Below are 72089 nucleotides of genomic sequence, written 5' to 3'. Positions count from 1 at the left end.
GATTTTTTTGCTGCCACAACCAAGGACCTTACAGACAGCAACAGCATCAATGTGAGAAGATAAAGAGTCTGTTACATGAGATGACGGGACTGCTGCCTGACTGTGTAAGTATAATGTCACTTAGCTCCCGAGGCGGATTTACACCTCATGGGGCCCTAGGCAAGATACCAGTGTGGGGCTCCCTCCCTTTACAAACAGTTTTTATACTTTCATAGAACATCAAAGAGTGCGGGAAGGTTCACCTGATGTCATGATATCACACATAGTAGCACAATGCTCCTCTGGGAACAGTTTGGATGACCAGGGTAACCATATGAGGCCTCTAGGGCCCTGCTGGGCCCTAGGCAAGTACCTAGGTTGCCTGGTGGAAAATCCGCCTCTGCTTATCTCACTCATTGGCTTCTGCCATACAGTAAGGGCAAAATTTACTAAGCTGCCGTGTTCCAGGCGATTTACAACTTTCATGGCTACGAATGTGATCGGGTCTGTTTTGTGGATTCGTATTTTCCGATGGTGAATCATAACCAGCCCTGGGCTTGCTGGTTCCAAAAATACAGTGGAAAAGAGACATAGGCTGGGATGTAATGAGAGACTTTTTTTGCGGCTCAAGTTCGGATGCTAGACTGTCGGAATTGTTTGCAACTCGGAAAATGTGAGCGACTTTTACACCCAATATGCGCCTGGATGTGACTCATGATTTTTAGAACAGGAAACGTCCAATTTATTTGGACCAACTGGAAAGCAAAGCAATGCACCTCCCTAGAAAACTGTATGGCCTCAGAAGAAGACCCAGTTCCTAATCAAACCCATCCATCTCTCATCCTAACCTCCTGTTTATGCCTCATTTGTACCCCTTCTGTGTCACTTCTGTCTAAGAAGTCACATTCAATTTACAAATGGAGTTTAATTATCACAAATCATTATATTGGCCAAGTTAGATGTCAAACAAGATTTTTAACGCCGCTAAAATCATCTCTCAATAAACATGCTTAGGAAGGGGGACTCAACGCCATTTAATAAAAAAAAAATGTAAATCTTTCTTTTACACACATACTGTAGCACTGAATGGATCTGACTGATCTGAGCAGGCTCCTGCAAACTCCGCTGCCAAAAGGCGGTCTATTTGAAATTCTTATTTTGAGCTGAACTATTGACAGGATTTACTAATACAAATGATAGTAATTTTCCATGTTGTCTTGGTGCCTATGGAAAGTATTGCTGAGTTTGGCTGATGGTCTATTGATTCATACATATGTGATCTACCGTTTTTTGTAAATTACATTTCCGTAATGGGATTCCCGGGTGAAATGCCTCATTCTTAGCCATTGGATTTGAGTAAATGTACCCCTTACTGTCTATACACCAGAATGTAGTGATCCCTCTCCCCAATGTAGTGAATGTAGTGATCCCTCTCCTCAATGATTTATGTGGATATTTCTTGTACTTTGTTCAGGCGGCAGAGAACAGCAATCAGCATACTCATATAAAGAACATAAACGATCACTTCTCCAAGCTCCGGAACTTTTTGGAAAAGGAGGTAAGCTTTGGGCATGTTATGGGAATTGTCTGACACAGAGGCAGATTTAGCCCTCATGGGGCCCTAGGCAAGATACCAGTTTGGGGTCCTCCTCCATTCAAATATACATAGCATTATACTTTTGCTGCTGATTGTTGGCGGCAGTGGTAGAGAACCTTGGTACAGGCACAGTCTACCGATTAATGCTCATCTGAACCAGGCTCTGGGTGTTTGGAAGTAGGCGTAATACCTGTGTCATGTGTATAGTAACTGACTGCTCACATACAGTGGATGAAACTATTTTGGGAGTCCAAATAGTTTTGATCCTATTAAAGAACATCAAAGGGACTTTGGGAATGTGGACAGGTCCATGGGATGTCATGGCGTCACGTGGTAGTCCCACAATGCTCCTCCTGGAACATTTTGGGCAGCCAGGATCTTAATGAGGCTCCTTGGGACCTGCTGGGCCTTAGGTTGCCTTGTGGGAAATCCTAACACAACATACATACTATCATAGTACATCTACCTGTATAATGGGCAAGTGTAGTATATACTACATTATAATAATCAGTGGTGCATGCAGATTTTTTTTCTTAGTGGTATTGATAGTGTGCTTTGCAGATGCGCACCAAAATGGGTGTGGTCAAGTGTCAAGAGGAAGTGGATAAATGACAATAAGGGCGTAGCCACATTATGCCACATATCGTAATGCCGCTTACACATTATACCACACAAAGTAATGCCCATTATACATTATGCCACGCAAAATAATACCCATTACACAATATGCCACACACCGTAATTCCTATTACACATTATGCCACACACCATAATTGCTTATTACATATTATGACACACCATAAAAGCTTATTACACATTATTCCACACACCATAATGCCTATTACACATTATGCAATACAATACATCATAATGTCCATTACACATTATACCACAAACATTATGCCGCACACCATAATGGCCATTACATATTATGCCACACACCCTAATGCTCATTACATATTTTAACACACACTGTAATGCCTATTACACATTATGCCACACCCCATAATGCCACACACTGTAATGCCACTTACACATTATGACACACCATAATGACATAACACATTATGCAATACATCATAATGTCCATTACACATTATGCCACACCCCGTAATGCCCATTACACATTATTCCACAAAGCGTAATGCCTAGTGCACACTATGCCATACACAGTAATGCCACACACCATATTCCCCATTACATATTATTATGCCACATACCTGGCATAATGCCCCCTGTAATGCCGCTTCAACATAATGCCCATAGTAGGACCCTACATGGGTCCTACTATGTAGGACTCATGTAGGGTCCCTACATGGTCATTGCAAGGTGTTGGGGGTTACATTCTCCGTGTCTGGGGGTAGGCACTTACGCTTACTGCACGGAATACAGTGCTCCCCTGACAGACGCTAGGACCAAGATGGTGGTGAATTTTGGAAGGGCACAGGGTCTCTATCCATGTTGACAGAGACACTGCACCCTGGAGTGCCGTCACTTGGGCTGGTGGTACAGGGTACATGGTTCTAGCTAAATATGTCTTCATGGTATGCCGTACCACCCCTACCACCAAACTTGCACCACTGAATAAGGTACTAGGTGGCACTGCGGAAATGTCAATCTGATTGAATGCATCTCCCAAGTTGTCCAGCATCTGAGAGGGATGATACATATTGTAACACAGCTATTACTTCACTTTTACTGTCTAACTAACCTGATTCTTATCCTGTTTTCCAGAAATATACAGACTGCGCCTTGGGAATGGTCACCTTAGAGATCAGGAGAATCATTCGTTATATTCCAACATTCTACAAGAACATATGGAAACACTTAAGAACCACAAGCTGAACAGACCAACAACAAGCCACTGGCAACAAACAACAAGACAAAGACAAACAAAAAGCCATAGAGAAACAAGCCACCGGCGAACACAAAAAACAGCCATAGACAAACAACAGGACATCGATAAAATGACAATCCCCTGACAAAGAACAAACTGATAATTAAGGATCAAGAAGGCACCAACAAGCAAGATTTTTCAAAACAAGAACATGATGTCAAACTAGAAGACAAAGATGAAGGCGGCAACTTCGTCATTGTCATCTTCTTCAATGTCTTCATCATATTTTTGACAATTTACCATTACTGTCTTCTTCACCTTTTCTAGTCCCCCCCCCCCCCCAAAAAAAAAAAAAAACCTTATTATTGTACCATGTCCCCTGCAGTTTTCTAGTCCTGATTATAGAGAAAAGAAACTGGGAGATTCCTACTGGGATATCCATCCTCTCCCCTATCCCAGGATAAAAAAGTTATTAGGGTTCTTATTATTACGATCCGCCTCCAGCGGGTCAGTGTAACTCTGCAGTCACTATGTTCTGTGGGGGTTTTGTATTTGTTCACTGTATCAGTGCTCTGGGTTTAGCTGATCCACCTTGCCTGGGTTTCATGCACACCTTGGTCTTTGGGTGTGGCTGCCTGCTAGGCCTCTGGGTATTTAGGTAATCCCCCAGCTTTCAGACCCTGCCGGTTATAGTTCTTAGTGCAGTTCTGTTTGTCAGGGATCCTGCTCCAGAGTGTTCCCAGTCCCAGCACCTTGTATCCAGCGTCCTGTGTACCAGCTTTGTTTGTGCCTCAGTCAGCGTGTTTCTGGTCCCAGTCACTGCTTTCCAGCCTGTCTGTCAGTCTGTGGTGCTCCCTCCTGAACTGGTCGGCTTCATTCCATCTCCTAGATAAGTCAGGAGTTGTTGGCTTTTGGTTTACTTTTCTGGTGTCATCTTCTTGCATTGTTGCATTTATTATTGTCTTATTACCTAGGTACCATCTTATTTAATTGTTGCATTTACTCTCTTTTGATATTATTACTTAGGGTTCCATCTGGTGTATTGTTACATTTAGTATTTCTATTCTCTGATATTATCTTTCTGCACTGTAGCATTTATTGCTCGGTACTGAAGGTGCATGTAACTTACCCAGTTTCTCTTGCGGTACCCTGCCTCCTGTAGCAGCCTTGTATTCCGTAAGACCAGGGGGCACCGGGGTTGAGGTGGAAATAATCTACCTCTTCAAACGTGGCTGTTATTGGTGAAGCCTAGTTCGCAGGAGGCAATCAGGACAGCAAGGGGTCCGCAACGGAGTGCTGGTACATGCCCTTCCTATCACTTATATGTACGTGTAATATAATTAATTTATTAAATTGTCTGGTCGAGATTTCAAAGGTGTACTCGTACTGCTTCTCCGGTTCGTTGGGAGAAAAGGGAGTTTATAGTGTTGTGAATTTAGGGCGCACTGCTGCCTCCTTATCTATTCACCCAGATGAGATACAGGTATTACTATATCTACACAAGTGTAAAGCAAAGAAAAGGGGGTGGAAGAATAGTGATCTGGTGGCGCATGTAATGATGCTGTAAATCAATATACAAAAGTGTACAATGCAAAAACAACAATTAAAAGATATAATACGTCCCTTTTGACGATGGTGGTAGTGGGTCCTTTGGTGAAATAAAGTTCTTTTAGTGGAAAAGTTCTGTGGTCGGTGTGTTGATTTTGTAGTCGATATTCCAATGTGAGGAGTTATTCCTTGTGACGATGTTCACTCGATATACGTGAAAAAGCATAAATATATAACAATTGTGAGGGGACTGTATAATTAACATATATCCATTCTGGAGTAAAGGAATCAAGAGAAGAAAAAAAAATAAAAATGTAAATGTTCTCTGTGGGTGTATCTCGCTCCCCTTTGTCCCCTATTGTCCATCAATAACAATAAAAGATTAGGAAAATTCTTTGAGATGCATCCTCCAGTCTCTCCCATTAGAGATTCTCGTCATACAGCTGTTTCTCTAACCTCATGGAACAATTTGGAGGTTTCATCATTAGAAAGATCTCCATTCTGACCTGTAAATATTCACTGTTCGTTTTGAGTTTATTACTATAACATAACACTGTTCCCTATGCCACATAATCACATTGGCCCTTATTCTGAATCGGACGGTACGGCCCGCGTGCGGCCGTACCGCCGATGTTTTTAGTCTGCACATGCGCAGAGGTCAATCTGCGCATGTGCAGCCCCATTCGCCGCAGACGTATTTCGTCCGCCGCAAAGGGGGCGTATAGGGGCGTGAGGGGCTTCATACCCTCATTTCCCTATGTATACGCCCCGCGTTTCATGGGCGTTCCCATGCAAACGCGGGGCGTATGCATGCTAATCAGGGTATGACGCCACTGATGGGGGCGGAAAGCTGACGTCGCCGGATGTCAGCTCTCAGCCCCCATACAAGCTATCACACGGACGATTGTCCGTGTGGTCTCAGCTTGCGGGAGCTGCTGTGGCGTGCGGCCCTGCCTTCGATGGTCGACGACCATCGAATGCAGGGGGCAGCTCCCACCATGGTGGAGGCGTACGCCCCACCATTTTTATGCGGATCGCCAGCCGTCCGTGTACGGACGGCCGTGGCGATCTGTCTCGTGGGCGGGGATTGGTTTGTGCGGCCGGAGCACCGTGTGCGGCTCCGGCCGCACCAACCAGAATAAGGGCCATTGTTATGTGTGAGAATCTCAAGTGCAAATTTTTGTTTGTTCCTGAAAGTAGGGACTGATATATTACCCTTTTTATCATTTTGTCATATTGTTCTGTGATTATATGATATTTTCTACTTGATATAAATGTTTCATGCTCTATAATCTGTATTTTGTTTGCAGTTTTGTAATAAAATATTTTTGGGGAAAAAAAGACAGTGTCCCAACCAATATGTTATATGTAGAAAATAGATGTAATTTGTGCTGTGTGCAGCCAAGCCAAATCTGTATATGAAATATGCCAATGTATATCCTGAAATTGATAAAACAGTAATGTGTTTGCATTGACTATCCCTTAGGGAATCAGCTATCCCCTAAATATAGCAGATATGCGACAAACAACTATGTGTAGGATTAACAAAATATTTTTATTTTTACAATGTGCAGGTATATATAAAAGATATTTGTTTCAATTTTTTTTTTAAACAGTAGACAAAAAATGACAGAAAAAATAAAAAAAATATATATTTTTTTTTAAAAACTGGACTTCTTGTTTTTTCTTTTTCCTGTCATTTTTTGTCTACTCTTTTTAAAAAAATTTGAAACAAATATCTTTGATATATACCTGCACATTGTAAAAATAAAAATCTTTTGTTTATCCTACACATACTTGTTTGTCGCATGACATTATAGTCGCTGGACCCCTATCCCATATTCCACATAAATATATATGTACAGTATATGTGTGTGCTGCCACCATGTGGTTAAATATAGTTATAGCACACCCAATGTGATCTAAATAGAATCATAAAATTCACATTATTTACGTGTCCATGCTTGACCCATCATTATTCTTGGGATGTGTACCTTAAAATCAAAAGAAAGTGCTCCTACCAGGGGAAAAAAATCTTAGTGTAATAAAGTTTTTACATATTTATTATATTAAATACAAGTAAAAAACAAAAAATGGACTTGTACAATAAACAAATTATAAAAGCTTATCTGGTGTATACAGCATCACTCATGGAGAGGTAGGTAGTCGTTCCCAATGTGTGTCGGGAGGTTATTCTGGTTGGTGCGTAAATTCCCGAATTCTTTCGGAGCGGACCGCACGCCAATCTGTGCGGACATCGTACGAAGAAACGCCCACCGGTCCTCCGCATTCGGACAGACTCACTCTTTAAGAAGAGGACGTGTTTACGGACGACATCCAAACCTTGCGTGTGCGGTGGACACACACATATTCTGCAATGTCTTACAGCGTCTGCACGGTCTTACAGCGTCAGAACGGACGGGAACCTGCCCGTACGCACCGATGCGGTGTATTAACGCAAAACTCACGACTATTATCTGAACTCATAATTCGGTCACATGACACACTTATGCAATTAGGCAACCACATTAAAAAGTGTTTGTTAGTAATTGGAATCAATTAAATCCTAATAGATACTTAAACACATTACTACTACATTACATTAAACCTTACATCATGTGAAGTGCTATTCATTCATTGTTACCAAATGTTTGCTGTTATTGCTGAATGTAAAAGTGACATGTATATTTAGGTACTTGTTTCCTAGCACGGCCACAATCGCGGCCATCGGGTGTAATTTTTAGTGGTCTGCGACGCGACCGACGCGATGCCCCCGATCTTTCCATTGAAATGCATTGAAAACAGTGAAAATCGCGTCGGTCGGGTCGTATGTGGCAAAAAATGCTTAAATGGTCCACCCGCGATGGCCGCGATTTCCCCATAGGGAACAATGTTAAATGCCTCAATTTACCCGCGATGACCGCGATTTCCCATAGGAAACAATGTTAAATGGGTCAATTTACCCAAATCATCATAGGGAACAATGGTAAATGAACAAGAAACCCCAAAAAACACCCCTGAACATTGACATGTCCCCCCAAAAGTATTTCACGCCACCCCGCGATCAACGTGAACCCGAAGCGTGGCGAACGCAGCGAGCCCGCGAGGGGCGGCGGTACGCGTCCTCCGACCTTTTCATACCCCCACTATCCACGTCGGCGTGGAGTTGAGAATAGAATAGTGTGGCGAGCGCAGCGAGCCACCGAGCCCGAAGCGTGGCGAGCGCAGCGCGCCCCGCGAGGGGACGCGGATACCTTCACAGGTAAACGCGTCCCTTCGCGGGCTTCACAGGTATCCGCGTGCGCTCGCCACGTTTCGGGCTCGGTGGCTCGCTGCGCTCGCCACACTATTCTATTCTCAACTCCACGCCGACGTGGATAGTGGGGGTATGAAAAGGTCGGAGGACGCGTACTGCCGCCCCTCGCGGGCTCGCTGCGCTCGCCACGCTTCAGGTTCACGTTGATCGCGGGGTGGCGTAAACTACTTTTGGGGGGACATTTCAATGTTCAGGGGTGGTTTTGGGCCATTTACCATTGTTCCTATGATAATTTGGTTAAATTGAGCCATTTCACATTGTTTCCTATGGGAAATCGTGGTCATCGCGGGTAAATTGAGGCATTTAACATTGTTCTCTATGGGGAAATCGCGTCTGGCCCATCGCACCCGATTTTTTAGTGCATGCGATGGCCGCGATGCCCACGATTTTACACCCGATGACCACGATCATGATCGTTGTGGCCGTGCTAGGAAACAAGTACCTATATTTATATTAGTGATAGCAAGTTCTGTCCATTGCTTGCAGTGTAAATGTGTGTAAAAAATGCAGCCGTGCTTTCAGCATATATTTGTGTGTTTAGTAATTGGTTCCAATTGAAGCAATGAAAAGAGTGTAATTAATGAGTAATGAGTAGAGGAGTGGATTGTATTGTGTTCAGCTGACTGTGGTTCAGGTGCGGCCGTACTAATTGGGCGATCCGAATGCCTAGCGCATGACCGAGTGGTGTCCGCAAAGTGAAACTTACTTATGAAGACCGCATATTTCCTGGCTGTTGGTTCGTTTGCAGTCGGTGTTTTGTCCAAATGCACGCCTACCAGAATTAGTGCACTCCCTCGTGTACGCCCATGTTTACGCCCAGTTTAGCCCACTTTGAAACTACGCCCCTGTGTACTTCCGAATGACACCCATATTACACCCATATTTCACGAGTGAATGCGGTGCACATTTCTGTACGGTATAAGTGAGAACTAATACGGAGACCGTGCGTGGCACATGCACATAGCGTTGCCCACGCATGCGCAGACGGCTAAAAAACGCCATCCGAAAGAATTCGGAAATTAACGCATCGACCAGAATAAGGCCCTTTGTTATGTTTGCGACTTCCTCAGGGGTTAAGTTTCTCGGACTTATGAATGAGAGAGACTTCAGAGAGGAACGACGGGTTAAAGACAATGCCACATGCAAACATTTTCCCATTGTCCAGTACACATATTTGATACACACTGCTAAGGATTTTCTCTAAGTTAATACTGAAGGCGCAGGAACTTTACCCTTGATGAACATGGAACTGTTATGAGCCACAGAGTGTCTCATTCCTCTTTTGGTATTTTGTTATGTAGTTTTTATGTTCTGTGTTTTGTTTGTACGTTCTCTCCGGATTTAGCTTTCCGGGTTTTGCTTTATTCACTTGACCTCGTATCTATGGGATTGCAGCCTGTGCAGCACAGCTGCTCCAATTAGACCTGTAGCTTGGGTGTTCTGTCAGGCTGCTCAGGTGTGGTTTGTGTGCTCATTAGTGGGCTTTATAGTCTGTTCACACCATAGTTGCCGACCCTCCCGCATTTAGCGGGAGTATCCCGCCTTTTGATCCTTTCTCCCGGTCTCCCGGGAATATATCGGATCCTCCCGCTTTAGCCTGCCTGTCTAAAAAAAAAAAAAAAAAAAAAAACAGTGACTGCGCATGCGCAAGTCACAAAGTTTAGGGTCTGACAGACGGTGACCTCGCGGCATCTTATTAGATGCCGGCCGGGGTTCTGTAGGACCGGACTTGGTCACCGTCATAGCCCTGGCAGCAGAGCACACTAGCACAGCAAGGGCCAGCCGCAGGAGTAGCAGAGTGAGCGGCACAAGCAGCAGAGGGCAGCGCCGCAGACATGGTAAGCTAGCTTCCCTCCTGCTTTTCTCCCTCTGCTCCCCGCTGTTCTCTTTAATAGGGCTCAGGCTGTCTTCCCCTCCCAGGCAGTCTCTCTCCCCCCACTATGGAAGTCGAGTTACACACACGCCATTTTAGGATAGTATGGCCGCCATTTTGGTTCGCAGAGTTGCGCAAATAAAGTTTCCATACCCGAGTATGCGTGGCAAAGTGGACCAGAAGAGTAGCCATACTATCACACATAAATTCATAAATACATACTGACACTAAGTAAAATATAGTTAAAGGTTTAGAACGCCACACATAGCTTAGTTAGCCCTGCATACATATGTCTGTATCGTGTTTAGTACCGTTCCGTTCAGTTCATTGTGCGAAGTATTCCGGTCATTGCGAATATTCCGCAATATACACGGCTCGACAGTTATGGATATAATCCATATTCCAGGGACAGTTTCTGTTAAAAGTATGTAACAAAGGAATCTAGATGAAACCGGTTCTTATCACTGCTGATGCCGAAACCACCAAACAAAGGACTCTTAAAGTTCACTCCCCTGGACCTAGCCAAACCAGGTGTATCAGCTTACCACCCAATCACAGCTGACCTGACATTCGACCTCTGGCCAATGAGAATGGCCTTTGACCTCCCCTTTCTGACCCTATAAGATAGGCGACCCAGAGCAGCCAAAGTCTCTTCGGCACATCTAACTTTCCCTGGACCTTCCTACCGGACTATAGTTCATTCCTGAACGATAGTGAGCTCTGACCGGACTACACTTCGCATATTTGATGAGAACGGTAACGGTTGCATTAACGGTATTTATTCTTATTGTATTGATTGGCTGATTGTGTCTTGTATCTGTTTTCTTTCCCCTTAGCAGAGTCTGTTTAGTATTCATTGTTAGTATATTGTATTACTTGTTAAACCTGTTTATTCTTATTTCTGTAACCCCCTTTTGTCCATTAGGGACTCAAATACAACCTTTTTACGGAGCTCTTATCTCCATATTTCTATACAGTGGTCGTTGTCTGTTTATTCGCATAATAGCGATAAGGTATATTGCGGACACAGTCCGATAAGGTATATTCGCAGATTAGAGACAAAGTACTGTGAAGGAATCTCTGATTAAGGTATTGGTTCTTGGTATACATAATACTATAAAAGGTACGCTACGCTGCGCTACGCTTTGTTCGCACGTAGCTAGGTATAAAGGGTACGTTGGTTGCGGACTTATTAAGTAACCAACGCTTTTCACTTATTGTCACTCTGGTTATATTTTAATCACCATTAACAATAGGGGGCATCGTCCGTCCGCTCCACATTCCAGAACTCAGTACCAGGCGTGCGACTCGACCTATACCAGCAAAAGGGTGGAAGTATTTATTTGTTTCCATTGCTGGATAGGCCGAGTCCGCGGCGGTGCGGGGTTCGGGAAGTGCTAGCGCTGAACCCGGAGTACAATAAGTGAAAGCCACGAGTTTTAAAGCATATCATACCTAAGTGTTTAGTAAACTGTACTTCTGCCTGCCACAAGTAGTTTAACGGGGTATAGTGTCTTGAGTTGCTTGTTTATTACAGTATATGTACCACGTGCGATAAGGTTTGCACACGTGGAGTCTGTGTTTATTATAGTACATAGAGGATCCCCTCTGTGCAAAACTATAACTTTTATTGTTAGTTACTGCAAAACCAGAGACTCCGCCACGTGGCGACAAGCCCTGGGCCTTTTTGCAGTAACGTACAGCGTCTATTGTGTATTACGCAAGGTGCGCGCGCACGTGCCCATATCGGGAAATTTTCGCATCTTTGTACGTGATTTACGGATTAAGTGCGGGATTTATTTCGCATCTTGATACGTAACTTTCGGACGGAGTTAAGGGATTTATTCCACATTTAGGCGCAATTACTGCGTATAGCGAAACCCGAGTGCAACCTTGCAAATACACTATAGAACACGTGGGTGGCCGATTCACCGGCGGCCTGTGAACAGCGCATGTACACACGTGGCTGTTCATTGGTACTGCACATGCAGCACACATAGGAACTCAAAGGTGAACAGTATTGAACCACTAGCTTTATTTAAACAGTATAGCAATATACTGTGGATAAGGTGGTGATTAAATAAAGAGAAAATAAGTTTTTTTTCTTTTTGTTCATCTTCTCATTAAGCAAGCAACTCAAGCATTATTTTAATAGATTCCTATAGCGTATTATAAGGGATTTATACCTGCATAAGTATCTAGTGAAAAGCTATCAGCCTGGGAAGATTTTCTGTACAGAAATATTTCAAATATATGCATAAGACCAAGGTGTAACCAGCGCCCAGTGTGAAACATAACTGAGGCGAACGGGTGTGTGACGACACGACTCAAGCGCAGTGTAGTCCAGTGTAGGACAGTCCAGGTAGGACAAGGTTAGGGTTCACGTGACGGCGTGCCCATAGGAACTGCCCCTTCAGTGGAATTGATTCCGCTAGGAGGGTACAAGAAGATACATCGGAACGCACTTGTTTCCGATTAACTACTTTAGAAATCCAATTTTTGGGGGTATAGGAAAACAAGTTTGTTATACCCTGGAAAAATTGTGCCGCGCCAAGCAAGTTGGCTAGAAGTTCGCTGCTAGTTGAAAGACTTGGTGATTGAGTATCGTACCTCGTATCCTTCGCACCTGCTTGACTGTGGGATGTTCTAGGAAGCTGTAGAAGTGAGTGTTTGGGGAGCTCTCAGATAAGTAATAACCCACCGATATCTATTAAGCTGTGAACGTTTATTCCTGTAACTATGGGTAATAACGGGTCACGCTGTGATAACGTGCATGTTAGGGAGGAAGCAAGCCGGCCAAAAGGATCGGCTGCTTTTATTATGTGCAGGAAGCACGGTGAACTCGCAGTTGTTTACCAAAATAAATGGAGAAAAATGACACAAGGCAGCAAGTTAGAATTTCCCAGTGTTGGTAGCTTCGATCCGGAAATCTTATCAGCAGTAAAAGATGAAATATGCCTACTCTCCAGTCGTAAGGAGAGAGTGAAGCATATCAATATTCTTAAATTGTGGCAGAAGGAAGGACAGGAACAATGGGGAAGCAGAGGTCTGGCAATACCTGACGCAATCAGCCACAATATAAATGCAACCGCTGCCACAATAGAATCAGCTCCCCCACCCCCATATGTGCCGAAGGGGATAATGACTCATAAGAAAAGTATAAGTAATAATGTATCCGTTGCTAACCTGTACCCTGTCTTATCCCCTTACAAGGAAACCCGAGAGGAAAACGAGCAGCTGTTGGCACTGGCCGTCTCTCATGCAATTAATATGATTGAGGGAAAAGCTCAACCCGCTGTTGAGGCCCCAGCACAGGAGGAGGAGACGGCTGATGCCAACAGCATAGTATTGGACTCAGGTAATGATGCACCACACAGCACAGACACAAATGACTCCCAAGCAGGTCCCAGTAATGCGAATGTGGTACAAACATATCCTATGCGCACACTGGAGGTTCCCTATGGTAAGGCAGACAGAGAGGGTGTGATACCTACCAGAAAGATGAACATGCTAAACCCATGGACACGGTTAGAGCTGCGGTCCATCATTTCAGATTTCCCTGACCCAAGGAAAGATCTGGCATTGTGCCGGAAATTTGTAAGGGATCTAGGAAACTCTGATGAGCCCACCAACAAGGATTGGAGAATCATGTTGAGGGCCTGTCTCCCCACTCACATTGACATCCCGAAATTCATTCAGGATAGTGGATTGAAAGTGGACAAGGAGATAAATGATGAGATCAACCAGGAGAATATACGCCTGATTAACTTACAGTTGGGAGTGTATTTTCCTGCAGCAGTAGAATATAGCAAGATTTTCACCATCAAACAGAAAGATGGCGAAACTGCTGCTGATTATTTTACAAAAGCCTTACTGGAGGTATCAAAGTACACTGGTGTCTCCGAGCCTAAGGACGACCCCCACCTGAGGGAGATGATTGTCTCTGTGCTGGTGGAAAGGCTTAGGGAAAACCTGAGAGCCAGAGTCCAAACCTCTTTTCCAAATTGGCGTGGAATGACAGTGGATGCCCTACGGGAATCTGCTGTGGACCACGACCGCAACATTAAGAAGCACAGGGAACTGCAAACTGACAAACTGATGATGGTTAGCATCCAAGCCCTTACTAATGCCCCAAACAAAGCTGCATATCAACGAAACACCAGGGACACAGGTAGAAAGCCAATTATCTGTTACAACTGCAATAAGGAGGGACACATTGCAGCTCATTGTAGGTTAGGAAACCACAGGAGTTACCAGACACATAAGCGAGAATGGGAATCTCACAAAGGTGAGACACGGAGATACCCAGCCCCTAGACAATGGGAGGAGACAGACAGGTCACGCAACATGCCTCCTCCCCATCTGATGGCTGACACTGTGCTAAGGGCAACTCAGGTCAGACAATAGGAAACAGGTCATACCTGTATCCTACAGCCAGTTAGATTAACTCAACACCTTAGAGAGGAACCTCAGGTGAAGGTTGATATAGCTGGAGTAAGGCAAACCTTTTTGGTTGATACAGGGGCGGCCAGATCTGTTCTCAACACTCCTCTTCACTTGGGTTTCACTAACCAATCAGTAGCGGCAATTGGGGTAACAGGAAAAATACAACATTACCCACTGACGAAACCAGCAGAGGTTACAATCGGGCCTTTGCATACCAAACATTCTTTCCTGTTGGCTGCAGCGGCCCCGACTAACCTTCTGGGTAGAGATTTACTATGTAAAATGGGATGTGTCATCTATTGCACTCCCGATGGGGTATTCCTAGACACTCCTAAAAATCTTACACAAGAAGTGCAAGATATGCTGGACAGTCCTCAGAGGCTAATGTTGTATTCCACTGTTGTAGAATCAAATCCATCTAGGGTAGCTGAAATTACAGCACAAATACCGAGTTCCCTTTGGACTAAAGATGGACAGGACGCTGGGCTAATGGCAAATGTAGCTCCAGTAGAAATCCGCTTAAAAGAAGGCAGGATAGCCCCAAAAAATACCGCAGTACCCTTTAAAACCTGAAGTTGAGCTAGGAGTATTCCCAGTGATCCAACGATTGCTCCAACAGGAAATCCTAGTTAGAACTTCCAGCACGGCCAATAGTCCCATCTTTCCTGTGAAAAAGAGCGGGGGGAGGGGCTACAGACTAGTGCAGGATTTGAGAGGGGTAAACAAGGTAGTTGAGAGCCAATTCCCCGTAGTGCCAAACCCAGCTGTCATCCTAATGCAAATCCCACCTCACTGTACTCATTTCACAGTCATTGATTTGTGTTCAGCGTTCTTCTCCGTCCCTTTGCACCCTGACAGCCAGTATCTGTTCGCCTTTACATACAGAGGAGTACAGTATACCTGGACACGACTCCCCCAGGGATTCATAGACAGCCCCAGCATCTTCTCCCAGGCCTTGCATGATTGTTTACAATCCTTTCAACCCATGAGTGGTTCGATACTGATACAATATGTTGATGACTTATTGTTGTGTTCTGAGTCACTGGAGTCATCAGTGGATGACACTAGACAGCTGCTGATGCATCTCTCAGAGACAGGACATAAAGTATCAAAGGATAAGCTGCAATTATGCCAGACCAGGGTTAAGTATCTGGGCCACTGCCTTACCCAAGGGCTGAGACACCTCACCGACGACAGAATCCAAGCGATTCAGAACATGGTATTGCCACAGACCCAGCATCAGATCCGTACGTTCCTAGGCATGTGTGGATACTGTCGCAATTGGATCCCAGGATTCTCTATTCTGGCATTACCACTACAAGAGATGGTTTCCTCAACTAAGCCAGATCGGGTCTCTCATACTGAGGAATCTGAGCTGGCTTTCGAGGAACTAAAGGTGAGCCTAACAAAGGCCCCAGCACTGGGAATGCCAGATTATGGGAAACCCTTTGAACTGTACGGAACTGAATCAGGTGGGTGTGCGGCAGGAGTACTTGTACAAAAGCATGGTGATGCCAACCGACCAATAGCGTACTACAGTGGCCAGCTGGACACAGTAGCACGCTCACTCCCAACTTGCTTACGAAGTGTGGCTGCAATAGCACAACTAGTAAGTAAGAGTAAGGACGTAGTGTTGGGACACGATTTAACTGTTCATGCTCCCCATGCTGTCTCTGCCCTCCTAAATTCTGCCCAAACACGTCATGTGTCCTCAGCACGGTTCACTAAGTGGGAACTGGCGCTGATGGCCCCAGTAAATATTACCATCAAAAGATGCAACACACTAAACCCAGCCACATTCCTTCCTCATGTGCCCTCCAAGGCACAAAGGGTGGAGGGTGATGGGAATGTTGCTGAATATGGTAAAGCAGAGTTTAGTGAGGGTGAGGATAAACATGATTGCATGACCTACCTGAATCAGACCTTCACAGCACGTCCTGACATAAGCGACAGCCCATTAAGTGAGGTAGACATAACCTTATTCACAGATGGTAGCTGTCATAGACAGACGGACACGGGAGAGCTGTGCACAGGCTACGCAGTAGTAGATGGAGAAGGTATTGTGGAAGCTGAACCCTTGGGACCACCTCACTCAGCACAAGTAGCGGAACTGGTGGCACTGACCAGAGCATGTGAACTGGCCCAAGGAAAATCAGTCAACATATATACCGACTCCAGATATGCTTTCGGAGTAGTCCATGATTTTGGAGCCCTATGGCGCCTCCGAAATTTCATGACGGCGGCTGGCACACCAGTGGCGCATGCGACATATATTAGGAGACTTCTGGGAGCTATTCAGCTTCCAGACAGAGTGGCTGTTATCAAGTGCAAAGCTCACACATCAGAGAAGGACCCGGTGTCACTTGGTAACAGCCGCGCTGATGAGGCAGCGAAAAGGGCCGCATGCCCTGTAAATATTTTCACCCATCCCACCAACCTTTGTACACTGAACATGGTATCCACATCCAAACTGATAGACATGCAGAATTTGTGTTCCCCACAGGAAAGAGCAGTATGGAAGTCGAAGGGATGTGGCCAAGAGTCTACCGGACTTTGGAGAGATGGACACGGGAAACCAGTGGCCCCCAGAGCATACCTTCCTAGTCTAGCCGAGGCGGCCCATGGGCTGACACATCTTGGGAAGGAAGGTATGTGCAAGCTGGTAAAAGCCTACTGGTGTGCACCAGGGTTCGCTTCTCAAGCAGGTAGAGTGGCAATGTCATGCCTCACCTGTTTGAGGAAGAACGTTGGAAAAGCCATCCCAACAGAGCCATCCCACATCCCTCCTACAGAAGGCCCTTTCCAGGTAATACAAATCGACTTCATACAGTTACCACCCTGTAGAAATTTGAAATATGTATTAGTTTGTGTTGACATGTTTTCCAGCTGGGTGGAGGCTTTCCCCGCTGCCTCCAACACTGCTACCTTTACAGCAAAGAAAATATGTCAGGAGTTTGTCTGTAGGTATGGTATCCCAAAGGTCATTGAGAGTGACAGAGGCACTCATTTCACAGGAGAGGTCTTCCAAATCATGTGTAAACTCCTGGGGATTAATAGTAAACTTCATACTCCATATCGTCCCCAGGCGAGCGCCAAAGTTGAGAGAATGAATGGTACTATTAAGAACAAATTGGGTAAAGTTATGGCTGAAACAGGGTTGTTTTGGCCAGAGGCATTGCCTATTGTGCTGTATAGCATTAGGACCACTCCCAGGACTCCGCTCAACTTGTCCCCCTTCGAGATATTGTTTGGTCGGCAGCCACACATCATGATAGACCCACAGGATGATCTCAAATGTAACAATGAGCTAACTGTACAGTATATCCTAAAGCTAAACAAACAGCTAAGGGAGCAACAAAAGCAGCTGAAGTTACTGAACCCTGATATGCCTACCGAGAATTGTCATAATCTTAAACCAGGAGACTTTGTTATGATCCGAAATTTTTTACGCTCAGGTTGTTTGATAGACCGTTGGGAAGGACCGTACCAAGTTTTGTTGACCAGCACTACATCAATTAAAGTCGCAGAGAGAGAGACTTGGATACATTCGTCCCACTGCAAGAAAGCCAGTAACCCAGAGTCCCAGTGTGCAGAGAGCGAGAGAGAAGAAGTGTCGCTAGAAGCATTGTTTCGGGAACACTGAGAAGCAGCCAAGGTCGAGCAACCTGAGCGAACAAAGGTCTAAGAGCAGAGCAAAATAAAAGTCCCCTGGTAGAGATGATGGAAGGACTCCAAGCAAAAGGTTCACAGTTATGCATATATGTCTTTGTTTTCTTTCTGTGTTCTTTTATTCACCCAAAGATACTCGGTGGCTGCCACATTCTAGAGCGATCGGAGCGGAGTTCTGACAGTGTAATAATGGACCCAGATATGGGTGAGGTAGAATCCCTAAACCAGCTTGACACTTTGCCCATGACAGGAGAAGGTAAAAGGTATGAGGGAAACGTAGTTCAAGGGCTATGTGATGAGTTATTGTCTGGTGAGTACTGTGTCTGTAGATATTGTCAACCTAAAATGGAAGAAGAATGCATCCAGCGATGTCAGTCGACAAGTAAGGCAACTACAGGCCGACATCCTTTGAGTGATTACCACTCACTAGTGGGTAAGGTCTTAAACCAAACAGAATGCTGGGTGTGTTCACAAGTGTTACATAAAAGGAGTAGTGTAGGCCTAGTCCCATACCCGCTTAATATTTCAGAGATAAGCGTATTAAATAAGGGGAGGCCATTGGATAAGAGATACCTGTATACCAGGTCCCCTAGTCTTAGATTACACCCATACCAAGTGGACAAATCCCTGGTATGTATGAACTTCTCGAGTTCCAGAGCGATTGGTACTTGGGAAGTGACATGGCATAACCAGACAATAACTTACTCCCAGCGTCCAGATGGAGAGCCTATTGATAAAGAATTGTTGTTAAAAATCCGAACCAGTAGGAGACACTATAAATATGTCTACACGGTGAAGAGAAGTAAAATGATGGCCGGCAGAGTATCAGCCGGCTACTGTAATGTAACCCTACAGCCAGAAATCTGTGAGGAACAAGTCAGGGAACAGGGGACGGGGATGTTCTTATGGATAATGTGTGACAAGATCATGAAATACTCTGTCCCTTATTTTCTCCCTGACGATGTTTATTATATTTGTGGTAGGAGGGCGTACAAATGGCTCTCCATGAACTACGTTGGTATTTGTTATCTAGGCAGAGTGTTACCGGAAGTGATGACCCTCACACATGATGAGATGATGAACATACACAGAGGTATTTCTCCTCCTTACACTCATACCCATTATGACCAAATCCATAAAAGGGATTTAACCATCAGGAAAGAACCCCTAGCTTCCGAAATGATACACGAGACGTTCGGTATCCAACTCCTCATTGCTTTAGATATCACCCATACCGCCAGAGGAGTCATAAATTTTAAATATATGCAAGCATAAGCCAGCTTGGTAGATAACATCACTGAGATTTATGATGACACCTTTAGATACACTGGGAAGGAGTTGCAAGCGTATAAAAGAGAGCTAGTCCAACATCGAATGGTGTTGAACTATCTGACAGCTATGACAGGAGGATATTGTGTCACCCTTTCTACACAGTTTGGGGTGAAATGTTGTACATATATCACCAACAATACTGAAGACCCAGAAGAAATCATCAATCACCGGATGGATGAGATTCTTCAGCTTAAATGGGAATTTAGAAGGGAACATAATATCAGCCTGGCAGAAATAGGTAACAAAGTTAGTGAATGGACCTCCTGGTTGAATCCAATGCACTGGTTCTCTGGTTTAGGAGAATGGGCGCAGGGGATCATAGCTAGCATAGGAAAACTCCTCCTCTGTATCGGTGGTGCCATCATAGTCTTTGTGCTATTGTTCAAATGTTTAAAGGTGGTGACCCGGGGAAAGACAAAACGTACCGAAATCATGAGTGTAAGAACGAGAGATACAGAGGAAGACCAGGGTTTGGTATATGACCCTAAAATCGAAACCACCTCCCTTTAAAGAAACCATATTTGTGAACGTGTATATGTTGTAACCACCCCTGTTTTTATTTTTATCCCAAAATTGTACATTATCCTTCGTGACCCTGAGTAGGTTGTTCGATAAATGCGGCCCATCGTTTATCCATGATCCTGGATCAGCCGAGAGCAGATGGTTTACTCCCCTTATATGTTTAATTCATGTATCCCAATTTCTCTGTTAGGATTATGAATTTCTGTATTATCGTGTGAAATGTTTTGTATTGTAACAGTTTTATAATTACTGTTAAAGGGTGGACTATGGAAGTCGAGTTACACACACGCCATTTTAGGATAGTATGGCCGCCATTTTGGTTCGCAGAGTTGCGCAAATAAAGTTTCCATACCCGAGTATGCGTGGCAAAGTGGACCAGAAGAGTAGCCATACTATCACACATAAATTCATAAATACATACTGACACTAAGTAAAATATAGTTAAAGGTTTAGAACGCCACACATAGCTTAGTTAGCCCTGCATACATATGTCTGTATCGTGTTTAGTACCGTTCCGTTCAGTTCATTGTGCGAAGTATTCCGGTCATTGCGAATATTCCGCAATATACACGGCTCGACAGTTATGGATATAATCCATATTCCAGGGACAGTTTCTGTTAAAAGTATGTAACAAAGGAATCTAGATGAAACCGGTTCTTATCACTGCTGATGCCGAAACCACCAAACAAAGGACTCTTAAAGTTCACTCCCCTGGACCTAGCCAAACCAGGTGTATCAGCTTACCACCCAATCACAGCTGACCTGACATTCGACCTCTGGCCAATGAGAATGGCCTTTGACCTCCCCTTTCTGACCCTATAAGATAGGCGACCCAGAGCAGCCAAAGTCTCTTCGGCACATCTAACTTTCCCTGGACCTTCCTACCGGACTATAGTTCATTCCTGAACGATAGTGAGCTCTGACCGGACTACACTTCGCATATTTGATGAGAACGGTAACGGTTGCATTAACGGTATTTATCCTTATTGTATTGATTGGCTGATTGTGTCTTGTATCTGTTTTCTTTACCCTTAGCAGAGTCTGTTTAGTATTCATTGTTAGTATATTGTATTACTTGTTAAACCTGTTTATTCTTATTTCTGTAACCCCCTTTTGTCCATTAGGGACTCAAATACAACCTTTTTACGGAGCTCTTATCTCCATATTTCTATACAGTGGTCGTTGTCTGTTTATTCGCATAATAGCGATAAGGTATATTGCGGACACAGTCCGATAAGGTATATTCGCAGATTAGAGACAAAGTACTGTGAAGGAATCTCTGATTAAGGTATTGGTTCTTGGTATACATAATACTATAAAAGGTACGCTACGCTGCGCTACGCTTTGTTCGCACGTAGCTAGGTATAAAGGGTACGTTGGTTGCGGACTTATTAAGTAACCAACGCTTTTCACTTATTGTCACTCTGGTTATATTTTAATCACCATTAACACCACTCACTGCAGACCCCCAAGCTCGTGCTGCCGCTGCAGCAGCAGCGCAGCTTCATAAAAATCGTTCCCCTCCCCACTGCCTTTTTTTTTTGAATGGAAGATGTAATGCTTTATAACGGTCTGTAGAGTCAGTTCTGATATTGCTCATTGTAAATACTGTGTCAAATACTTTGAAATCCTCTCTCATAATCCTTAAAAATGTTCATATCCAATGGACCGCCGATTCCTGCGGCCAATGAAATAAGCCACAATCACTAGGATTACAAGGACTCCCAACGCAGCACCCACGACTATTGGTACAGTGAAATTCTGATCAGCAAAGCAATCTTCCGCTGTATTATACGTTCCATTCTTTACACTGAATGGCTGAACTCTTACGTCAAATGTATTCATGTACAGGTCTCCCCACTGCCTTTTAACATTTTTTATGAGGGTGCAGGTCAAAGGAGGAGAGGAACAGTTTATTTTATAAAGCTGCAGCAGCGTGGAGGGAGCGTGGGAAGAAGGAAGGTTTGCAAATTTGATAAATGTAGCACTAAAGTACACTCTGAAATGTACTTTGGATAGCTCCGCCCATGTCCCCGCCCCATTTGCATGCCGTAAATGGGGTGGGGCCATGGGCGGAGCTATCCAAATTATGCTTGTGAGCTCCCCACGCCCCCTATTTCCTATAACAAACTGCTCTCTCCCGCAAAGCCCAGCTGAGAAGTTGGCAAGTATGGTTCACACCAGCACTGGGTGCTGGTTATAGAGTCTGGTTTCAGTCTTGTTCCTGGTCCGCAGTCCTGAGAGATCCTGTCTGTACAGTGTTGTTTCCTGTCCTGCAGCCTGTGTAGTCCTTTCCTGTAGAGTTCTGCCATAGTCCTGTCATTTGGTTGTGAAGCTGCAGCCTGGTGTCCCTGCCGTGCTGAGCCGCGTCACTACAGCTGTCTCGTCTGTCTGTCAGGGAGCTGCAGTCCACATAGGACAACTTGGCCACGCTCATTTAATCCGGTATCACCTTCTGGCATTGTTGCCTTTGTACTTATGTCCAGTCTGTCAGTCCCTGTATTATAGTCTGTTTTGTATTGTTTGTTGTTTCAGTTAGTTCTCCTCTTGTCACCTCACGGTCTCCTCTGCTGCCGTGTCTCCAACATAAATCCATGCTGCAACGGAGTCTGGGCGGACCTAAGTCGCCCTTACAGCTGGGGCGGTTACAGGCGAAGACTAGCCCGCAGGCACCAGTGGACCACTGAGGGGGGATAATAGAGTTAGGGTCCAGACTAGGGACAGATGTGGCTAAATCACCACTAGTCACAGCTTCACAGTTTTTTTGTATTACCAGCTTCCTTACAGGAACCTAGCTTTGTCGGAAAAACAAAGCACTTTGAAAGCTTTGCAGCTACTTGCACCTTCTTGTACTGTTATTGTATCTTTATTAATTGCACATCACTATTTTGTGTAAACACTTGGTACAATATTCATAATGTTGTAGTTCTCACTGCACAACACCCCTCCCCCCCCACCCCCCCCCCCCCACACACACACACATATATACGTTTTCCAAAGACCGGCACTCCTAAAAGATCCCACTTGGAACAAGCCCACCAACAAGAGCACATATGCAAACCAAATGACAACGATGGCACTCCCGCGGACTTCACAAGAAAAGACTCTGACACAGCTTCTAAGATAAGCTAACGTTTCGGGATTAAATTCCCTTTTTCAAAGCAAAACATCTGGTGCAAGACAAAATCAGAAGGCTTACACTCTTACCTATACCTATAGTGGTGAGGGGGTCCACTTAGCATACCACATGATGCCAGCCGCCGTCCCCGGTGACCCGGAAGTGCGTCATCTCACTGACACGTCAGTGCGTCCCATCCGTGCAGCGTCCCTAGCAACTCCGGCGACCTCCTGGCCGGTTACCAGGGACCAGCTCAGCGTGTTAGTGTCTTTGTTGCCAAGGGAACCCGGATAAAACACTGCAAAAAATACACATATTAAAAAAGTCTGAACGTGATAAGTGTGAAATAGGTGACAGACTATCTAAATAAAAAAGTCTAAAATATATAAACAAGGTGTAATATACAACTATACATGAGAAAGTGCACGATATAGCATTAGTGAAAGACAAAATAATTTTATAAAAGAAATAGATGGAATGTTTAAGGTGCTGGAGAGCAATGAGGCATGATCTATAGCATTATTAAAGGAACACATAATGGGCGGAATGCTGTAACATCCGCGCCCCCTGTTCGCCGCACAACGCGGGCTACCGCAGACCTAATTATCGCATATGCTCTAACATATGCGATAATTATGGCAATGGACAGCTCTTGCGTTAAGAGCTTTCCTTTGCGATCTTGCAGGCGATGCGCTGCAGGTCCCGGCGGCTCCCCCCTCCCTCCATTACCCGGGGCTGCTGCTGCATGCGTGTGTGGGCTCTCCTCCTCCTCCCTGCACCCAGAAGAGGATACAGTGCAGGAAGGAGGAGGTCACAGGTCCAGGCAGCACTGCGCTGTGCTGCCTGAACACAGGTGAGGGGGTGGTGTCGGTGCGAGGTGGCGGGGGTCCGTTCAGGGTAGCGTGGGTGCATTAAGAAGCCCATAGGCTTCTATTGGGTATCGCCAACTTTTGCTGGTGATACCCCCGCAGCTAAAACCCGCCGTGCGGGTTTTGCGGCATATCAAAATGCGGTAAAAATCCCGATAATGGGGTTTTTACCGCATTCCTGCTTTAGAGATTTTCCCCCTGTATGAGATCTGTTTATTGAGCCCTCACAGTTCATGGATCCATTTGGTCTCCAATTGGAGCAATCTTTTTCCTCTGTTGCCTCCCCGTATGTCCTCAGGTACTTGGTCTATAGCCATGTTGCACAGAGTAGCCAAGCTATGTTTCTCCTTGAAATGATAAGCAACAGGTTGCTCACTGTCCTTTTTCTCTAATGCTGCCTTGATCGCCGAGTGGTGAAGGGCCATCCTGGTTCTAAGAGTCCTGATAGTCTTACCCACATAGCATAGGCCACATGGGCATTTGATGAGATACACCACGTATGTGCTGGTACATGTCAAGGGTGTATGGATGGTGTATTTTATACCTGAGTGCGGATGGTAAAAGACCCTACCAGAAATCATGCAGCTGCATGTTGTGCAGCCTACACACTTGTAACAGCCACCTGGTTTGGTTCGTGTTTGTGGTCTTGTCCTTTTGGTCACATCCATTCTGACCAGCATGTCCCTGAAATATATACAGGTTGAGTATCCCGTATCCGAATATCCGTTATCCGAATTATTCCGAAAACCATACATTCCAGAAAGTGAACCAAAATTTTTTTTGATAAAAACTTACTGGTGACATCTGTAACAGCACTACTGAGGACATGATATGTAACTGGCACTACTGGGGACATCTGTAACAGCACTACTCGGGACATCTGTAACGGCACTACTGGGGACATGATATGTAACTGGCACTACTGGGGACATCTGTAACAGCACTACTCGGGACATCTGTAACGGCACTACTGGGGACATGATATGTAACTGGCACTACTGGGGACATCTGTAACAGCACTACTGGGGACATCTGTAATGGCACTACTGGGGACATCTGTAACAGCACTACTGAGGACATGATATGTAACTGGCACTACTGAGGACATCTGTAACAGCACTACTGAGGACATCTGTAACGGCACTACTGGGGACATCTGTAACAGCACTACTGAGGACATGATATGTAACCGGCACTACTGGGGACATCTGTAACAGCACTACTGAGGACATCTGTAACGGCACTACTGGGGACATCTGTAACAGCACTACTGAGGACATGATATGTAACCGGCACTACTGGGGACATCTGTAACAGCACTACTGAGGACATCTGTAACGGCACTACTGGGGACATCTGTAACAGCACTACTGAGGACATGATATGTAACTGGCACTATATAAGTGCAAGACAATGATTGCTTGGCATTTAAATTCAGTGCCTGAGTTAGTACACAAACTTTGTTTCATGTTTTGAAACCTTGTTTTATGCACAAATAATATATATTTGTGTTTATTTCATGTGTTTGATGTATATGTACAACATAAATGCAAGATACATCATTGAAATATTAATATTACTAAATACGGAATAATCCGTTATCCAAAATTCTCCTGGTCCCGAGCATTTTGGATAAGGGATACTCAACCTGTACATATATTTCCCCAGTATATAGCGCCGCACTCCAAAAGTACTTGAATCAAATAGGTCATTTTATTCTTGCATAAGCATATATACATATAAAACCACAGAAGTGAAAGTAATGAAAGGATAAAAATAAATAAAAGCACACAGCAATATTCAGCGCACAATGACCTTGGTGACAACAGCAATAATGATGGAATTATTGGAGCAGGTATCTGGATGGTAGATCGACAATGTCTACATCGACAATCAATATGTCACCATGCGGTTAACCTGCTTGTGGTCGACATGGTCAAAAGGTCGACACAAGTGCAGAAGTTCCCAGACAGGTAGCAGAGTGAGGCACCTGGCTCGAATTATGGCAAGTGAAGCAAGCCATGCGAGGGGACATGCATAGGTGTCGACATTGACACCAAAAGAAAGACTGTAGAAGCCAGCTTGTCTGGCTGAAAACAGCATAAACTCACCTGGCTATTGGCAGGAATCCTTAGCTCACACACTTGATCTGGGCCCGGGGGTTCGGCTTATCTTGATTGACGGGTTGGCTGATTTGAATGACGGTTCAGGATAGGCTGGTTGAGGTCAGAGGTGGAGATTGATGGGGTGATGTTCTTGCTTCCAGAAGATTCTGTCTCTTGCTTCAGGGAACGTTGGACTGTTAAGTACAAAGATTCATTTGATTAGCTAGATTCTGAACTTAATTGCTGTGTTTTCCATTAAAAAACCTTTGTTCACCCATCTATATTTCTCTAGATACTAAACCTCCTCTTTCTGTCACCTTTCCTTTCTTTTCTACCTGTTTCTATCCCCTCTATTTCTAATGTCTACCAGGCCCAAGCATTCTGTGGGGGCTCCCACTAGATATGTCAGCCTTGATGAGGCTGATATTAGGGCCAGGGCCAGGCCTCCGGTGCGCGGCGATGTAAGGGGCTTATCCCCTTCGCCGCGCAGAAGAAATGTGGGCGCCAGGGTTCTTCCCCCTGCACAAGTTTTGCCCAGCACTTCCATGGCTGGTGCAGGGCGTCGCGGAGCTCAATCCGCGACGCCGCGTGCAGCCAATTTCAATGGCGGCGGGCAGCGGGGGAGATCGCGCGGTGCTCAGTCAGCAGCACCGTCGCTGGTCTCTCCTCCCCCCGCCCGGGTAGGCAGTAGACGCCGGGGGTCGCGTGCCGCAGCGTTATGCGCGGCTCAGCACGCAGCTGACGGGGTGGGAGAGGGGGATGCCGGGATACAGCCCGGCCCGGCTCCCTCTCCACCATCGCTGCTCTCTTCTCCCCCCGCCCGTGTACGCAATAAGCGCCGGGTGTCGCGCCTGGCCGCAGACACCACGGCGCACAACAGTTTAGATGTGGTGGGCGAGGGGGATGCCGGGATACAGCCCGGCCCGGCTCCCTCTCCCCCTGTTCAAAAAAAAAATGGCGGGCGCGCTAGGGGACGGGATAGACGCCCCTAGCAACAGAAGTAAAAAAAAATAAAAAACGAGGCAAGGGAAAGGGTGCAGTGCCGGATGGCACTGGGAGCATTACTGCGGTGGCTGCTGTGAGAAGTGGCCGCCGCAGACATAATAGTGAAAATGCTGGCAGTGAAATTAATAATGAGCCTGCTGCGCCATCTAGTGGCGCGACTAGAAATAACATGGACAGGCACCTATTTATTCAACAATTTAGGAATAAATTGTCAGAAAGGGAATTTCATATGCTAGAGTCCGTTATGGAGGATTGGCAGTCCAACAGTGACTCATCGGACGATTCAAGGTCGTCCGATGGGTCTTCAGGGACGACTGTTTGCAGTAGTAACGGCAGTGGTTCTCAAAATTTGCAGGGTCCATCCGGCCACCAGAGGGGGTCGTCGGATGGCAGCCAGGAGAGCGAGCAACAAGGTCAGGCGCAGGATAGGGCTTTGGTAAGTAACGCAAGATCGAGGCGTAGGGAACGCAGGAGGTTAGCAGACGAACCAGCCAGGCAAAGTGTTGTAAGTATACAGGGTAACAAGATACTGCCTGGTCGCTCCTATGCGGATGCAGTGAGGGGGTCTAATCGGGCCGGAGATACGGTGACTTTAAATTCATCGACTCTGACGTCCATTTGCGCGGCGGTGGTATCCGCAGTGGCTCCTTTGCTGACCACCGGCCCAGGTGGACAAGGGAGTGCTGCTCCTACGGCTACAGTGGCTTCGGTGTCTGACATCATAGCCCGAGCCATAGCGCCTACCATTGCCGCGCAGGGGGGCGAAAGAGCAATTTGTGAGAGGGAAAATCCATCGCCTGTTGATGTGCCTGTTATCGGTGTCGTTAATGATACTATATTGGCAGGTCGAGGATTTTCACGGCAAGATATGGACCGACCGTCGTCGAGCCGTAGCAACAATGAAGGAGCAGGACGAAGAGCTGGAGCATCTGAAGCGGGTGAGTCCTCTAATGATCCAGACTGGACTAGTGAGGGTAATGCCATTTCGGGTAGCGATGGGTCCCGCCGCTCATCTTCACCAGAGAAGTCTAAGCGTAAAAGGTCTGCCAAGTCTCGTAAGAGGCGACGCAGACATGAAACTTCTGATTCTTCATTGGCGTCGACGTCTTCTGAAGGTAATTCATCTTCGGACGGCGGCGTGCGCAGGCGCAAGCGAAAGAGGCGTAGGGAATATAGGTCCCATAGCTCCGGATCCTCTAATGTATCGGTTGAGTCCGATGCAGTACAGTGCGCGAACACCGCTGTTAAGCGGGGTTTGCGCCCTAGGGCTAGGGATAGGATTAGAAAAGGGCGGTATGTAGATATCTTTGCTTTAACAAGCAAAGATAGGCGGGCCCTCCTAGCCGCAAGGAAAAAAGGACCCGCTAGCGAGGATGCCTTTCGAAGTTATAATAACTGGGTTAGAGGCATACTTATTTTTGCGGCCTGTTATTTAGAGACACATCCAGATGAATATGTGAACCTGGTGAGATACCAGTTCCTTATTCATAAACTCTACACCTCTTACGTCGGTCCCGGTTGGCGGGTCTATGACGAAGAGTTTAGGAGGAAGCAGCATGGCCGGGAGGTGTACGATTTTGGCAAGAAAGACGTAGAATTATACTGGGAAGTTGCCGAATCTGCTACACCTATTAGGGCTCCTGAAAATAAGGGGTGGGTAAGACAGTATGGGAGCAGGCCTTACAATAATATTAATAAGGGAGGTAATACGAAGCATGGCCATGGTAGGTGCTACTCATTTAATAATGGGCAATGCAGCCTGGGAAACCGGTGTCGTTTTCGGCACCTTTGTATCAGATGCGGAGGTCAACACGCAATCAAGGATTGCTCAAAACCTCCAACTGGTGGGGGAGGTGGGGCTCAGTCCACGACAAAACAAAGCCGCGGTCCAGCGGCACCTGTCGTTGGATAGGGCCCCAACTCCAATAGTATTGGTCAGGATGTTACCATGGCTGGAACGGTATCCGGACAGAGATGGAGCAAGATTTTTGCAGTCCGGATTTTCTGAAGGTTTTCAATTACCTGTTTCCGCTCCAATTAGTGCGGGAACTAAAGGAAACTTACGCTCAGCCATGGAGCATCCTGACATAATATCACAAAAAGTTGAAGCCGAGGTAAAACTAGGTCGCATGGCTGGCCCGTTTTCAACACCACCTGTTAAGGGACTAATTTTGTCCCCTATTGGGGTGGTTCCCAAAAAAGTTAAGGGGAAGTTCAGGCTGATTCAGCATCTTTCTTGTCCTAGAGGGTCGTCTGTCAATGACGCCATCAATGACGATTTTTGCACAGTTAATTATTGTTTATTTGAAGATGCCATAGACATCATTCGAAAAATTGGTCCTGGTGCCCTCATGTGCAAATTGGATGTTGAATCAGCTTTTAGACTATTACCTTTACATAAGAACGCATTTCAGTACATGGGATTTAAATTGAATGGGGGTTTTTACATAGATAAATGTTTGCCCATGGGTTGCTCCATTTCATGTGCTTATTTCGAGCGCTTTAGCACATTTTTGCAGTGGTGCCTGCAGGAAGTGTCGGGAGCTGACAGCATTACTCATTATTTGGATGACTTTCTTTTAGTGGGTCCTCCAAATTCTGACCTGTGCCTTAGGTTACTAGAGGCAGCGCTTGATTTATTTAGAGATTTCGGGGTTCCCGTGGCAGGGGAAAAAACCGAGGGACCTACTACTGATTTGGTGTACCTCGGAATTGAAATTGATTCCGAGCTAGGTCTGTGTAAACTTCCTCTAGATAAAGTACGCCGGTTGCATGACGAAATACGTTATGCCATCGCGGCTGCTAAGTTAACACTTAGACAGGCTCAATCTTTATTGGGCCTGTTTAATTTCGCATGTAGAGTTATACCCATGGGCAAAATATTTTGTAGAAAACTTCAGCGGGCGACCGTCGGGATTCGCAAACCCCACCATTTTCTACGTCTATCTTCAGAAATGAAGAGGGATCTGAAAGTGTGGGAAATGTTTCTGGATAATTTCAACGGCATATGCATATGGCAAGCTCCAGCCGTTGCTAATGCGGAGTTGGAATTATATACAGATGCCGCAGGATCTTCCGGATTCGGCGCATTTTATGCGGGACGTTGGTGCGCAGAGTCCTGGCCCGAATCTTGGGCACGAGACGGCATGACCAAGAATATGCTATTATTGGAAATATTTCCAATAATGGTCGCCTTAGAGCTCTGGGGCTCAGAACTGGGAAACAGGGAGGTTGTCTTTTGGTGTGATAACCTAGGGGTGGTTCAATCCATTACACAACTAAGGTCAACCTCTCTCCCCGTTTTGCGTATTTTAGCACGGATGGTGATGATGTGCTTGGCGAACAACATTACGTTGCGAGCCAAGCACGTCCCAGGCGTTCTCAATGAAGTAGCGGATGCATTGTCCCGTTTCGAATGGGTGAGATTCAGGCAACTTGTGCCTTTAGCCCAGAAGTATGGTGAACAATGTCCATCTTTTTTATGGCAGGTGCCTCTGGAGGAGTAGAGGAGCTGGCCCTGCGGTCGCTAGCGCCAGCTACATTTAGAGCTTATCTGGCCTCATGGGAGCGCTGGAACGAGTTCATGCTTGAACAGGGTGGCACAGGTAAGAGCTCTAAGCGTCTTATTAATGCCTATGTATGGAACCTGTATACGGAGGGTAAGTCCAGAAGTTTTGTTGGACGCTCTCTGGCAGGCATATCATTCTTTTTGCGTCTTGGTGGGAAGAGAGACATCACCAAGTCTTTTATGCTTTCCAGGATGCTAAAGGGATGGGCCAGAGCCAGGCCGGTTTTGCCCGACAGGCGACGGCCGATTGATGCCGGCCTGTTGCGTCGAATCTCGAGGTCCCTAAGAGTAATTTGCTCAAACGATTACGAGGTTCGACTCTTCAGGCTGGCCTTTTCCATGGCTTTCCATGGGGCGTTCAGAGTAGGCGAACTGGTGTCCGCAACCAGGGCATCTCCCTCGCCTATGCTGTTCGGCCATGTCGACGTGCACCACGACGGTTTATGGTGCAAGATACAGCGCTCAAAGACTGACGTAGCGGGCAGGGGGCAGTGGGTCCATTTGGGTCGGAGTGGCGACCGCCGGATCTGTCCGGTGGCGGCGGCTCTGGCTTACGTGGAGTTGCGGCCCCAATTGCCCGGGGCCTGGCTGATGCATATCGACGGGTCCCCCCTTACTAACTTCCAGTTCAGGTCGGTTTTCAGGCGCTGTATAGTGCATCAGGGTCTTTCTCCAGCCGATTTTGGGACACACTCTTTCCGTATCGGCGCCGCTTCGGCAGCCGCTGCGGCGGGTTGGTCTCAGGTCGACATACGAGCACTCGGAAGATGGCGGTCTGGTGCATTTAGGCGATACATCAGGCCGACATAGTCCAGTGAGCCCATTTGAGGAGTAGCCGCTCGCCCAAACACGCTTTAGTGTTTGAGGGGCCTTGAGGAATTTTTTGTGTTATCACCAGTCTTAAATTAGGCTCTAGCCAACTGGTGGAAGATTTGTGTTTTTTGCCTCAAGTCAAATCGGGTGACCCACCCCCCCCCTTCCACCATAGAATTAGAAACAACAGGTAGGGATTATTCATAATTTGAGTGGGTCAAATAATCAATTAGTCTTAAATAGATCACCCAATCACAGTCCGATTAGTTATCAACAATTTAATATAGAACTCCAAAATCACCATTAAGGGAATCTCCCGGGCCCCCCCCTTTAAAATTTTGCCAGATGTTTGCATTTATTTCAAATTTTCTAACAGTATATATCATTTCAACTTACAGGTCAACGCTTGGACACCAATATGATTTGGATGGTGGGGCATTCATTTATCTATTGGTTGTCCTTGTCCCAGGTAACCACGGATACGGAACGTTTCCCTGAGACGCGATTTATCCGTTGGCTGAGGCGTAGAGGTATGAGGTGGTCCGCGTTGAGGGGTCTCTTGGAGGAGTCAGTTAGGGCGTTTGGTTACCCAATCTTTGTCATCATCCACTTGGGGGGCAACGACCTCACGCATAATTCCGGTCTCAATATTCGATTTGAGATTAGGAATTTATTGCTGGACCTGATCAGAGAATGGAGATTTTGCCGTTTCCTCTGGTCGGAGATTATACCTAGGAGGGTTTGGAGAGATGCACTCAATCCGGGTGCCATTGATTTGGTACGTAGGCGGATCAATTCCGTAGTCGGCAGGGCTATAGTAACGGAGGGCGGAGTGGTCGTCAGGCACGAGGCCATATCCTTTAGAAACGAGACCCTGTATAGGCCAGATGGGGTGCATCTCTCTTTAGTCGGGATGGATTTGTTTTTTCAGAATTTAATAGACGCATTGAGAAGTTTAGAGTTTTAGTTGAGGGAGTATTTGGAATTAGGTTGGTGGCGGGTCAGTTCAAGTTGAACTGATATGGCGGAAAGAATGGTAGTTAAATTAGAGCTGTATTTACACTTAGCTGGTGGTTGATGTCGAGATGTGGGCATCACCGATCCAGGTGGGCCCGCATCTGGACCTTAACGATCATCTACTTCGGATAGCGTAAATTCATGCGGACATTTGTAGTTTAGGGCAGGTGGCCCAATTTTTTGATGACTCGGGCAGAGTGGTGAGCTCTGCCTTAGTGATATTTGCGAGGTCAGGGGCAGAAGCAGAAGGTCAACCCCCTGACCTTAAGGGCAATTGGCCCCTTTTGAAAAGTCCGCTTCATAATTGAGCCGTTGTCTTGGACGCTGGCAGGTGGCCGGTCCTTGGCAATTAAGGGCAGGAGGCCCTTAGATCCGGAGTTTGTTATTTTTATTACTTTGTTATTTTACAGCAATGTTATTTATTTTGCATGCCGTTCTTTGCCCACCACCTTAGTTAGAGCAGGGACATAAATTTTAGTTAGATTCAAATAGGCCGCCCCTGCTCAAAATAAATAAGCTGTCCCCTTTAAGCCCATTCAGTTGTACGCGTCTTTATTTCTTAGATAAGTGGAGTGAGTGTGGATGAATGCCTATGTCTGTGTGGAGTTTAAGACTGTAGAAGCCAGCTTGTCTGGCTGAAAACAGCATAAACTCACCTGGCTATTGGCAGGAATCCTTAGCTCACACACTTGATCTGGGCCCGGGGGTTCGGCTTATCTTGATTGACGGGTTGGCTGATTTGAATGACGGTTCAGGATAGGCTGGTTGAGGTCAGAGGTGGAGATTGATGGGGTGATGTTCTTGCTTCCAGAAGATTCTGTCTCTTGCTTCAGGGAACGTTGCCCTCCCGCCCGCCCCAATTATTAGTTAGAATTAGTTTTTGAGAAGTCGTTTGCATTTATTCGTTAGTTGTTGTCGGCTTATTTGTCTTGGCGGAAAGAACGGTAGTTAAATTAGAGCTGTATTTACACTTAGCTGGTGGTTGATGTCGAGATGTGGGCATCACCGATCCAGGTGGGCCCGCATCTGGACCTTAACGATCATCTACTTCGGATAGCGTAAATTCATGCGGACATTTGTAGTTTAGGGCAGGTGGCCCAATTTTTTGATGACTCGGGCAGAGTGGTGAGCTCTGCCTTAGTGATATTTGCGAGGTCAGGGGCAGAAGCAGAAGGTCAACCCCCTGACCTTAAGGGCAATTGGCCCCTTTTGAAAAGTCCGCTTCATAATTGAGCCGTTGTCTTGGACGCTGGCAGGTGGCCGGTCCTTGGCAATTAAGGGCAGGAGGCCCTTAGATCCGGAGTTTGTTATTTTTATTACTTTGTTATTTTACAGCAATGTTATTTATTTTGCATGCCGTTCTTTGCCCGCCACCTTAGTTAGAGCAGGGACATAAATTTTAGTTAGATTCAAATAGGCCGCCCCTGCTCAAAATAAATAAGCCGTCCCCTTTAAGCCCATTCAGTTGTACGCGTCTTTATTTCTTAGATAAGTGGAGTGAGTGTGGATGAATGCCTATGTCTGTGTGGAGTTTATGTGAAAATTTCATGTCACCCTTTTCATGTTTTAACCTTTTTCATGTCAACTTTTTGCTTGTTTCCACATTTTGTAACTGCAAAATTTGCCTTTTTAAACTTTTTGGAGTTGACTGAGATATTGTGGGCCTTATTCTAGTTCACTCTTTGAGGCAAATTCCTTCTTAGATGGAAAAACCATGTGCACTACAGGGGGGCAGATGTAACATGTGCAGAGAGAATTAGATTTGGGTGAGTTCTTTGTTTCTGTGCAGGGAAAATACTGACTGCTTTATTTTTACACTGCAATATAGATCTCACTTTGAATAAAAACCCCACCCAATCTAATTCTCTCTGCACATGTTACATCTGCCCCACCTGCAGTGCACATGGTTTTGTCCAGCTAAGAAGGTATTTGCCTCTAAGAGTGAACTAGAATAAGGCCCATTGTGGGCCTAGAAATTGCCGACCTACTACACCGCACCCATTGCAGCAGATACTCGCCATTAATGTTTAGAATCAGTTTGGATAGTAATTCGTCCCCACACAGATAACGGAGTTGGCCCCATAGACTTTATTCTCCATTTCGGAACATTACGTATCACCTGGTATCTGCTGCTCTATGACAAAGTTACTCTATCTACTGTTTTTCTGCACATACTTATATAGATAGGGTATTTCTTCTGAGGGTTTTCTTTCTGCAAGGTGCAGCAGTACTGATTGTAGGGCTGGATGAGGGTCCACATGGGCCTGGGGCTGAGACCAGTGCTGTGTGGGTGTGATCAGTGCCATGTGGGTGTGGTCAGGGATAGGTCTATATCCTAGTAGGCTAAGGACCTGTCATGTGACCGGTCAGAACAGGGGGAGGAGCAAGATCGGAAGAAACCAGCCAAAGCATACCCTCGCGGGCATGCTGCGCTTGCCATGCTTCGGGCACCTGGTTACTAGAGGCATCCAGTGGGGGTGTGGATAGTGTCACTGTCAGGCCTCCCATTGGGCATGAGCCCCCATCCTTTCTCCTCCTCCTCCTCCTGGGCGTGAAAGGTCCTTTACCCAACTAGGATTTAGCAATTACCATGTGATCAGTGCCATATGGGTGTGGTCAGTGATGTGTGGGTGTGGCCAATGGCATGTGGGTGTGCACAACCGCTACTCTATCAGACCAACTATCTCACAAAATCATAAAAATGATAACATTGTAGAATTTTGTGAGAAAATAGAAATATTTTTTAAAACCAATAATTTATAGCCGATGAGTGGCCAACTATAATCCTACTGTCGCGATGATGGACCTTGTTATATAGGCCTGGTGCTGTATCTCCATCCGCCCCATTGTTAATCTGGCCCTGACTGATCTCTGTAATAAATGGTTTATTCTGCTCATTGTAATACCACACACATTACCCTGAGGTCCTCGTACTTCATGGGATTGCTACCAAGTTACCTTCCGATACCCTGCTCAGGGACACTGTAGCCCCAGGCCAGCTGCTAGTGTGCGTGATGTCACCTGCGGGTTAGGTGCCGCATCACTGTCAGTGTTGGTATATTAGCGCAGGTAATGTATCACTCAGTGTGTGTGTGTGTGTCAGCTCCCTATGTAATAACCTACTATACAATGTATTGTGTGTCATGATGAAGCATGCTATAGTGAATTTTAGAGATGGGTCGTTCGCGAATGAACCGGATCTTTTGAACGGATCCCATTCAAGAACGAGTGAGCCGCCGATCCCAAAAAGGTGATCCGTGTCTTTTTCGTTTTCCATTACAATGCATTTTCTTGATCTCAGTGCTGCCACCTGTGGCAGCTGAGATGTACTACCTCTGGAGACTGAGTACAGTGCTGTGACTACAAGTGATAGAAAGATTAGCTGTTGCTGCCAGGGATGGCCATCGGTGCAGACGCCATCGATGGTTGCCATTGATGGCGATTCTGCACCCAGCCATCGATCAGTGTTTTTACTCGGTCATGTATATTTCCCCTTTTTTTCAAAAGCGAGCCGAGGACCCGCCTAAAAGATTCGCATCTTTCCGCTGAGAGATCCACCGGGTCCCGGCTCAGCTTAATGATCCGTTTTGCCCAACTCTAGTAAATTTGTTTACAGTGGTGAACAATTCCCAGCAGCCTCTGCAACTGTTTAAGAGGTCAGGAGTTGGTCACATGACCTGTGTCAGAAGGAGGATGAGCAGTTGGGCAGTGCAGTCTGTGAGAAGTCTGTCAGACTGTAAATGATAAAAGGAGAGGTGTAGTGAGTCCAGTCCCAAAATACATACATACATACATACCTGTACCAGCCCAGGAAAGGGGTTTTCTCATATTTACCTACACAGCTGTATACAGTTTAAATACATTTTACCTCAGAAAAGGACATTTTACCTCAGAAAAGGACATTTTACCTCAGAAAGGCTGTAATACGCTCTTCTCTCGCCTAGATGTATATATTGAAAGAATTATTATCTGAGGAAGGTTAAAAGAAGCTAACAACCTAAGGCAGGGTTAACAAAAAGACTGTGTTTACCTCAGATGATAACTGTACATCAGGGTTGCCGAATTTATTATTCTCCTCTCTGGGAGAAGCCCGGAAAGGAGAGTTTCAGCAGCCGCTCAGGGGGGGCGGGGCTTAAGCATGACATCACTAAGCTGCGCCCCCATGATGGTAAACCAGTGCATTCACGGATATCCGTGGAGGGGGCAGTGCTAAAATGACGCGATTGTGTCATTTTAGCTCCGTCCCCTCCTCTGAGACCCGAGGATTGCGGCATTTTAATGCCGCGATCCGGGGTACAGCGGGGGTACCCCCTGAATCCGGGAGGGTTGCCCACCCTTCCGGGGGGCCGGGAGGGGGACCCGATTTTCGGGAGACTCCCGGAAATTCCGGGAGGGTCGGCAACCCTGCTGTACATCAGGCAGACATTAATGTGCTTCCTCATCAGAAGGAGAAAATAAGAATCTTTCCCTAACTAATATTATTTGATGGAGAAATAGCGACCGTAACAAGCAATAAAGTGTAAAGACTTTACACAGCGAGTTACACGTTTAGGCAAAGGATATGAAGGAAAGTGCAGAGAGGAAATATACAGTGTTGTTACAAAGTGAGAACACCAGCAATTAGTGATGAGCGGGTCCGGATCTCCGAGATCCGGATCCGCACGGACGTCCTGAATTCGAATCCGGATCCAGGACGTCCGCGGACTCCCGCGCAGGCCCGGAGCCGAAATCGAGGCCCGACGTCACATTGGTGACGTCGGATTCTCGCGAGATCCGGATTACATAAAAGCCGGGACCCGCCGCCGCCATCTTCATTCTGTGGGGCGACGCAGAGCAGGCAGCAGTGCTGCCAGAGAGGGGGGTTTTATTTATTGCTCCGTGAGGGGGGTTTGCTGGAGCGTTGTGTGTGTCACTGTGCTGCTTGCTGCTAAAGAGCTGCAAGTACAGAGGGGGTTTAATCATTTTTATTGTGCTGCTGGAGAGTGATTTTTTTTTTCTATATTGCTGTAGCCTGCTCATCTGTAATTTGTGTCACTGCTGCTGCTACAGAATACTACAGACAGAGGGGGGTTTATTGTACTGCCGCAGAGGGGGTTTTCTTTCTATATTGCTATAGCCTGCTCATCTCTAATTGTGTCACTGCTGCTGCTAGCCTGCTACAGAATACTACAGACAGAGGGGGGTTTAATAATTTTTATTGTGCTGCCAGAGAGGGTTTTTGTGCTGCCTGGCTACCTGTTATATGGTTGTAAACACCTACCAGGCAGTCACCTCTGTTGTTGCCAGTGCCACTACCTTGTACCTACCTCTCAGAGTATATAAAAAAAAATAAAAAAAAAATTAAAAATATATAAAAATATAAAAAAAAATAATTAAGTTGTTGTTGTTGCTGACACCACTGGCTGCCGTTAGATATCGCAGACTCAGTAATTAAATTTTTAACTGTGGTTTGCTGACGCCACTTGTTGTGTTACCTACCAGTGTATCCACTTTTGTATCTTGCTGCTGTTGTCACTGGCTAGTGACAACAACCAGCTGATATCTGGGTATCCAGTTTGCTGCCACCGCTGCCGTTACATATATCGCAGTAAATAACTCCGGTTTGCTGACGCCACTTGTTGTGTTACCTACCAGTGTATCCACAAAATAAATATTGTATCTTGCTGCTGTTGTCACTGGCTAGTGACAACCAGCTGATATCTGGGTATCCAGTTTGCTGCCACCGCTGCCGTTACATATATCGCAGTAAATAACTCCGGTTTGCTGACGCCACTTGTTGTGTTACCTACCAGTGTAACTATCCACAAAATAAATATTGTATCTTGCTGCTGTTGTCACTGGCTAGTGACAACCAGCTGATATCTGGGTATCCAGTTTGCTGCCACCGCTGCCGTTACATATATCGCAGTAAATAACTCCGGTTTGCTGACGCCACTTGTTGTGTTACCTACCAGTGTAACTATCCACAAAATAAATATTGTATCTTGCTGCTGTTGTCACTGGCTAGTGACAACCAGCTGATATCTGGGTATCCAGTTTGCTGCCACTGCTGCCGTTACATATATCGCAGTAAATAACTCCGGTTTGCTGACGCCACTTGTTGTGTTACCTACCAGTGTAACTATCCACAAAATAAATATTGTATCTTGCTGCTGTTGTCACTGGCTAGTGACAACAACCAGCTGATATCTGGGTATCCAGTTTGCTGCCACTGCTGCCGTTACATATATCGCAGTAAATAACTCCGGTTTGCTGACGCCACTTGTTGTGTTACCTACCAGTGTAACTATCCACAAAATAAATATTGTATCTTGCTGCTGTTGTCACTGGCTAGTGACAACAACCAGCTGATATCTGGGTATCCAGTTTGCTGCCACCGCTGCCGTTACATATATCGCAGTAAATAACTCCGGTTTGCTGACGCCACCTGTTGTGTTACCTACCAGTGTAACTATCCACAAAATAAATATTGTATCTTGCTGCTGTTGTCACTGGCTAGTGACAACAACCAGCTGATATCTGGGTATCCAGTTTGCTGCCACCGCTGCCGTTACATATATCGCAGTAAATAACTCCGGTTTGCTGACGCCACCTGTTGTGTTACCTACCAGTGTAACTATCCACAAAATAAATATTGTATCTTGCTGCTGTTGTCACTGGCTAGTGACAACAACCAGCTGATATCTGGGTATCCAGTTTGCTGCCACTGCTGCCGTTACATATATCGCAGTAAATAACTCCGGTTTGCTGACGCCACTTGTTGTGTTACCTACCAGTGTATCCACTTTTGTATCTTGCTGCTGTTGTCACTGGCTAGTGACAACAACCAGCTGATATCTGGGTATCCAGTTTGCTGCCACTGCTGCCGTTACATATATCGCAGTAAATAACTCCGGTTTGCTGACGCCACTTGTTGTGTTACCTACCAGTGTATCCACTTTTGTATCTTGCTGCTGTTGTCACTGGCTAGTGACAACAACCAGCTGATATCTGGGTATCCAGTTTGCTGCCACTGCTGCCGTTACATATATCGCAGTAAATAACTCCGGTTTGCTGACGCCACTTGTTGTGTTACCTACCAGTGTAACTATCCACAAAATAAATATTGTATCTTGCTGCTGTTGTCACTGGCTAGTGACAACAACCAGCTGATATCTGGGTATCCAGTTTGCTGCCACTGCTGCCGTTACATATATCGCAGTAAATAACTCCGGTTTGCTGACGCCACTTGTTGTGTTACCTACCAGTGTAACTATCCACAAAATAAATATTGTATCTTGCTGCTGTTGTCACTGGCTAGTGACAACAACCAGCTGATATCTCGGTATCCAGTTTGCTGCCACCGCTGCCTACCGTTAGATATCGCAGTACATAACTCTGGTTTGCTGACGCCACTTGTTGTGTTACTGATATATATCCACTTTTGTATCTTGCTGCTGTTGTCACTGGATAGTGACAACAACCAGCTGATATCTCGGTATCCAGTTTGCTGACACCGCTGCCTACCGTTAGATATCCAAAATATGGAGGATAAAAAAAAAGGAAAAGATGAGGAGCCACTTCGTCGTGCTTCTGAAGCTGATGCCACTAGTCATCATGACATAGGCGATGAAATGCCATCGACGTCGTCTGCCAAGGCCGATGCCCAGTGTCAAAGTAGAGGGCATGTAAAATCCAAAAAGCCAAAGTTGAGTAAAAGGCCCTTAAAAAGAAAAAGCAAATCATTGGAGGAGAAACTTAAAGTTGCCAGTGTGCCATTTACAACGCGGAGTGGCAAGGAACGGCTACGGCCATGGCCTATGTTCATGACTAGTGGCTCAGCTTCACAAGATGATCAAAGTCCTCCTCCTCCTCCTCCTCCTCCTCCTCCTCCTCCTCCTCCTTCTCCCACTTTAAAATTTAAGAGATTTAAGGTGTCACCAACAAAAATCCAGCAAACAACTCTGCCTTCCAAAGAAGACATGGTATCACAAATCCCAGTGGAGAGTCCAAGGGTGTTGGTGGTTGCGATGCCTGACCTTCCCATCACTGTACGGGAAGAGGATGCTCCTTTCAGCATTCGCAGCACACCCTCTGCATGTGCTGGAAGGATCACAGACAGTGCAGTTGCAGATGTCGATAATGAAGGTGTCAGTGTTGTACACCAGGAGGAGGATATTGATGAAGCTGGTGCTGAGGGAGAAATTGACGAGGAGGACGATGCTGATGCGGTTTGCTTAAATGAGGCACCGGGCAAGACAGTTGTTGTCCGTGAGATCCCAAAGGGCATCACCATGCCTGGACAGAAGACCAATAAATCCACCTCTTCGGTCTGGAATTATTTTTATCCCAAACCGTCCAACAATTGTTTTGCCATATGTAGCTTATGCAAAGCTCAAATAAGCAGGGGTAAGGACGTTTCCCACCTAGGGACATCCTCCCTTCTACGTCACTTGAAGAGCGTTCATAAGTTGCTGTTTAGTTCAGAAACTGTGGCTAAGAATGTACACAGTCCAGGGACAACTAAATCCCTTTGTCCTGTTGTGTCCACGTGCCCAACTACACCGCAAAGTCCCTCCTCGTCAATTTCTTCCTCAATGAGGATTGGGAGTAGTCCTATAGGCCATGTTACTTGCCTGACTGACTCCTCTCCTATCCGGGATTCTTCTGGAGGATCCTGCATTGCTACGCCTCCTACTGCTGCCGCTGCTGCTGTTGCTGCTGGGAGTCATTCATCATCCCGGAGGGGAAGTCGGAACACTTATTTCACTAAGCAATTGACTGTCCAACAGTCCTTTGCCATGAAGATGAAGTATGACAGCAGTCATCCAATGGCAAAGCGGGTAACTGAGGCCTTAGCAGATCTGATTGTATTAGATGTGCTTCCGGTGTCCATAACTGCTGGAGTAGGATTTAGACGATTGATGGACTTAGTGTGTCCCCGTTACAAAATACCGTCAAGATTCCACTTCGCTAGACAGGCGATACCGAAGCTGTACAGTAAAGTGCATAAAAGTGTTCTCAGTGCCCTGAAAAATGCGGTCATACCCACTGTCCACTTAACAACGGACATGTGGACAAGTGGAAAAGGGCAGACTAGGGATTACATGACCGTGACAGCCCACTGGGTAGATGAATCACCTTGTCCAGCAGCAACAACAGCAGCAGCACCAGTAGTAGGACCTGGGAAATGCCAGCTCCTTCCTAGGCAGGCTACGTTGTGTGTAACCGCTTTCCGTAAGAGGCACACCGCCGATAACCTCTTACAGAAACTGAGGGTAATCATTGGGCAATGGCTTACCCCTCTTAGACTCTCCTGGGGATTTGTGGTGTCAGACAATGCCTGCAATATCGTGCGGGCATTAAAGCAGGGCAAATTCCAGCATGTGCCCTGTTTTGCTCACACGATAAATTTGGTGGTCCAGAGTTTTCTAAGAGACAACAGAGCTGTGCAGGGGACTCTTTCGGTGGCCCGAAAAATTTGTGGCCACTTTCGTCATTCGGCGGCTGCATGCCAAAGACTGGAGCGGCAGCAAACACTGTTGAACCTGCCCCTCCATCAGCTGAAGCAAGAGGTCGTAACGCGGTGGAACTCAACCCTCTATATGCTTCAGAGGATGGAGGAGCAGCAAAGGGCCATTCAAGCCTATACATCCACCTATGACATAGGCAAAGGAGGGGGTATGCACCTGACTCAAGCACAGTGGAGAATGATTTCAGTGTTGTGCAAGATTCTACAACCCTTCGAACTTGCCACACGTGAAGTCAGTTCAGACACTGCCAGCTTGAGTCAGGTCATTCCCCTCATCAGGCTTTTGCAGAAACAGTTGGAGAAAGTGAAGGAGGAGCTGAGACGGAGCGAGTCCTCTAAGCATGTGGGACTTGTGGATGAAGTCCTTCATATGCTTTGCCAGGATTCGAGGGTGGTACAAATTTTGAAATCAGAGGAGTACATTTTGGCCACCGTGCTCGATCCTCGGTTTAAAGCCTACGTGGTGTCACTCTTTCCGGCGGACACAAGCCTGCAGAAGTGCAAAGAACTGCTGGTTAGAAAACTGTCATCTTCTGAAGTGGAAAGTGACTCAGCAGCACCTTCTCCTTCATTTTCTCCAGCAACTGGTTCTGCAAGGAAACAACTGCGATTTCCTAAACCCCCCGCTGGTGGTGATAAAGGACCAAGTTTGGACATTTGGTCTGGGCTGAAGGACCTTCCAACAATTTCTGACATGTCTACTTCCACTGCCTATGATGCTATCACCATTGACAGAATGGTGGAGGATTATATGGGTGACAGCACCCAAGTAGGCATGTCAGAGAGTCCTTACCAGTACTGGCAGAAAAAAAAGGAAATTTGGAAGCCCCTGTACAAACTGGCTCTATATTACCTCAGTTGCCCTTCCTCCAGTGTGTACTCCGAAAGAGTTTTTAGTGCAGCTGAAAACCTTGTCAGCAATAAGCGTAGGAGGTTGCTTCCAAAAAATGTGGAGAAGATGATGTTCATAAAAATGAATTATCAATTCTACGAGAAAGACCAGCGTCCACAAAGTACACAGGAACCTGTGGTGGTGGATTCCAGCGGGGACGAATTAATACTCTGTGAGGGTGAGGAAGAACAAGATACTGATGGTGGTGAGGAATCGCTGGATGAGGATGAGGACGACCTTTTGCCTCTGTAGAGCCAGTTTGTGCAGGGACATATTAAATGGCAGCTTGTGATGTGGGGGCCCAAACGAACCAATCATTTCAGCCACAGTCGTGTGGCAGACCCTGTGGCTGAAATGATTGGTTTGTTAAAGTGTGCGTGTCCTGTTTATACAACATAAGGGTGGGTGGGAGGGCCCAAGGACAATTCCATCTTGCACCTCTTTTTTGTCTTTTGAATAATGTGCTCTTTGGGGCCTAGTTTGGGTGGGAGTGCCGTAGGACAATTCCATCTTGCACCTCTTTTTTGTCTTTTGAATAATGTGCTCTTTGGGGCCTAGTTTGGGTGGGAGTGCCCTTGGACACTTCCATCTTGCACCTCTTTTTTGTCTTTTGAATAATGTGCTCTTTGGGGCCTAGTTTGGGTGGGAGTGCCGTAGGACAATTCCATCTTGCACCTCTTTTTTGTCTTTTGAATAATGTGCTCTTTGGGGCCTAGTTTGGGTGGGAGTGCCGTAGAACAATTCCATCTTGCACCTCTTTTTTGTCTTTTGAATAATGTGCTCTTTGGGGCCTAGTTTGGGTGGGAGTGCCCTTGGACACTTCCATCTTGCACCTCTTTTTTATCTTTTGAATAATGTGCTCTTTGGGGCCTAGTTTGGGTGGGAGTGCCGTAGGACAATTCCATCTTGCACCTCTTTTTTGTCTTTTGAATAATGTGCTCTTTGGGGCCTAGTTTGGGTGGGAGTGCCCTTGGACACTTCCATCTTGCACCTCTTTTTTGTCTTTTGAATAATGTGCTCTTTGGGGCCTAGTTTGGGTGGGAGTGCCCTTGGACACTTCCATCTTGCACCTCTTTTTTGTCTTTTGAATAATGTGCTCTTTGGGGCCTAGTTTGGGTGGGAGTGCAATAGGACAATTCCATCTTGCACCTCTTTTTTGTCTTTTGAATGATGTGCTCTTTGGGGCCTAGTTTGGGTGGGAGGGCCCTTGGACAATTCCATCTTGCACCTCTTTTTTTCTTTTGAATAATGTGCTCTTTGGGGCCTAGTTTTTCTATCTGCCACTGCAGTGCCACTCCTAGATGGGCCACGTGTTTGTGCCGCCCATTTGTCTTGCTTATCATAGTCATCCAGCTACCTCGGTGCAACATTTTGGCCTAAAAACAATATTGTGAGGTGTGAGGTCTTCAGAATAGACTGTAAATGAGTGGAGAAGAAAGCTGATGGGGTTAATAATAGCATAGGAGCAAAAAAACACCTAAATTATGCAATGTTAACCATTTTTATGCTTTTTTCAAAAAAATCAGAACCCAAAACCCAAAACCCAAAACCTTTAGGGGGTGTTTTGGCAAAACCCATTAGAACCCAAAACCTGAAGGTAATCAGAACCCAAAACCCAAAACGCGAAAAAGTGTCCGGTGCACATCTCTACCAGCAATTATTATCTGATTTACTTCCCCTTTTGGATTACAAATAAGCCGACTGTCAGGATACTCAGTGCGGGACTCCAATCTACAAAACAAAAGTATCCGCTTTGGTTATAGTAACTGGGTGGGGGGGGGGGCGCGGGGTGCCAAGAATCGCAGGAGGGGGGGTGTCACCGGGTGGGTCAGCGAATCGTGGGAGTTGTGGGGGGTGCCGCGAATTGCGGGGTGTGTGCTGCGAATCGCGGGGGGGGGGGTGCCGGGAATCGCCACAAGAAAAAATCAACACAGAAAGGTCAACACACGTAAATGTTGTCATAAGTGTGGCACTTCATTGGTGTCCATGTCGACACATGAGAAGGAATATGAAAACATTCAAAAAGTGAAAAAGAAATCTTCAAAAACTCATGTCAACCTTTTTCATTGTCGACCATAGCCATGTCAGTGTTTTGCCTGTGCCATTTAATCGTGGGGTTGCCGTGAATGGGGGGGGGGGGAGGTGGGGGGTGTCTGCGAATTGCGGGGGCGGGGGTCACGGGGGGTGCCGCGAATTGCGGTAGGGGGGGTCCTGGGGGGTGGGTGATGCAAATCGCGTGGGGGGGGGGGTACCGCGGATTGCGGGAGGGGGCCGCTGGGGTGCCGCAAATCGCCACAAGAAAAAATCAACACAAAAAGGTCAACACATTAAATGTTGACATAAGTGTGGCACTTCATTGGTGACCATGTCGACACATGAGAATGAATATGAAAACAATATTAAAATGAAAAATAAATCTTCAAAAACTCATGTCAACCTTTTTCATCGTCGACCATAGCCGTGTCAGAGTTTTGCATGTGCCATTTGATCCTGGGGTTGCTGTGAATCGCGGCGGCTGGGGGGGTGTCCGCGGGAGGGGGGGTCGCGGGGGGGGGTGCCATGAATTGCAGGAGGGGGGTCGCGGGGGTGGGTGCTGCGAATTGCGGGAGGGGGGGGGGGCGCGGAAGTTGCAGAGAATCGTGGGAGGGGGGTCGCGGGGCCGGGGGGTTTGCCGCAAATCTTGGGAGGGGGTGTCAGGGAGGGTGCCGGGAATCGCGGGAGGGTCGCAGGGGGTGCAGGGGGGATGGGCGCAGGGGGTTGCAGCGAATCGTGGAAGGGGGGACGCGAATCGCAGGAGGAGGGCGGTCGCGTGGGGGTGGGGTGCCCCGAATCGCCGGAGGGGGGGTCGTGGGGACGGGGGAGCGCGCGAATCGTGGAAGGGGCCCCGCGAATTGCGGGAGGGGTGGTCGCGGGGGGGGGCTGGGGGCCGCGAATCGCGTGAGGGTGGGCGGGGGGGAGGTTTTTGCTGCAAATCGCAGGAGGGGGGGTCGCGAGGGGGAAGGATTGCCGCGAATCACGGGAGGGGGTCGCGGGGGGTGTGCCGCGAATCGCGGGGGATGGGTTGGGGGGTGCTGCGAATCGCGGGAGGGGGGGTCGTGAATCGCGGGAGGGGGGGTGGGGGGGTGCCGTGAATCGCGGGGGGGCAGCGGGGGGCGCTCACCTGGTGTGTCTGGTGAGTAGCTGTGTCTTTGCTGGGTAACATGGGGAGGCAGAGGGTGTCTCACTGGGCTGGTTCTCTGTCATGTGAGTCAGTCATGTGAGTCAGAGGCTCCACCCAGCGTTAGAGAGTCAGACACACTTTGAGTGACAGATGTAGCCAAATATATAAGAGATATAGTCCAAATCAGCTGGCTCTCTAATCGTCTCCAAAAACAGCATGCCTGAATCAGAAAACTGCATGCACATCCAATGGAAACCCGCACTCAGGAGGCGATTTCAGTAAAGTGAAAAAAAGTCTGTATTAAAACAAGCTTTCAGGATTTGACCCCCTTCATCAGGTACAGACAACAACCCCAGACAGGGGGTGCTGTTAATTGTGGGTGTCATGATTGGACGCCATCCTGTCATGAGTGACTGTCATTTTTATGCCAGAATGGGCGTAACTGTACCACGCCATTCTGGCCTAACTGTCTAATGTATAAAATGTAATTGAGAAGTGACCTGCATTTACCCTGGATGGTTAGGAGGAAATGGTGGGTGAAACAGGAAAGCAGATGGGTTCCCTTTACTTTGAAGTCCATACGCTCTGTTTATAATAATGTTTCTGATAGTGTGGTGCTATCTCCTCAGCCAAGTATCAATGGGAGTAATTCCCTTAAGGCCCCCATACACTAGCCGATTTTGGTCAGATTTCAGCCAGATCAGTCGGATCTGGCCGAAATCGGACCAAAATCGGCTAGTTTTGATGTCCCCTCAGATCTGCGTCGGGTGGTCGGACCTGCTGCACGTCCGACCACCCGACTTGGGACCTAGTGGGGCGGCGCGGCGGTGGAGGGAGCAGGGGGGGGCTGGGGACGCTGCGGGGGACACAGGTGGCATAGAGCCGGGCAGGGGGAGCCGGCCGGGAGCTGTCAGTAATGAATAAAAAAAAAAAGCCCATACAATGAATGGGCGGCCTGTGATTGGCTGAGCGCTCTCTCAGCCAGTCAGCAATTGGCTGAGAGAGCGCTCAGCAGCCAATCACAGGCTGCCCATTCATTGTATGGGCTTTTTTTTTTTTTATTCATTACTGACAGCTCCCGGCCGGCTCTATGCCGCCTGTGTCCCCCGCAGCGTCCCCTGCTCCCTCTACCGCCTCACACAGACGCTGTCCCCCGCAGCGTCCCCAGCAGCGGGAGACACAGACGTGTCCCCCGCAGCATCCCCAGCCCCCCTGCTCCCACCAGCTCCCACCTCTGTAGCCCCCCCCCCTGCTCCCCGGGTTTTTTACATGTGATAAATCGAGACGATTTATCACATGTAAAAAATGGCACATCAAGTGCCAATCTAATCAAGCTCCCCCGGGGAGCAGCCGGGGAAGCTCAGGGGGAAGTCGGGGGCGACTTGTCCTAAGGACAAGTCGCCCTAGTGTATGGGGGCCTTTAGAATCCAGATCAAGATCCGGTCTGCCTGGTATGTCTCAACACAGTTTATTGACTCTGACCCCAGGAGGGTGCTCCGTATACAAAAGTCAAATCTTTGGTCCTTGATGGCTAATTGCTCAGCTTCAAAAGGAAAGTAAATTAACCAGCCCCTGTGTATATCATCAGGAGACCCCATGTGACAGTGAAGATTCCTGAAAGGAGGGTGGCTGGGTGGAGCACAGATCTTAAAAGTGTGTGGCACACAAGAAATAATGTTCATTATCCTTAGAATGAGACGGGTCTGATACCTGTCTCCGGAATGTTCCAGTACCCGGAGAGATTTCCACTCCATCCCACAGTCTTATCGGATTGGTGGGTTTTTATTTCCAAAGTTTTTATTTTTCTCTAAAATTGTCTTTTTACGCATGACTTAACTTTTAACTATATATCTTGTAACCTATGTTTTCTGTAATATACTGTAAGCCTTGTAGTGTTTTCACTTAAATTAAAAATCATAATTTAGTTTTGGTGTCTGCTGGTTATCCAGCCCAAGCCTCTGACGAATGCGCCAGAGTGCTAAAGTGTAATTCATATTTTGGTGTGTCGGCAGAATCAAAGCTGTTGTGGACTATGTCCAAAAAGGGTACATTGATTGGTGGCAAGCGGAATCGTGGTGAAATAAACAAACGCTTGGGGTACCCAGTAAGAGTGTCAGATGGCAGGGATTGGTGTATCTGGGGAATCGTCGCCTAGGATCGTGACAGTGGCGTACCGTCATTTGTGTAAGGTGCCGGTAATTAGAGGAGGTTAGAGGCAGATCCAACAGTCATTACGTCAGCCGCACACTGCATTACTGGGAGCGCTTAGCTTCTCCTTGCTTGAGAGGCTTCAGAGTCAGGAGTTGGTCGCGATCTACCGGTGAGAGCTACCGGTAGATCACAGTCGACATTTTGGCCACCCCTGTACCATAACCACCCACATGTTGTTGCCATGCAGTAATATTTTATCCTGGGGCACAGAATATGCTGGTATTTGTTCCACAGAAGGAAGGGGTGCGGGGGTTATTTATTGCATTCAATTAACTAATTGCCTTCCCCAATTACACTACACTAATAGCAGATAAGAATAGAGCTACATTTGTGTGTAAAAGCAATGAAATATGTAAGAGAAATGAACGCAGAAAAGTGTAAATGGTTAAAGTTTAAAAGTGCGCTTCCCGTGTTGCTGCCATGTAGTTAGGTAATTGATAAATGAGAGAAACCTCTATGCTGCATGTATGTGTACTGTGTGCAGCTGAAAGTAATGTTGCTATTGTGCGTGTTGAATGTCCGAATGTGGGCCCGCTGAGGCGGCTGGGCTGCGAGAAGTGAGACTTGGGGCGAAATGTAATAGGGTGCGATTTTTGGACGAGTTCCAAACTCGCCAGAAATCGCACCTTTAAAAATCGCGTTTTTTGACGCTAAATCGCATATGTAATGAGATGCGAATTAGCGGCAAAAAATGTGATTTGCCGCAATTTCGGTCGATTTTCAGTCCTGAAAATGTGCGCATTTTCATATATGCGATTTTGGTTTAAAAAAAAAAAAAAAACGGCGTGCGGGCCCCCCCCTAAGCATAACCAGCCCCGGGCTCATAAAGCCGGTGCTGGTATCATAAAATCAAAGGAACAATCAAGTTGGGGTTCCCTGGATTTTATAAAACCAGCACCAGGCTCAAGGTCCGGCGCTGGTTCCCAAAATACGGGGGACAAAATGACTAGGGGTCCCCCGTATTTTAAGAACCAGCACCGGACACAACCAGCCAGCAGGGTAATGCCACAGCCGGGGGAAACTTATTATATAAGCTCCCGCGGCCAAAGCATTAACCCCCTGGCTGGTCAGCATGGGCAGGGGTCCTGGGGAAGTGGGGACCCCCCCAAATGAAGGGGTGCCCCCCATCCAGGACTTACCAGCCCATGCTGATAGTCTGGGGCTGTCCCCGATGCCCCTGGGCGGTGGGCATCGGGCTGATGGCTTGTGTAAAAAAAAGAAGTAAAACTATTGTTTTGTACTGGCGAACTATGAGTCCCAGCAAGCCTACCCCGCATGCTGGGACTTGGAGAACCACAAGTCCCAGCATGCGGGGCATTAAAGGGCCCGCTGGCACTTGTAGTTCTGCAGTACAAAAATAGTTAACAAAAAACACACTGACACACTGTAAAATAAAAGTTTAATACACACAAAACACACACACCGGTCCCTGGATCCTGGTTCCGGGCTCCGGGGCTCCAGGGCAGAAGAGTCCGGTTCCGGGGCCTTGGTCCTGGTTCCGGGGCTGGTCCTGGGGTTCCGGGGCTCCTGGGCTGAAGAATCCGGGGTCCGGGATCCAAGGTAGTCCCCAGGGGTACCTAAGGAAGGAAATCCTACTCACCTGGTCCCCGGCGACGACCTCGGCATCCTCTCCGGTGACAGCGCTGCTCCCATCTGGTACCCGGCTCGCAGGACTTTGACAGGCGCAGAGATGTTTCCTCCTCGGCGTCTCTAGTCAGAATGATTTCAGGCCAATCAGGAGCCGAGAAAGTCGGCTCCTGATTGGCCAGAAATCATTCTGAATATAGACGCCCAGGAAGTAACATCTCTGCGCATCTAGAGCAGAGATGTTACTTCCTCGGCGTCTATATTCAGAATGATTTCTGGCCAATCAGGAGCCGACTTTCTCGGCTCCTGATTGGCCAGAAATCATTCTGACTAGAGACGCCGAGGAGGAAACATCTCTGCGCCTGTCAAAGTCCTGCGAGCCGGGTACCAGATGGGAGCAGCGCTGTCACCGGAGAGGATGCCGAGGTCGTCGCCGGGGACCAGGTGAGTAGGATTTCCTTCCTTAGGTACCCCTGGGGACTACCTCGGATCCCGGACCCCGGATTCTTCAGCCCAGGAGCCCCGGAACCCCAGGACCAGCCCCGGAACCAGGACCAAGGCCCCGGAACCGGACTCTTCTGCCCCGGAGCCCGGACCCAGGGACCGACCTACGGGCTCAAGGTAGGTAAGAATCAGTGTGTGTGTGTTTTGTGTGTATTAAACTTTTATTTTACAGTGTGTCAGTGTGTTTTTGTTAACTATTTTTTGTACTGCAGAACTACAAGTGCCAGCGGGCCCTTTAATGCCCCGCATGCTGGGACTTGTGGTTCTCCAAGTCCCAGCATGCGGGGTAGGCTTGTTGGGACTCATAGTTCGCCAGTACAAAACAATAGTTTTACTTCTTTTTTTTTACACAGCCCCGGACTATCAGCATGGGCTGGTAAGTCCTGGAGGGGGGGACCCCTTCATTTGGGGGGGTCCCCACTTCCCCAGGACCCCTGCCCATGCTGACCAGCCAGGGGGTTAATGCTTTGGCCGCGGGAGCTTATATAATAAGTTTCCCCCGGCTGTGGCATTACCCTGCTGGCTGGTTGTGTCCGGTGCTGGTTCTTAAAATACGGGGGACCCCTAGTCATTTTGTCCCCCGTATTTTGGGAACCAGCGCCGGACCTTGAGCCTGGTGCTGGTTTTATAAAATCCAGGGAACCCCAACTTGATTGTTCCTTTGATTTTATGATACCAGCACCGGCTTTTTGAGCCCGGGGCTGGTTATGCTTAGGGGGGGACCGCACGCCGTTTTTTTTATTTAATTTTTGTTTTAGCTATTTTTTTTACAACAGAAGCATGCACAGATCTCAATGATCTGTGCATGTTTCTGTAAAAATCGCCAGCAAGAAGCTGGTCTATTTTTTTTGCGCTTTTCGGTAAGGTCCCATATGTGACTTTAGAACTCGCATCCTATTACATATGCGAGTTCTATAGTTTCCTATGGGAAAACATCTGGATGCGATTTTCAGTGTGACTGAAAATTGCATCTTTTAAATGTGCGAATTCACGGGAAAAAATGCGCTTTTTCCCGCGAATCGCACCCTATTACATGTGGGATTTTTAGAAAAATTCTGGTTTTGGACCAAATATCGCAAAAGTCAAAAAATCCCACCCTATTACATTTCGCCCGTGCTGTTTTCGGGCAAGTATTTCTCATGTGTACTGGCCCGAGCGCTCGGTGACTCGATCACTTGATTACATCGGTGATCACTTGATGTAACCAATGTGGCTACCCGGATGCCGGGGGGGGGGGGTGTGTGGCCGCGATGTGGTCTGTCCGGCCGCCGGGGGGTGGGTGGGGGGAGTGGGATGTGGCCGCCGTGCTGCTGGAGGGGGGGAGTGTGATGCTCACTCGCCGAACACCTGCTCCTTCCTTTGGCTCTCCAGCTCCTATGCTGCTGCTGCTGCGGTGATAGCTTTCCAGCTCACTACCGCCCTCCAGTGGCCCAAATGCCTAGACCTGCCTAGTGGTGGTGCCGGCCCTGTGTACAGGGGATACAGTCATTAGGTCTACACCAACTAGGTCGATAAGCATTGGGTCGACACCAGTAGGTCGACAGGCAGCAAGGTCGACATGGGGGTTTTCAGTGCCGACAGGCGGTATTTCATGCCCTACCATCCACTAGGGCGTGATACGAAAATAAAATAATGTGCCAAGCGTTGCGATGCACCGTGCCCGAAGCATCGCAAGCGAAGCGCACAGCAAACTGTGTCCATGTCCTTTTGACTGTTGACCTTGCCGTGTCGACCTAATGCTTGTGTCGATCTAATGTTCTGTCGACCTAGACCCATGCCCACCTACACCCATGTCAACCTTGACCCATGTTGACCTAAACCAATGTCAAACTTGATGCCTGTCGACCTAGTGGTGTCGACCTAATGTTTGTCGACTTAATTAGTGTAGACCTAACAACCCACACCCGTGTAGAGGTGATGCAGGTATATCAGGTTATCATGCACTGGAATAGGATCACTACCAAATGACAGGTCACAGTGTGACACACACCGAGGAACAGGTTACAGATGTAAACCACACATACAAACCCAAGTCCCCAGTGCCCTGAGGCTGTAATGCTAACCACTGCACCAACCATGCTGCACAAGTGTCCTCAGTGTCACAGAGCTATTAGACTTTGTCTTGTTTCTCACAGGCGTATAACCGAGACACTGTATATAGTAGCCGGGGTGTTCCCAGTATATGGCCATAATGCAGACTACAATGTGCACAGAGGGCTTACCTCCAGGGCCGGCGCTACCCACTCAGCAGCTCCTGCAAAGCAGGGAGGCGCCATGCTGAAAAGGCGCTGTCTCCCTCCCTGCTCTGCTAAAGCTGCCTCAGCCCTCACTGTCACCGCCTCCTGCATGCTGCCCGCAGTGCCTGTCTGACAGCGGGCGGCAGTATGGAGAAGCTGAGCAGCTCCCTGCACCGTGCACACACTGTCCTCCTCAGTGCCGGTGCAAGTCACCAGAGCGCCCCAGGCGGGATAGGGAGGGGGGCGCCCCGGTGCTCACCTGTTCCAACGGGCGGGGGGACGGCTGAGTTGTGGCCGCCACGTTGCTCCATGGTAAGGTGCGTTGCGCCCGGGTGATACTGCCGCTGGGCAATGCTGCACTGCTGGCTGCGTAGGTTCACAGGGGGGGGGAGGGAATGTTCGCGCGAAGCGGCCGTAGGGTCGCTTCACGGGGGGGGGGGGTGATGCTGCGTCGCTCACAGAGAAATCACTTCACAGAGGGGGAAGGGGGGGTGATGCTGCGTCGCTCACAGAGAAATCACTTTACAGAGGGGGAAGGGGGGGTGATGCAGCGGCGGAACTTACCTCCATCCAGGGGGGGGGGGGGGGCTGCTCACAATTGCCGCCCTCCAGTGGCCGGCGCCCTAGGCAAATGCCTAAGGCTGCCTAGTGGTGGCGCCGGCCCTGGTCCTCCTCCTGCGACCTGCCCCCTCTTCCTCACGGACACTTGCGCTGAGTCATGTAGCGCTGTCTGTGAATGCCTGGATGACATGTCATGTCCGGATCCGCCCCCTACCCATTGCTCCCTGCGCCTGTCAGCTGTCAATCAAATGACGAACAGGCAGCAGCGCCGCCTCCCCTTCCTTCCCTCTTCTCAGTGTGCTGTGCCAGTGCCACTGCCAGTCCTCAACACTCCGCTCTATCTCATCCCCTCTTCTTCCATCTCCTCCTTCTCTCCCCCTCAGTCACGAGTGCTGCACATACTTTTTGTACTGCTTTCGGATCGCATCGCACACACATTGCATGCATGACGTGCAATGCCATCTAGCCAATAACATATGCGATTCTCCCAGCGTATATGGGCACCTTTAGTGCCTGCAACATTTTGCGGACACAGCACTGAGATGGTTTATGCATACATGTACATGCACCCGAGATCCTCCATAGGATCGCATGTTGCATACACTCCCACAATCGGGCTGCAGCTTGTTGCAATGGCAATGTGAAAGGGCGCAAAATGTATGGTTTGCAGGAGGGCGCCGGACACCCTAGCACCGGCCCTGGTTACCTCTTCATTCTCATAAAATAAACTTCAGTATAAATTTATTATAAGGAAAATATGTGACATTATTTCTGGTCCAATAGAAACATCTGTAACAAGAATGACAATGAAAAAAAATCACTTTTAAAGAAAACCAATAAAATAAAAGATATTATGATACAATTCTCACATACAGTAAAGGGCACTCACAACGTGTTCCCGGTGCAACTGACTCCTTCCTCAGGTAGTGCCCGGACTAGTGAGTAAGAGCCCTGTCCTTTCCATCATGTGTGTGATACACAAATACCCTGCAGGTCAGGTGTGATATAACCCAGTCAGTGTTATCCCTCACAGTGCCGGAGATATTCTGTGTTACCATACAGGCAGCGCGTGTTACTGGCTTCCGTGTTACCATACAGGCAGCGCGTGTTACTGGCTTCCGTGTTACCATACAGGCAGCGCGTGTTACTGGCTTCCGTGTTACCATACAGGCAGTGCGTGTTACTGGCTTCCGTGTTACCATACAGGCAGTGCGTGTTACTGGCTTCCGTGTTACCATACAGGCAGCGCGTGTTACTGGCTTCTGTGTTACCATACAGGCAGCGTGTGTTACTGGCTTCTGTGTTACCATACAGGCAGCGCGTGTTACTGGCTTCCGTGTTACCATACAGGCAGCGCGTGTTACTGGCTTTCGTGTTACCATACAGGCAGCGCGTGTTACTGGCTTCCATGTTACCATACAGGCAGAGCGTGTTACTGGCTTCCGTGTTACCATACAGGCAGCGTGTGTTACTGGCTTCCGTGTTACCATACAGGTAGCGCGTGTTACTGGCTTCCGTGTTACCATACAGGCAGCGCGTGTTACTGGCTTCCGTGTTACCATACAGGCAGCGCGTGTTACTGGCTTCCGTGTTACCATACAGGCAGCGTGTGTTACTGGCTTCAGTGTTACCATACAGGCAGCGCGTGTTACTGGCTTCCGTGTTACCATACAGGCAGCGCGTGTTACTGGCTTCCGTGTTACCATACAGGCAGCGCGTGTTTCTGGCTTCCGTGTTACCATACAGGCAGCGTGTGTTACTGGCTTCCGTGTTACCATACAGGCAGCGCGTGTTACTGGCTTCCGTGTTACCATACAGGCAGCGCGTGTTACTGGCTTCCGTGTTACCATACAGGCAGCGCGTGTTACTGGCTTCCGTGTTACCATACAGGCAGCGCGTGTTACTGGCTTCCGTGTTACCATACAGGCAGCGCGTGTTACTGGCTTCCGTGTTACCATACAGGCAGCGCGTGTTACTGGCTTCCATGTTACCATACAGGCAGCGCGTGTTACTGGCTTCCGTGTTACCATACAGCCAGCGCGTGTTATTGGCTTCCGTGTTACCATACAGGCAGCGCGTGTTACTGGCTTCCGTGTTACCATACAGGCAGCGCGTGTTACTGGCTTCCGTGTTACCATACAGGCAGCGCGTGTTACTGGCTTCAGTGTTACCATACAGGCAGCGCGTGTTACTGGCTTCCGTGTTACCATACAGGCAGCATGTGTTGTTAGCTTCCGTGTAACCATACAGGCAGCATGTGTTGTTATCTTCCATGTTACCATACAGGCAGCCCGTGTTACTGGCTTCCGTGTTACCATACAGGCAGCATGTGTTGTTGGCTTTCGTGTTACCATACAGGCAGCGCGTGTTACTGGCTTCTGTGTTAACATACAGGCAGCGCGTGTTACTGGCTTCCGTGTTACCATACAGGCAGCGCAGGTTACTGGCTTCCGTGTTACCATACAGGCAGCGCAGGTTACTGGCTTCCGTGTTACCATACAGGCAGCGCGTGTTACTGGCTTCCGTGTTACCATACAGGCAGTGCGTGTTACTGGCTTCCGTGTTACCATACAGGCAGCGCAGGTTACTGGCTTCTGTGTTAACATACAGGCAGCGCGTGTTACTGGCTTCCGTGTTACCATACAGGCGGCGCAGGTTACTGGCTTCTGTGTTAACATACAGGCAGCGCGTGTTACTGGCTTCCGTGTTACCATACAGGCGGCGCAGGTTACTGGCTTCTGTGTTAACATACAGGCAGCGCGTGTTACTGGCTTCCGTGTTACCATACAGGCGGCGCAGGTTACTGGCTTCTGTGTTACCATACAGGCAGTGCGTGTTACTGGCTTCCGTGTTACCATACAGGCAGTGCGTGTTACTGGCTTCCGTTTTACCATACAGGCAGCGCGTGTTACTGGCTTCCGTGTTACCATACAGGCAGCGCAGGTTACTGGCTTCTGTGTTAACATACAGGCAGCATGTGTTACTGGCTTCCGTGTTACCATACAGGCAGTGCGTGTTACTGGCTTCCGTGTTACCATACAGGCAGCGCGTGTTACTGGCTTCCGTGTTACCATACAGGCAGTGCTTCCGTGCCACTCTCACAGCTCTATTGCACATCTCTTCCTTGTGGGTAAGGACACAGCACCTGCTGCATATGTACATGACATCAGGGACTGCGGCCTGGGGGGGGGGGGGTCACATCGCTCCAGCAGCGGCTGCCAGGCTCAGACACACAGGGACGGTGTCTGCTCCTCTCCCCGGCCAAATGAAAATGAACAGGAAATACTTGTTCTCCTGTCCCGCCTTCCTGCAGCAATTGGCTTCTGCTCTCCACATGTGATCGGACGGATGACTCTGGCCAGGCCCCTGCAAAGTGATTGCTACACGTACTGATGTAAGATGTAGTGAGATCTGCAACTAGCCAATGACGATGGATCCTTCTCTAACACGCCACATTGGTGGGGGCTGCCCTGTTTCCTATATTACTACTTTCAGACCGCAAGTGCTGTGTCGCACACGGGATTAGGACACGGGTCCCATCCCCAGAGCAACACGGCAATGCGGTCTGAAAGTTTTGACGGGGGGCGGAGGGATAACACTGACACGGTGACATCACAGGGGGCGGAGGGATAACACTGACACGGTGACATCACAGGGGGCGGAGGGATAACACTGACACGGTGACATCACAGGGGGCGGAGGGATAACACTGACACGGTGACATCACAGGGGGCGGAGGGATAACACTGACACGGTGACATCACAGGGGGCGGAGCTGGGTGGCGGGGCGTCATCGGGGGCTCTGGAGGAGGCCGTACTTGGAGCTGACAGTGCTGCCTCCTCCATACTGTGAACAGGACACGGGTCGCTCGATCCAGGCACCCGCTCACACTACACTTGACACGGGTCACAGCCGTGTTCAACCCTGGTCATTACCAGGGTTGAACACCTGTGTTGCTCGACCCGTGGTGGCCTTTTCAGACCGCACCTTGACAAGGTGCGGTATAAGAGAATGTGTAGGAGCTGCACAACTAATTAATAGTATTGGAGATTAAGCTGTGAGAGCTGAAACAACTCGTCGTGTGCTTCTTCTTTGCCTGGGAGCTTGGACATTGCCTGGGAGCTTGGCATGTGCATATTCCTCACCCAGAAGAGCTTGGACATCGGCGTGTGCATATTCCTCACCCAGAAGAGCTTGGACATCGGCGTGTGCATATTCCTCACCCAGAAGAGCTTGGACATCAGCGTGTGCATATTCCTCACCCAGAGCGCGTACATCTGCATGTGCAAATTATAAGCCTGAAAATTTATATATACGTGTCTGCATCTTCCAGGCCGAACAACTCGGACATCCGTGTGTGCACAATTCTCACCCAAGATCTCGGACATAATCATGTGTGTCTTCCTCCCACAAGAGCTCGGATATCGGCATTTGAGTCGTCCATGCCAAAGAGCTTGTACATCATCATGTGTGTCTTCCTCCCACAACAACTCGGACATCAGTGTGTCACATTTCTCACCCAAGAGCTCGGATATCGGTATTTTTGTCTTCCTTCCACAAGGAGGGATTTTCGTCTTCCTCCCACATCAGCATGTGTGTCTTTCTCACCCAACGCAGCTCTAAGTTTGATATTGAGTATCAGAAAAAACAAAGAAAAAAAGGAAAATCAGTTTTGCTGGGATGCACTCCTCATCCACTAAGTCACACATGACTTGGAATAACAGTACAATATGTGCAAATGTAAAAGTACGTGTAAGGTAGGTACAGAAAGAAGAAAGATGATTGAAGATTCAGAATCGTCTCTGATGCAAATCTTGCTCTGCCAATGTGTAAAGAGATTAATAAACGATTTTTGATTTGTGTTGTATCTTTATTGACTTATAGAAAGTTGCAATTGCTGTCAATGCGTATAAACAGATCTACTGCTATGTGTGGAGGGTATCACATACACTGTAATGATTTTAACTACACAGTTGCAACATTTTATTCACATCAGGTTCTCACAGTTGCTACACAGTAATTGCTATATGTAGTGGTGACACATGCACTGTTCTGCGGCTCTTGGAATATACCCTTCAGCTATTCTTAGCAAAATAGACGACCTACCTCAAATGGGTGAGTTGTATTAATGACCATATGAGTATGTCACTTATATGCTGGCTTTTGTGTCCCCAGCTTCAGGCTTAGGGCCGCATTTATAAAGTAATATTGGCGGCTAAATCCCGGAAACACCCGTTACAGGCGGACGGGCCGCCAACGCTAACGCCAATCCCAACGGGTCGTCGGGACTACAATTGCCAGGGAAAAATGGAAAATAAACCAAAGGCTCGGGAGGAACAGATGGAAATGCGCAAACGCAAACGCGTTGGTGGCCCGACGTCTGTTACAGTTTCCCAACGGATCGGGACGGACGGAAATGCACAAACGCATTTGTGGCCTGACGTCTGTTACGGTTTCCCAACGGCTCGGGACGGACGGACGGAAATGCGCAAATGCTTTGGTGGCCCGACATCTGTTACGGTTTCCCAACGGCTCAGGACGGACGGACGGAAATGCGCAAACGCAAACACGTTGATGGCCTGACGTCTGTTACGGTTTCCCAACGGCTCGGGACGGACGGAAATGCGCAAACGCGTTGGTGGCCCGACGTCTGTTGCGGTTTCCCAATGGATCGGGACGGACGGATGGAAATGCGCAAACGCAAACGCGTTGGTGGCCCGACGTCTGTTATGGTTTCCCAATGGATCGGGACGGACGGAAATGCGCAAACGCAAACGCGTTGCTGGCCTGAAGTCTGTTACAGTTTCCCAACGGCTCGTGTTGGGGGCGGACTCCCAACGGCTCGTGTTGGGGGCGGACTCCCAACGGCTCGTGTTGGGGGCTCGTGTTGGGGGCGGAATATCCTCGTGTCAACTCAACCACCATTGAGCTCCACTATAAAAGAATGGAACAACACAGACTCTCGCCATAATGCACCATGGCCTCACTCACCATCTTATTGGGAAAGGCTGCCAAGCTTATTATATTCTCTACATTTCTAATACATCTGAGTGCAACCAACTACATGGGATTACTGGCAAGAGGAGACATCTCAAAGGTCTTAACGATTTGGGTAAGTGCGGCTAGATCTTTAATATATTAAACGCTGCCGTTGTCATATGGATGTCGTTGTCGGATGGATGCCTTTGTTGCATTGATGCCGTTGTTGTATGGATTATATAGTCATAGTGATGCCATTGTCGTAGCAATGCCGTTGTTGTATGGATTACTGATATTAGTGTAGTGTAGTGAGATTTGCGATCAGTAAATGATGCATGTACAGTATATCAGGCTTTCATGCACTGGAATAGGATCACTACCAAATGACAGGTAACAGCGCGACACACGCTGATGAACAGGTTACAGACGGACGGGCCGCCAACGGGACGTCGGGACGCCAATGGCCAGAGACAAACTGAAAATAAACCAACGGCCCGGGACGCTAACGGAAATGCTAACTCAAACTCAAACTCTAACACCATCGGAAAATAAACCAACAGCTCGGGACGGACGGACGGACCAATGACGCTAACGGAAATGCTAAGTCAAAGGGAAACTCTAACGCCATCGGAAAATAAACCAATGGCTCGGGACGGAAGGACGGGCCAATGACGGTAACGGAAATGCTAACTCAAACGCAAACTCTAACGCCATTGGAAAATAAACCAACGGCTTGGGACGGACGGGAAAATTACGCTAACGGAAATGCTAACTCAAACGCAAACTCTAACGCCATCGGAAAATAAACCAACGGCTTGGGACGGACGGGCAAATGACGCTAACGGAAATGCTAACTCAAACGCAAACTCTAACGCCATCGGAAAATAAGCCAACGACTCTGGACGGAAGGACAGGCCAATGATGCTAACGGAAATGCTAACTCAAATGCAAACTCTAACGCCAACGGAAAATAAACCAACGGCTCAGGACGGGCCAATGACCCTAACGGAAATGCTAACTCAAACGCAAACTCTAACGCCATCGGAAAATAAACCAACGGCTCGGGAAAGGCCAATGACGCTAACAGAAATGCTAACTCAAACGCAAACTCTAACACCATCGGAAAATAAAGCATTGGCTCGGGACGGACGGACGGGCCAATGACGCTAATGGAAATGCTAACTCAAACACAAACTCTAACACCATCGGAAAATAAACCAACGGCTCGGGACAGACGGACGGGCCAATGACACTAACGGAAATGCTAACTCAAACGCAAACTCTAACGCTATTGGAAAATAAGCCAACGACTCGGGACGGAGGGACGGGCCAATGACGCTAACGGAAATGCTAACTCAAACGTCATCGGAAAATAAACCAACGGCTCGGGACGGACGGACGGGCCAATGACGCTAATGGAAATGCTAACTCAAACACAAACTCTAACGCCATCGGAAATTAAACCAACGGCTTGGGACGGACGGACGGGCCAATGACGCTAATGGAAATGCTAAGTCAAAGGCAAACTCTAACGCCATTGGAAAATGAACCAACGGCTCGGGATGGATGGGCCAATGACGCTAACGGAAATGCTAACTCAAACTCTAACGCCATTGGAAAATAAACCAACGGCTCGGGACAGATGGACGGGCCAATGACACTAAACGGAATGCTAACTCAGACGCAAACTCTAACGCCATTGGAAAATAAACCAACGGCTCGGGACGGGCAAATAACGCTAACGGAAATGCTAACTCAAACGCAAACTCTAACGCCATCGGAAAATAAACCAACGGCTCGGGACGGACGGGCAAATGACGCTAACGGAAATGCTAACTCAAACGCAAACTCTAACGCCATCGTAAAATAAGCCAACGACTCGGGACGGAAGGACGGGCCAATGATGCTAACGGAAATGCTAACTCAAATGCAAACTCTAACGCCATCGTAAAATAAACCAACGGCTCAGGACGGGCCAATGACGTTAACGGAAATGCTAACTCAAACGCAAACTCTAACGCCATCGGAAAATAAACCAATGGCTCGGGACGGGCCAATGACGCTAACGGAAATGCTAACTCAAACGCAAACTCTAACGCCATTGGAAAATAAACCAACGGCTTGGGACGGACGGGAAAATTACGCTAACGGAAATGCTAACTCAAACGCAAACTCTAACGCCATCGGAAAATAAACCAACGGCTTGGGACGGACGGGCAAATGACGCTAACGGAAATGCTAACTCAAACGCAAACTCTAACGCCATCGGAAAATAAGCCAACGACTCTGGACGGAAGGACAGGCCAATGATGCTAACGGAAATGCTAACTCAAATGCAAACTCTAACGCCAACGGAAAATAAACCAACGGCTCAGGACGGGCCAATGACCCTAACGGAAATGCTAACTCAAACGCAAACTCTAACACCATCGGAAAATAAAGCATTGGCTCGGGACGGACGGACGGGCCAATGACGCTAATGGAAATGCTAACTCAAACACAAACTCTAACACCATCGGAAAATAAACCAACGGCTCGGGACAGACGGACGGGCCAATGACACTAACGGAAATGCTAACTCAAACGCAAACTCTAACGCTATTGGAAAATAAGCCAACGACTCGGGACGGAGGGACGGGCCAATGACGCTAACGGAAATGCTAACTCAAACGTCATCGGAAAATAAACCAACGGCTCGGGACGGACGGACGGGCCAATGACGCTAATGGAAATGCTAACTCAAACACAAACTCTAACGCCATCGGAAATTAAACCAACGGCTTGGGACGGACGGACGGGCCAATGACGCTAACGGAAATGCTAACTCAAACGCAAACTCTAACACCATCGGAAAATGAAGCATTGGCTCGGGACGGACGGGCAAATGACGCTAACGGAAATGCTAACTCAAACGCAAACTCTAACGCCATCGGAAAATAAGCCAACGACTCGGGACGGACGGACGGGCCAATGATGCTAACGGAAATGCTAACTCAAATGCAAACTCTAACGCCAACGGAAAATAAACCAACGGCTCGGGACGGGCCAATGACGCTAATGGAAATGCTAACTCAAACGCAAACTCTAACACCATCGGAAAATAAAGCATTGGCTCGGGACGGACGGGCCAGTGACACTAATGGAAATGCTAACTCAAACACCATCGGAAAATAAACCAACGGCTCGGGACGGACGGACGGACGGACGGGCCAATGACACTAACGGAAATGCTAACTCAAACGCAAACTCTAACGCTATTGGAAAATAAGCAAAAGACTCGGGACGGCCAATGACGCTAACGGAAATGCTAACTCAAACATCATCGGAAAATAAACCAACGGCTCGGGACAGGCCAATGACGCTAACGGAAATGCTAACTCAAACGCAAACTCTAACACCATCGGAAAATAAAGCACGACTCGGGACGGACGGGCCAATGACGCTAACGGAAATGCTAACTCAAACGTCATCGGAAAATAAACCAACGGCTCGGGACGGACGGACGGGCCAATGACGCTAATGGAAATGCTAACTCAAACACAAACTCTAACGCCATCGGAAATTAAACCAACGGCTTGGGACGGACGGACGGGCCAATGACGCTAATGGAAATGCTAAGTCAAAGGCAAACTCTAACGCCATCGGAAAATAAACCAACGGCTCGGGACGGATGGGCCAATGACGCTAACGGAAATGCTAACTCAAACTCTAACGCCATTGGAAAATAAACCAACGGCTCGGGACAGATGGACGGGCAAATGACACTAAACGGAATGCTAACTCAGACGCAAACTCTAACGCCATTGGAAAATAAACCAACGGCTCGGGACGGGCAAATGACGCTAACGGAAATGCTAACGCAAACTCTAATGCCATCGGAAAATAAACCAACGGCTAGGGACGGACGGGCAAATGACGCTAACGGAAATGCTAACTCAAACGCAAACTCTAACGCCATCGGAAAATAAGCCAACGACTCGGGACGGAAGGACGGGCCAATGATGCTAACGGAAATGCTAACTCAAATGCAAACTCTAACGCCATCGGAAAATAAACCAACGGCTCGGGACGGACGGGCAAATGACGCTAACGGAAATGCTAACTCAAACGCGAACTCTAACGCCATCGGAAAATAAGCCAACGACTCGGGACGGAAGGATGGGCCAATGATGCTAACGGAAATGCTAACTCAAATGCAAACTCTAACGCCATCGGAAAATAAACCAACGGCTCGGGACGGGCCAATGACGCTAACGGAAATGCTAACTCAAACGCAAACTCTAACGCCATCGGAAAATAAACCAATGGCTCGGGACGGGCCAATGACGCTAACGGAAATGCTAACTCAAACGCAAACTCTAACGCCATTGGAAAATTAACCAACGGCTCGGGACGGGCCAATGACGCTAACGGAAATGCTAACTCAAACGCAAACTCTAACACCATCGGAAAATAAAGCATTGGCTCGGGACGGATGGGCAAATGACGCTAACGGAAATGCTAACTCAAACGCAAACTCTAACGCCATCGGAAAATAAGCCAACGACTCGGGACGGAAGGACGGGCCAATGATGCTAACGGAAATGCTAACTCAAATGCAAACTCTAACGCCAACGGAAAATAAACCAACGGCTCGGGACGGGCCAATGACGCTAATGGAAATGCTAACTCAAACGCAAACTCTAACGCCATCGGAAAATAAACCAACGGCTCGAGACGGACGGGCCAATGACGCTAATGGAAATGCTAACTCTAACGCCATCGGAAAATAAACCATTGGCTCGGGACGGACGGGCCAATGACGCTAACGGAAATGCTAACTCAGGCATTCCCAACCACGGTCCTCAAGGCACACCAACAGTGCAGGTTTCAGTGATATCCAGGCTTCAGCACAGATGGTTTAATCAAAATCCCTCAGATACTAAATAAGTCACCTGTGCTCAAGCCTGGATATCTACAAAACCTGCACTGTTGGTGTGCCTTGAGGACTGTGGTTGGGAATGCCTGTGCTAACTCAAACTCTAACGCCATCGGAAAATAAGCCAACAACTCGGGACGGACGGACGGGCCAATGACGGTAACGGAAATGCTAACTCAAACATCATCGGAAAATAAACCAACGGCTCGGGACGGGCCAATGACGCTAATGGAAATGCTAACTCAAACGCAAACTCTAACGCCATCGGAAAATAAACCAACGGCTCGGGACGGACGGGCCAATGACGCTAATGGAAATGCTAACTCAAACGCAAACTCTAACGCCATCGGAAAATAAACCATTGGCTCGGGACGGACGGGCCAATGACGCTAACGGAAATGCTAACTCAGGCATTCCCAACCACGGTCCTCAAGGCACACCAACAGTGCAGGTTTCAGTGATATCCAGGCTTCAGCACAGATGGTTTAATCAAAATCCCTCAGATACTAAATAAGTCACCTGTGCTCAAGCCTGGATATCTACAAAACCTGCACTATTGGTGTGCCTTGAGGACCGTGGTTGGGAATGCCTGTGCTAACTCAAACGCAAACTCAAACGTCATCGGAAAATAAGCCAACGACTCGGGACGGACGGGCCAATGACGCTAACGGAAATGCTAACTCAAACGCAAACTCAAACGTCATCGGAAAATAAACCATTCGCTCGGGACGGACAGACGGGCCAATGACGCTAAGGGAAATGCTAACTCAAACGCAAACTCTAACGCCATCGGAAAATAAACCATAGGCTCGGGACGGACGGGCCAATGACTCTAACGGAAATGCTAACTCAAACGCAAACTCTAACGCCATCGGAAAATAAACAGTAAATACATTATTTCCTGTTCTGCCCTCTATCAGCAATCGGCTGCCGCTCTCCCACTGTGATTGGACGGATGACTCCGGGCAGGCCCGTGCAAAGTTATTGTTACAAGTACTGATATTAGTGAGGTGTAGCATCGGGACGGACGGGCCGCCAACTCCAAATGAGACGTCAAGACAAATGTTACAGCCCGGACATGAAATGAGTCCCGGGCCCTAAAATTCCTGATGGCAGCCCTGTTGGGGCATGTCCATTGTGAATGCAGCATATGTGCAGTCAGGCGTCAGTTGGTCTAGTGCGAGAACATCGCCCATGGTCCCTGTGTGTGTGTGACAGCATCAGCATTAGAATTAGGCCCTGGGCTTCCAGCTACACCCAAAGCTTCATTTGCAGCCATTGCATTTCTAAAATGTTCTTTTCCTTTACAGATCTCAGGCAGCAAAATTCCTCAAACCACTGAGTGCAATCGCACAGATCCGTCCGAAGACATCCGTCAAATCAAATCCCTATTTATCTACTCAAAGGTACCAGTGGCGTCACTAGGGGGGTGCGGCCCACACGCCTTATAAAGGCCCCCATACACTAGTAGCTATCCCTATAAAGGCCCCATACACTAGTAGCTATCCGTATAAAGGCCCTCATACACTAGTAGCTATCCCTATAAAGGCCCCCATATACTAGTATCTATTCCTATAAAGGCCCCCATACACTATTATCTATTCCTATAAAGGCCCCCATACACTAGTAGCTATCCGTATAAAGGCCCCCATACACTAGTAGCTATCCCTATAAAGGCCCCCATACACTAGTAGCTATCCCTATAAAGGCCCCCATACACTAGTAGTTATCCCTATAAAGGCCCCCATACACTAGTAGCTATCCGTATAAAGGCCCCCATACACTAGTAGCTATCCCTATAAAGGCCCCCATACACTAGTAGCTATCCGTATAAAGGCCCCCATACACTAGTAGCTATCCGTATAAAGGCCCCCATACACTAGTAGCTATCCCTATAAAGGCCCCCATATACTAGTAGTTATCCCTATAAAGGCCCCCATACACTAGTAGTTATCCCTATAAAGGCCCCCATACACTAGTAGCTATCCCTATAAAGGCCCCAATACACTAGTAGCTATCCCTATAAAGGCCCCCATGCACTAGTATCTATTCCTATAAAGGCCCCCATACACTAGTAGCTATCCCTATAAAGGCCCCCATACACTAGTAGCTATCCGTATAAAGGCCCCATACACAAGTAGCTATCCCTATAAAGGCCCCAATACACTAGTAGTTATCCCTATAAAGGACCCCATACACTAGTAGCTATCCTTATAAAGGCCCCATACACTAGTAGTTATCCCTATAAAGGCCCCCATACACTAGTAGTTATCCCTATAATGGCCCCCATACACTAGAAGTTATCCCTATAAAGGCCCCCATACACTAGTAGCTATCCGTATAAAGGCCCCCATACACCAGTAGCTATCCCTATAAAGGCCCCCATACACTAGTAGCTATCCCTAAAAAGGCCCCCATACACTAGTAGCTATCCGTGTAAAGGCCCCCATACACCAGTAGCTATCCCTATAAAGGCCCCATACACTAGTAGCTATCCCTATAAAGGCCCCCATACACTAGTAGCTATCCCTATAAAGGCCCCCATACACTAGTAGCTATCCGTATAAAGGCCCCCATACACCAGTAGCTATCCCTATAAAGGCCCCCATACACCATTAGCTATCCGTATAAAGGCCCCATACACCAGTAGCTATCCGTATAAAGGCCCCCATACACTAGTAGCTATCCGTATAAAGGCCCCCATACACCAGTAGCTATCCCTATAAAGGCCCCATACACTAGTAGCTATCCCTATAAAGGCCCCCATACACCAGTAGCTATCCGTATAAAGGCCCCATACACCAGTAGCTATCCCTATAAAGGCCCCATACACCAGTAGCTATTCCTTTAAAGGCCCCCATACACTAGTAGCTATCCGTATAAAAGCCCCCATACACCAGTAGCTATCCCTATAAAGGCCCCCATACACTAGTAGCTATCCCTATAAAGGCCCCCATACACTTGTAGCTATCCCTATAAAGGCCCCATACACTAGTAGCTATCCCTATAAAGGCCCCCATACACTAGTAGCTATCCGTATAAAGGCCCCCATACACCAGTACCTATCCCTATAAAGGCCCCATACACTAGTAGCTATCCCTATAAAGGCCCCCATACACCAGTAGCTATCCGTATAAAGGCCCCCATACACCAGTAGCTATCCCTATAAAGGCCCCATACACTAGTAGCTATCCCTATAAAGGCCCCCATACACTAGAAGCTATCCCTATAAAGGCCCCCATACACTAGTAGTTATCCCTATAAATGCCCCCATACACTAGTAGTTATCCCTATAAAGGCCCCCATACACTAGTAGCTATCCCTATAAAGGCCCCCATACACTAGTAGCTATCCGTATAAAGACCCCCATACACTAGTAGCTATCCGTATAAAGGCCCCCATACACTAGTAGCTATCCCTATAAAGGCCCCCATACACTAGTAGCTATCCCTATAAAGGCCCCATACTCTTCATCTACTGAAGAGCATCTAGAAGGGAGATCTGTTCCTCGCACATCACAGAATACAGTAACTTATACAGTTGTACATCTGCCATCAGAAGGAGGACGCAGCCGCCGTTGTTAATGAAGTTATGGAACAAGTCGCCATATTCATCTACTGTCACTACCAAGTGCTCGAGTACAAACAGCAAGACGTGGAGAAGATAATGGGGATCGTACATGGCCGTACTGGGCTGCTACCAGACTGTGTAAGTGTATGATACTGCCACCTGGTGTTCCCATCACATAATTACAGTCATTACTGTGTGTTCTCTGTTGTGCGTCAGACCCAGACTGTAGGAACCAGGGGATTTATTTGTCATTTTCTGTTTCAGAGTATGAGAACTCGTCCTGGTATCAGTAAGGGAATAAGAGATTACTTCTCCACACTCCGGGACCTTGTGAGAGATAAAAAGGTGAGATGTGTGTGCAGTATGTAATGTGACTTATCTAACATCCGTCCCCTAGTACAGGGTACACATTGATTCTCGGCCTGACATGGGTACATCTTACTGTTGAGTAAAGCTCACATAGCGTTGGCCACGCCCCCATAGTGATGTGAAAAAAAGGGGTGTGGATCGCAACTGCAGCATTGTTGTATGGATACACTTCCTTTTCACAAGCCACACCCCTTTTGGGAGTGCATGAGTCCTGATGAGGAACTTTAAAATGTTAAGGAGGCACAGTGTCAGTATCAGCAGATTTCCACAGCCAGCCAGATTCTGAGAGGAGGAGACAGATTACATGTTGTTGCTTTCTGTATCCAACTAACCTGATTCTTATTCTGTTTCCTAGAGTGTTGATGTGTGCACCAGGGGGAGCATTATCAATAAGATCAGGAGACTCCTTATACAAGCTCATCAACACTGCTCCCGCATAGAACAATAACGCATCACCGGCTGATCAGACAGAGGCTGCCCAGCTTGCCCTCATATTCACCAGGATCATTAACACCTCACTGGACCTGCGCAAGGTGCCCTCCTGCTTCAAATGTTTTATCATTGTCCCGATCCCTAAGAAATCATCTATCACGTCCCTAAATGACTACAGACCAAATGCGCTAATGTCTGTGGTCATGAAAGTGTTGAGTGACTGGTGTTGATCCACCTCAAAGATATAAGTGGCCCTCACCTAGTCTGGTATGGATCCACCAGTGAGGGGGACAGACGCAGGCTACAAAGGGTGGTGAGGACGGCTGAAAATATCAGTACCAACCTCCCCCCTGTTCAGCATCTGTACTTGTCCAGGATCAAGAAACGTGTTGGAAATCGTAGAAGACCATTTGCATCCTGGACACGTCTTGCACAAAATGCTTCCATCTGGCAGACGCTTCAGAGCTATTCCTGTAAAGTCAACTAGAAGCTTAAAAAGCTTCTTCCCCAAGCCGTCCATCAACTGAACAATTGTAGTATGCCCCAAAACCAATATCTGTAAAGTACTATACACTGTGCTCCACGTTGTCTGTGTATATTGTATACCTCCCGCTGTTGTGTTGTCTCTTGGCAGTTGCATTGTACCCAGAAACAAACTCCTAGCTCAAACCGCCCTCCCCCCCCCACTTCTTTCTTTCTTGGTGCCCCTATGACACCTGGTGCCAGGTAGCGACTGCCTCCAATGTCTCAGGGATTCCACCACTTCTATAATAACTTCTTATGCTCTGTACATCTACAAACTTCTACATCTGCGTGTGCGGCTTTTACTGCTATTACCTGTTATATTATAGTGATCCTATTACAGTGCATAAAAAGCTATTTCCTGGCATCTGAGGACTTTTCATCATTACAAATACACTTTTATGAAAATATGTGAAGTATATTTGTATTCATTGAATATCAGAGATAACAGAACAATTAAGAATGTATGCCAAAGAAATAAAATGTTATTTACTGTATATTACATTTATGTCTCAGTCTCAAATACTGTATATTTTATTTAACAATGAAGCAAGTCTTTAAAATGAAGGTGACAAAGGTGCCACATGCATAAGGAGAATATTACAGAGGAGCTGCCTCAGTGGAATGTGTGCACAGGGGCGGATTGGGACTTGATTCCGGCCCGGGAGCAGGGGGGCGCCGGTATGGTGAACCCCTGCTGTATGTGACTGCTCTTATCCTTGCCAATTTGCTTTGAGGATTCTATCACATCTGGCAAATATCTTTGATTGGTTATACCAAGCTAGAAAAATCCCTTATTTTTTCTGATTGCTGGAAGCTTACCGGATTATTTCTGAGACACCTGACTCCTAAGTCTTTTTTGTACTGAACATTCATAGTTACTGCTGATTGCAATTTCTGCCCCTGATGAAGTCATGATTTGACTAAACGCGTTGGGCCTTCTATCTGTGATCAAGAAATCTCTGAATTGAGCAATTACCACTGATGTTCACCAGGAAAGTGTTTAAAATTCCTTCATACATACAACCAGTGGCTAGAAGGTAATTCGACCGAAACGCGTTGGTGGATCCAGTGTGTGAGCAGCCATCACCTACCTTCTAGCCACTGATTGTATGTATGAAGGAATTTTAAACACTTTCCTTTTTTTAAATGTTTTTTTCTATTTTTTACTTTCTTTATATATTTTTTTTGGTACTTGTTTCCTATCTGGGCGCCCACTAAGTTAATTGCGCACCATGCTATTCTCCGTAGAGAAATCTGATCGCATCGCATCGTATACATACACGATATTGAACGATGCGATGCGATGCGATCCGATTCGATTTCCCATAGGAAACAATGTTAAATGGATCAATTTACCCAAATCAGCATAGGGAAGAATGGTAAATGGGCCAGAAACCCAAAAAAAACCCACAGAGCAGTGGAATGTCCCCCCAAAAGTAGTTGACGCCACCCCGCCATCAACGTGAACCCGAAGCGTGGCGAGCGCAGCGAGCCCGCGAGGGGCGGTGGTACGCGTCCTCCGACCTTTTCATGCCCTACTATCCACTAGGGCGTGGAGTGAGAATAGAATAGTGTGGCGAGCGCAGCGAGCCACCGAGCCCGAAGCGTGGCGAGCGCAGCGAGCCCCGCGAGGGGACGCGGATACCTTCACAGGTAAACGCGTCCCTTCGCGGGCTTCCCAGGTGTCCGCGTCGCCATGGACACCTGGGAAGCCCGCGAGGGGACGCGTATAACTGTGAAGGTATCCGCGTCCCCTCGCGGGGCTCGCTGCGCTCGCCACGCTTCGGGCTCGGTGGCTCGCTGCGCTCGCCACACTATTCTATTCTCACTCCACGCCCTAGTGGATAGTAGGGCATGAAAAGGTCGGAGGACGCGTAACGCCGCCCCTCGCGGGCTCGCTGCGCTCGCCACGCTTCGGGTTCACGTTGATGGCGGGGTGGCGTCAACTACTTTTGGGGGGACATTTCAATGTTCAGGGGTGTTTTTGGCCCATTTACTATTGTTCCTATGATAATTTGGCTAAATTGAGCCATTTCACATTGTTTCCTATGGGAAATCGAATCGGATCGCATCGCATCGTTCAATATCGTGTATGTGTACGATGCGATGCGATCCGATTTCATTACGGTGCCGTACGTAGAAAACCTGGGCGCCCAGATAGGAAACAAGTACCTTTTTTTTATATGGACTGTATAAGGCCTTTTTTTTGGATTGTTTACTCAGTTATTTTGGACTTTTGCTATATTTCTGTGCACAGACACGCATACGGTGAATGCGGTCTAGTTTTTATCCGTGTTGTCTGGATGGTTTTCATACATTAAATATAAATCTTCCCCGATGCTAGCCTCCACCGCCGCCGCCGCCGCCAGGGTTCGCGTATCCTGTAAACTGGGACGTTCGTGTGTGGGACACTCATGCGTCCCAGTCACATGGAGCACCATCTCGCCAGCGGTGGAATCCTAGCGAGTCCCAGCGCTGAATGAGAGGTGCTCCATCGGTATATACATCACATCAGGGACTGTGGCTGAGGGTGTCACATTACTCCGGCAGCAGGTTCAGACACACAGGGACGACATCTTCTTTTCTTCTCACCGGCCAAAGGAAAATGAACAGGAAAGCCAGCAATTGTTATAAATGCACACAGCCAACAACCTGGCGCTCTGGTATTTATGTCTGCTTATATCAGAACTCTTTTATATGAGGGAGAGTTTTATTTTATGTTTATTTTTGTTATTTTTTTAGTTCCTCACTTTGTTTATTGCTATAGATACGTCTTCTCCTTTGTATGGGTTTTGGATTTTATTATTTACAATACCCAGCAACTATCTGAAGCAGCCTGTGCGTACAGGAGCATATTTTAATTATTTGCATAATTTCTTGCACCGTCTGTGGGATTGGCTGCAGTTACAGGAAATGGGCGGAGTTTGGAGACACTGTCAATGTTTAAGTATCTCTAAACACAGACACTACTTGGTGAGCTTCTGTGGCACATCAGGTTACGTCTCTCACCATGTACGC

At 47.6% G+C, this 72089-nt stretch overlaps 1 long non-coding RNA gene across 1 annotated transcript; it reads left to right on the top strand.

Annotated features, from left to right (window-relative positions):
- The first annotated feature begins 22443 nt into the window (after positions 1-22443).
- LOC146058677 (uncharacterized) lies at positions 22444-69529 on the top strand. Its single transcript, XR_014469893.1, has 5 exons — positions 22444-22564; positions 65486-65581; positions 67734-67883; positions 68010-68090; positions 68470-69529. It is a non-coding gene; the product is annotated as an uncharacterized LOC146058677 (long non-coding RNA).
- Positions 69530-72089: the final 2560 nt, after the last annotated feature.

Source organism: Crinia signifera, chromosome 2 (assembly GCF_055691185.1).
Source record: "Crinia signifera chromosome 2, ASM5569118v1, whole genome shotgun sequence".
In the NCBI taxonomy this organism is placed as follows: domain Eukaryota; kingdom Metazoa; phylum Chordata; class Amphibia; order Anura; family Myobatrachidae; genus Crinia; species Crinia signifera.
Note: the sequence above shows the minus strand (reverse complement) of the source record. Positions and strands in the feature narration are given on the sequence as shown.